This window comes from Myxine glutinosa, chromosome 1, assembly GCF_964187855.1.
Source record: "Myxine glutinosa chromosome 1, kmMyxGlut1.1, whole genome shotgun sequence".
NCBI lineage: Eukaryota > Metazoa > Chordata > Myxini > Myxiniformes > Myxinidae > Myxine > Myxine glutinosa.
Genome location: NC_136261.1, coordinates 4,979,850 through 5,045,435, shown reverse-complemented (window position 1 = coordinate 5,045,435; position 65,586 = coordinate 4,979,850). Strand labels below are relative to the sequence as shown.

General features: G+C 42.9%; 2 protein-coding genes across 2 annotated transcripts; one reads left to right on the top strand and one right to left on the bottom strand.

The window, feature by feature from the left end:
* The first annotated feature begins 15,201 nt into the window (after window positions 1-15,201).
* On the top strand, window positions 15,202-36,006 carry LOC137420949 (DNA-directed RNA polymerases I, II, and III subunit RPABC3). Its single transcript, XM_078778911.1, has 4 exons — window positions 15,202-15,565; window positions 18,996-19,089; window positions 19,712-19,795; window positions 35,438-36,006. Exons 1-4 carry the CDS (start codon window positions 15,451-15,453, stop codon window positions 35,553-35,555), a joined length of 411 nt encoding a protein of 136 aa, XP_078635037.1. The 5' UTR covers window positions 15,202-15,450; the 3' UTR covers window positions 35,556-36,006.
* A 10,918-nt stretch (window positions 36,007-46,924) lies between these two features.
* Window positions 46,925-64,651, bottom strand: LOC137416242 (endonuclease domain-containing 1 protein-like). Its single transcript, XM_078778560.1, has 3 exons — window positions 64,502-64,651; window positions 53,896-54,705; window positions 46,925-48,332 (listed from the first exon to the last, which is right to left on the bottom strand). Exons 1-3 carry the CDS (start codon window positions 64,594-64,596, stop codon window positions 48,167-48,169), a joined length of 1,071 nt encoding a protein of 356 aa, XP_078634686.1. The 5' UTR covers window positions 64,597-64,651; the 3' UTR covers window positions 46,925-48,166.
* Window positions 64,652-65,586: the final 935 nt, after the last annotated feature.

Below are 65,586 nucleotides of genomic sequence, written 5' to 3'. Positions count from 1 at the left end.
TAATTGAAAATAGATAATTATCTATGAATTGATGGATGATGCTAAAAATTCTGTATCTTATTATTCATTAAAATATGTCAACATTTTGAGCAACCTCTAAATATTGTCCAATCAAGCTCAAACTTTCACCACAAACTATTTTCTTCAATAGGAGTAGGGACAGGCTTGTGGAGAAATGAAAATACAATCTTCAAATTTTTGGACCACCCTAGTCTGTTTGTGTGCATATGTGTGTCTGTATGTGTGTGTGTCTGTATGTGAGTGTGTGTGTGTGTTACTATAATATTAAATATAAATTTTCCTTAGTAGGTGTAAAGAGGTGTTTTAGGCACCCACAGAAAATAGCAAAAAAAAACAAATTGACGCTGGGCAACGCAGGGTAATCCTGCTCGTACATAATAAATAAATATCCACCAGTGGGCTGACGGGAATCTCTTGAGGTTGTGGTTCAGACCTCTGCTGATTTGGGGGAATTCCCCTGGGAGCCCCCATGATCCAAATTCAAAACAAAAGAAAACGAAAAATTTAAGACCGAGTGATCCTGCGGACCATCGAGTAGAAGGACTGCATCAGGTTTCCGAGCAATTGGTTGGTAAATAAGACACTAGTCGGGATCCGAAGTATCAGCGGTAACCCTCCCTTACCCCTCGGGGCCCAAATGATCCGAACTTGAAGCCTGAGCGATTGTGCGGGCCATCAAGTCGAAGGACTGGAGGGGAGGAGGATGGGCGGGGGAAGGGAGGGGAGGAGAGGGTGGGGAGGGGAGAAGAGGGGGGGGAGGGGAGAAGAGGGGGGGAGGGGAGAAGAGGGGGGGAGGGGGAGGGGAGGGTGGAGGGGAGGGGGCAGGGGGAGGGGGGAGGGGGAGGGGTGGAGGAGGAGGGGGAGGGAGGGGAGGGGGCGGAGGAGGGGGAGGGAGGGGAGGGGGAGGAGGAGGGGGAGGGAGGGGAGGGGGAGGAGGAGGGAGGGGAGGGGGAGAGGGGAGGGGGAGGGGGGAGTGGAGGGGGGAGTGGAGGGGGAGGGGGAGTGGAGGGGAAGGGGGAAACTTTCCCCCTTCCTAACCGATCATTCTTTTTTGTGTGCCAAGTTTGAGCAACATCTGTAAATGCATGTCTGAGAAATGGCTGAGGACATGGTCAATAAAGGGTTTCTTACAACTAACATGGCCGCCAGTCTACCAGTCGGCCATCTTTGATCAGATCGCAAAATAAAGTGAGGCGCACGTGTATCGGACTGAGTCCAACGGGGTCTAATAAGGGGACGAGTATGGATCTGAAGTTTGGTGGGTAAACTCCCGGCTTCTCCCAACCCCCTACCCCAGCAGTCCCATGATGCAAAATCGAAGCCCGAGCGATTGTGTGGGCGACCACTGTCTTGGAGTCACGTGTCCAGTTTCAGAACACTCAGCCGGATGATGAGGAAGGAGTTGCAAAAATATCAAAAAATTAACTACCAGATGGACAGACATCCGGACATCGCGACCCATTTTATAAGTTGATCTCTTAGAGAATCAAGATGAGGTGACCTAAAAAAAGGGTTTGGATGCATCGTGGTTTGTCACTTGGCAGTGAAGTTCAATTGCTTAAACTCGAGGAGTTTAGTTTATCAGATGAGAGAGGAGATCCTATGGAGCTGTGGTCAGATACGGCTATGGGCAGTAAGATTGTGGAAGAGTAAGAATGTAGGGATGTGAGGGAGTATTGATGTTGGGTGTATGGATGTGGGTGAATAAGGATGTGTGGGAGTAAAGCTGTAATATTAGGAAATCTCACCTAGATCGACAGATGTGGGACGAACAGTTGAACAGACGAATCACAAATGGAGAAACGTTTGAAACAAACCCATGGAGATGGTTTGCAGGTGCTGCTTGGAAATTCAATCCCCTGGAGCCCCCCCCCCCCCGCCCCCCTCCACACCCAATCCCACCTCCTGTAACCAGGAGTGAAATGTGAGTACTTGACTGGCACAGAGTGATATATTCATTCACACGACTCGCTCCTTGCACTCCATGTGGGAACGGATGGAAAAAAAAATCGTGGAAATACACAATTCCTTGCAAAACACACCATTTCCTTCGACATTAATCCATTCCTCGGGAATTACACCATTCCTCGAAAACACACCATTCCTTGGAAAATACACCATTCCTTGGAAATACACCATTCCTTGGACATTAATCCATTCCTCGGGAATTACACCATTCCTTGGAAAATACACCATTCCTTGGAAAATACACCATTCCTTGGAAAATACACCATTCCTTGGACATTAATCCATTCCTCGGGAAAATACACCATTCCTCGAAAACACACCATTCCTTGGAAAATACACCATTCCTTCGAAAATACACCATTCCTTGGACATTAATCCATTCCTCGGGAAAATACACCATTCCTCGAAAACACACCATTCCTTGGAAAATACACCATTCCTTGGAAAATACACCATTCCTTGGAAAACACACCATTCCTTGGAAAATACACCATTCCTTGGAAAATACACCATTCCTTGGACATTAATCCATTCCTCGGGAAAATACACCATTCCTCGAAAACACACCATTCCTTGGAAAATACACCATTCCTTCGAAAATACACCATTCCTTGGACATTAATCCATTCCTTGGAAAATACACCATTCCTTGGAAAATACACCATTCCTTGGAAAATACACCATTCCTTGGAAAATACACCATTCCTCGAAAACACACCATTCCTTGGAAAATACACCATTCCTTGGAAAATACACCATTCCTTGGACATTAATCTAATCCATTCCTCGGGAAAATACACCATTCCTCGAAAACACACCATTCCTTGGAAAATACACCATTCCTCGGACATTAATCCATTCCTCGGGAAAATACACCATTCCTTGGAAAATACACCATTCCTTGGACATTAATCCATTCCTCGGGAAAATACACCATTCCTCGAAAATACACCATTCCTTGGAAAATACACCATTCCTTGGAAAATACACCATTCCTCGAAAACACACCATTCCTTGGAAAATACACCATTCCTTGGAAAATACACCATTCCTTGGACATTAATCCATTCCTCGGGAAAATACACCATTCCTCGAAAACACACCATTCCTTGGAAAATACACCATTCCTCGGGAAATACATTATACTGTGAAAACACACCATACCTTGGAAAATAACCATACCTTGGAAAAACACCATTCCTCAGAAAATACATGTGAAATATGAAAAATACACAAAAAAATACATGAATACACACTACTAATAAACATTCATACATGAATACACACACAACTAATAAACATTCATACATGAATACACACACAACTAATAAATATTCATACATGAATACACACACGACTAATAAACATTCATACATGAATACACACGCGACTAATAAATATTCATACATGAATACACACACGACTAATAAATATTCATACATGAATACACACACGACTAATAAACATTCATACATGAATACACACACAACTAATAAATATTCATACATGAATACACACACGACTAATAAACATTCATACATGAATACACACGCGACTAATAAATATTCATACATGAATACACACACGACTAATAAATATTCATACATGAATACACACACAACTAATAAACATTCATACATGAATACACACACGACTAATAAACATTCATACATGAATACACACGCGACTAATAAACATTCATACATGAATACACACGCGACTAATAAACATTCATACATGAATACACACGCGACTAATAAATATTCATACATGAATACACACACAACTAATAAACATTCATACATGAATACACACGCGACTAATAAACATTCATACATGAATACACACGCGACTAATAAACATTCATACATGAATACACACGCGACTAATAAACATTCATACATGAATACACACACGACTAATAAACATTCATACATGAATACACACGCGACTAATAAATATTCATACATGAATACACACACGACTAATAAACATTCATACATGAATACACACACAACTAATAAACATTCATACATGAATACACACACAACTAATAAATATTCATATATGAATACACACACGACTAATAAACATTCATACATGAATACACACACAACTAATAAATATTCATACATGAATACACACACGACTAATAAACATTCATACATGAATACACACACAACTAATAAATATTCATACATGAATACACACACGACTAATAAACATTCATACATGAATACAAACACAACTAATACACATTCATACATGAATACACACACAACAAATAAACATTCATACATGAATACACACACGACTAATAAACATTCATACATGAATACACACACGACTAATAAACATTCATACATGAATACACACACGACTAATAAACATTCATGCATGAATACAAACACAACTAATACACATTCATACATGAATACACACACAACAAATAAACATTCACACATGAATACACACACGACTAATAAACATTCATACATGAATACACACACGACTAATAAACATTCATACATGAATACACACACGACTAATAAACATTCACACATGAATACACACACAACAAATAAACATTCACACATGAATACACACGACTAATAAACATTCATACATGAATACACACACGACTAATAAATATTCATACATGAATACACACACGACTAATAAACATTCATACATGAATACACACACAACTAATACATATTCATACATGAATACACACACGACTAATAAACATTCATACATGAATACACACGCGACTAATAAATATTCATACATGAATACACACACAACTAATAAACATTAATACATGAATACACACACGACTAATAAACATTCATGCATTAATACACACACAACTAATAAACATTCATACATGAATACACACTCGACTAATAAACATTCATACATGAATACACACTCGACTAATAAACATTCATACATGAATACACACACGACTAATACATATTCATACATGAATACACACACGACTAATAAACATTCATGCATTAATACACACATGACTAATAAATATTCATACATGAATACACACACGACTAATACATATTCATACATGAATACACACACGACTAATAAACATTCATGCATTAATACACACATGACTAATAAATATTCATACATGAATACACACACGACTAATAAACATTCATACATGAATACAAACACAACTAATAAACATGCATACATGAATACAAACAACTAATAAACATTCATACATGAATACACACACGACTAATAAACATTCATACATGAATACACACACGACTAATAAATATTCATACATGAATACACACACGACTAATAAACATTCATACATAAATACAAACACAACTAATACACATTCATACATGAATACACACACAACAAATAAACATTCACACATGAATACACACACGACTAATAAACATTCATACATGAATACACACACGACTAATAAATATTCATACATGAATACACACACGACTAAAACATTCATACATGAATACACACACGACTAATAAACATTCATACATGAATACACACACGACTAATAAACATTCATTCATGAATACACACATGACTAATAAACATTCATACATGAATACACACACGACTAATAAATATTCATACATGAATACACACACGACTAATAAACATTAATACATGAATACACACACGACTAATAAACATTCATACATGAATACACACACGACTAATAAACATTCATTCATGAATACACACATGACTAATAAACATTCATACATGAATACACACACGACTAATAAATATTCATACATGAATACACACACGACTAATAAACATTAATACATTAATACACACACGACTAATAAATATTCATACATGAATACACACACGACTAATAAACATTAATACATGAAGACACACATGACTAAAACATTCATACATGAATACTCACACAACTAATAAACATTCATACATGAATACACACACAACTAACAAACATTCATATATGAATACACACGAAACTAATAAACATTCATACATGAATACACACACAACTAATAAACATTCATACGTGAATACAAACATGACTAATAAACATTCATACATGAATACAAACAACTAATAAACATTCATACGTGAATATAAACACAACTAATAAACATGCATACATGAATACAAACAACTAATAAACATTCATACGTGAATACAAACACGACTAATAAACATGCATACATGAATACAAACAACTAATAAACATTCATACGTGAATACAAACACGACTAATAAACATGCATACATGAATACAAACAACTAATAAACATTCATACATTCATACAAACTACCAATAAATATTCATACATGAATACAAACTACTTATACATAAACATTCAGACATGAATACAAACTGCTTTTACATAAACATTCATACATGAACACCAACACTTGGTATACATAAACATTCATACATAAACACCAACACTTGGTATACATAAACATTCATACATAAACACCAACACTTGGTATACATAAACATTCATACATAAACACCAACACTTGGTATACAGAAACATTCATACATAAACATCAACACTTGGTATACATAAACATTCATACATAAACACCAACACTTGGTATACATAAACATTCATACATAAACATCAACACTTGGTATACATAAACATTCATACATAAACACCAACACTTGGTATACATAAACATTCATACATAAACATCAACACTTGGTATACATAAACATTCATACATAAACACCAACGCTTGGTATACATAAACATTCATACATAAACACCAACACTTGGTATACATAAACATTCATACATAAACATCAACACTTGGTATACATAAACATTCATACATATATACATATTCATACACATAACATGTAAATATGTGTCAATACACATGGGGAAACACAGTGTATAATGTGCAATTACATGTAATGTAAAACGTGACTTGAAGACCTCAAATATAACCATCCTCCTCCCTCCCCTTCATCACGCATACTGCACAGTCGGTAGAAAACAGAAAGACCACCAACCTGCCTGTGAGGAGTGAGTGAAAGGCCCTTGGAGTTAGCTTCATCGTGGGAGATTCCAATGATTCTGAAAGCTTTAGTTTCAACAGCGTGAAACCGAGCTAGGTGTGAGGCAGGCGCACCAGCCCAGAGGAGAGAGCAGTATTCAATTGAGCTGTGGATGAAAGCCTTGTATGTGGTGAGGAGCTCAGGTGTGCCAAGGAAGGACTTTGCACGACGGAGGATACCCAGTCGGCGACTGGCTTTGGAGGCCAGCTTGGAAATGTGGTTTTCCCAGGAAAGATCATGGCAGATTGTGAAACCCAAAAGCTTGAGTGACAGAACTTCTTGGAGAGGATTGTTCAGAAAGTAGATGGGAGGGTTGTCCAGTCGGTCTTTTCGGAGAGACATAATGAGAGTGTGAGATTTTTCAGGAATGAAAGACATGTTCCACTTGTTTGACCAGTCTGTGATTTTGTCCAGGTCTGCAGAGAGTGAGGAGGCTGCAGACTGCCGATCTGAGGGATGAGGTATGGAGCGACAGAGTGGAGTCATCAGCAAAGAGATAGAGAGGATTTTCCAGAGAGTCAGAGAGATCATTGATGAAGACCAGAAAAAGCACAGGGCCCAGAACACTACCTTGGGGAACTCCAGCCAGAACAGGAAGGGGAGATGAGAGAAACCCATTCAGGGCCACATGTTGACGACGACCAGAGAGGAAGTCCACAAGCCATGCATGGAAATTTCCATGGATACCAAAAGAGGAGAGTTTGGTGAGCAGAGCGGGGTGCCAGACCGTATCGAAGGCACGTGATATGTCAAGGGAGACAGCTCTGATTTCCTGTTTGGCATTAAGGACCTCCATCCATGGTTGAGACAGCAGAAGCAGCATGTCCAGATTAGAGTGACCTGGTCTGAATACAAGTTGTTAATGATCCGAGATCAAACCATTGGAGAAGAGTAAGGATTTGTCAGAAGCGATGATTGATTCCATGACCCTGCTGATTATTGGGAGCAGGCTGATTGGTCTGCAGTTGCAAGGATCTGTTTTTGCACATTTTTTGTGTAAAGCGGTGATGTTGGCTGATTTCCAAGCAGATGGCAGATGATCTTGAGCAAAAGAGAGTGTGAAGAGAACAGAGAGAGGGAGTGAAAGAGCGGAAGAACAGGATTGTCGGACCCGTGGGCTGATGCCGTCTGGTCCAGTTGCATAATGAGAGTAGAGGTTTGACAAAAACTTCTCCACCTTGTCAGGAGAGAAGGACACAAAGTCCAGGAGCAGCTGGTTTCGACTGGGTATGGTGGGTACAGAGAGAGATGGATTCGGGACACAATATTTTGAGGCAAACAGAGTTGAGGCATTCGGCTTTTTCATGTGCAGTGTCGGCTGTGAAGCCGTTTGAGGTAAGGGAGGGGATGGAAGGGGAACAAACACCAGAAACAGATTTGACCGGACGCCACCAGGATTTGGAGGAGGGAGACAGGTTTGACCGGACCCCACCAGGATTTGGAGGAGAGAGACAGGTTTGATAGTTCAGTCTTGAGAGTAGAGGGATAGTGCTTCCTGCCTCTCCTAAGGGTAGACACACATTTTTTTCCGAGCTTTGTGAAAGGAACCGAGATTGCCTTCAGTTGGATTAGCCTTCCATGAGGTGAAGGCAAGTTTCTTCATGGCAACTGCCTTACGACAAGCTTCAGTGTACCATGGATGGGAGGAAGGGTCTGACAACTGAAGACGAGATGGGATAAATCTGTGCATGAGAGAGAGCAATTTACTTTGGAAGAATTCCTCGGAAGAGTTGATGTCAGAGGCAGTAGAGATGGGAGACAAGTCCAGATAATTGATGGCCGCTTGAAGACCGTGCCAGTTGGCCTGAGTGAAATGCCAGACTCGTCCGCGCTGAGGAGGCTCTCTGAGAATGGCCAGAGAGAGATGTCCACTTTAACAAGGAAATGATCGGAAGAACCGATTGGAGCAGAAGAAGAGCAGCAGACATTTGCAGGGAAGTTTGTCATGACCATGTCTCGAAGAGAAGATGCTCTGTTGACTGAGATCCGGGTTGGGAAATTGACAGATTGTGTCAGTCCCAGAGAGTCGCAAAAGTCCTTTGCTGAGGTGCCATGGCTAGTGTGAGAGGTACCCACACCCAACCAGCTGGCATGATGACAGTTTAAGTCGCCACATATGAGGAAGAGAGAGTTGGGATGAGTGGATAGAAGTTTGTCCACGTTGTCAGACAGGGAGATGTAAATGGAGTCATCACTGTTTGGTGGACGGTACAGAACACATATGAACAAAAGGTGGGAGCGGTGAGGAAGCCGTAGCCAGAGGTACTCCTGGAGGTGGAGTGGAGAGACGGCAGTGCAAAGAGAGTGAGGAAGAGAGTTTTTGATAAAGATAGCAACCCCACTACCAGGTTAGGTCTATCATACCGGAGGAGGGAGTAACCCGGGAGATATATTAAGGAATCAGAGACATCATGAAGGAGGAAAGTTTCTGTTAAGGAGATTAAGTCTGGTTTGGCAGAAGCAACCTGTATACAACAACAACATGCATTTTAAGGCCATGTTCCCTGCTAGAGCGGGGGTTAGCCTTGCGGTCCCCATGACAATCTTCTCCATTTTGCCCTATTTTCTGCATCTCTCCTTGTTAACCCCCTTGCCCGCATTTCTTCTTCCACCATCTTTAGCCAAGTCTTTCTCGGTCTTCCCCGTCCTCTACTTCCTTCTACATTAACTTCCATCACTCTTCTCAACCAGTCACTTTCATCCTTCCTCAATACATGACCAAACCATCTCAACCTGTTCCTCTTCACAGCATCAATCACAGGCAATATTCCCATCATCTTTCGCAATTCATCATTTGTCTTCCTCTCTCTCAACGATACTCCGCACATCCATCGAACCATTCGCATTTCCACCCTTTCCAGCCTTCGTTGCTGCTCTACGTTCATTACCCATGTCTCGCTCCCATAAATCATAACACTTCTCACACATGCAGCATACACCTTTCCCTTCAGCTTCAGCGACACTCTCCTCCTCATCAGCACGCCACTCAGTTCCCGAAACTTCTTCCATGCACATCTCACTCGAGCAACCGTTGCCGAGTCTGATCCACCTTCTCCATTCAGCATGTCTCCGAGGTAGCAAAATGTTTTCACACCTTCCAGCTTCACGCCGTCTCCAAGATCCAACTCAACATTTCCTCCATCTGCAGCTCCCTCTGTGCACACCTTACATTTGAATGTAGCTGCCACACTGGTTAATGACCCTCTCAGACCACTACATTTTTGATGAACCCACTCAGCACACATTGTACATTGAATGGAGTTCACTCCGACACCTTTCCTGCACACAGCACACGGCCACTTCCCAGTTCTTTCCACCTCACCACATGCTTTACCACTTGCCATCACCTTTGTCTTTCCGATATTCACCTTCAGACCTTTTGTCTCCATACATTCCTTCCACTGTATTCCTTCCACTGTTCTCCAACCTGTATGGAGAGGTCAATCAGGTTTGAGCGTAGCCCCCGGTTGTTTGAGGTCCATACCGTTAAGGAAGAGGGAGGGGGAGCCTCGGATACAGGACAGGGGAGGTAGGGTAAATGAGGTAGGGTAAATGAGGGGTGAGAGGGGGAGTTTGGGAGAGCTGTTGATAGTGTGTCCGAGATTGCAGAAGAGTTCGGAGAAAGGGAAGGATGAGTCGGACAAAGGTTTTGATGGTGATGGGATGAGGCACAGTGAGGTGTTGTTTGAGGGAGGGTAGAGCGAAGTTGAAGGTTGGAGGAGGTGGAGGTATGTGATGGAAGGGAGAGGAAGTGGGGAGGAGGCAGCTTTGAGGAGGCGGGGGGGTGCGGAAATTGGAGAAAGATAGTAGAGGGCGGGGAGATTAGAAGGGGAGGGGATGGGGGTAGTTTTGAAGGTGAGGGGGGAGTTTTGTAGCGGAGGGGGAAGGGGGAGGAGGGGGGAGTTTAGCAGGGGAGTGGTGAGGGGGGAGAATTGAAAGGGAGGGGTGAGGGGGAAGTTTTGGAGGGGAGGGTGAGGGGGAAGTTTAACTAGTGGATGATTAATGAAAAACGAAAATTGATTACAAACTGGGTTTATTTTGATTTTCAAGTCAGAGATCCGTTTGAAAACGATAGAGGAGGGGTGGAATGAAGGTGAGTTTTGAAAATGTAGGGAGGAAGTACTGTAAGAGATTGAATATTTTTTTGAAGTGGAATGAATTGAAGTGGAAATTCAAAAAAGCCTTTTAAATAGGAAGAAAAACAGTGTGTTGTAATAAACCACTGAATAACACTGCAGGGGAAAGTTTAAACATATTTAAACAAAACCGTGAAAAACAATCTGGGAAAAGTCCATGAAGTGAGGGCGTGTATCAGAGAAAGGAGAAAGGGTTAAATGAGTATGGAGGAAACTAGAATTGTAAAGGCAAGTATCGGCTGGAGATGGAAGAAGAGGAGATAAAGAGGGCGGGGCGGGACAGGACAACAGCACACGTGGGAGGGGTGGGGAGGCGTGAGGACAGAAGGAAATAATCCTTTTTTTTTTTTTTGTATTTAAAACGTTAGACAAAGGGTTGAAGTTCGGTGAGGTAGGGAGAGAAGACAAAATCTAAGAAACAACCACTCCAGAGAAGGAAATAACTTAAATTCGTAAAACACCGATGGGGGGAAGGAAGCCTCAAGTTGCCAGGCTGTGAACGCGATGCAAACAGAAAACGATTAATTATACACAAGTTTGCACGAATTGCAAACCAACACCAACTAGAAACACACAGTAACACATACACAATAAAATACAACAGGCATTTTAAGGCCATTTTCCCTGCAAGAGTGGGGGTTCGCCTTGTGGTCCCCATGACAATCTTCTCCATTTTGCCCTATTTTCTGCATCTCCCCTTGTTAACCCCCTTGCCCGCATTTCTTCTTCGACCATCTTTAGCCAAGTCTTTCTCGGTCTTCCCCGTCCTCTACTTCCTTCTACATTCATTTCCATCACTCTTCTCAACCAGTCACTTTCATCCTTCCTCAACACATGACCAAACCATCTCAAGCTGTTTCTCTTCACAGCATCCATCACAGGCTCTATTCCCATCATCTTTCGCAATTCATCATTTGTCTTCCTCTCTCTCTCAACGATACTCCACACATCCACCGAACCATTCGCATTTCCACCCTTTCCAACATTCGTTGCTGCTCTACGTTCATTACCCATGTCTCACTCCCATAAATCATAACACTTCTCACACATGCAGCATGCACCTTTCCCTTCAGCTTCAACGACACTCCCCTCTCGTCAGCACGCCACTCAGTTCCCGAAACTTCTTCCATGCACATCTCACTCGAGCAACCATTGCAGAGTCTGATCCACCTTCTCCATTCAGCATGTCTCCTAGGTAACAAAATGTTTTCACACCTTCCAGCTTCACGCCGTCTCCAAGATCCAACTCAACATTTCCTCCATCTGCAGCTCCCTCTGTGCGCACCTTACACTTGAATGTTGCTGCCACACTGGTTAATGTACACAATCTTACAATAATTCACCAAATGTCTGTCTGTCTGTTCGAAGGTACCGCAAAAACGGCTCAACCGATCGAAACGATATTTTGTGTGGGTAATCCTGGGATCTCCAGGAGTAAAATAGGCTATTTAGTTTTTCCAATTTCAGCTTTGGTCTCCAGTATTCTCAGGTTTGGACTCCCGCATAACGTCCATTGTGACGATGTTCTCATTGTGACGATGTTGTGACGATGTATGTGTTCACGGTAGTGTTTGCCATGACGGTGTGAATGTAATTTCGTAATGTTTTTCGTTTCGTAATCCTTTATTGAACGTTTATTGTTTAATGAACGTTGTCTTAATCCCACCCAAAATATCTTTGCGATCGGTTCAGCAGTTTTTACGGTACCTTCGAACAAACAGACGGACATTTGGTGAATTATAGTAAGATGAACAGTGATGTGGCTTTTATTGAAATTCTAAAGATACTGTTTTGATTTTGATGATTTACGTGTGATATGATTTGACGGATGTTTATATGAATCGTTTAAAATAAAAAATTTCTGCCTTCAATTTCTGATATTTTGCCTTTTCATTTCGGCTTCCCAATTGGTGCTAGTTAATGTAATGTTAATGTAATGTACACTGGTTAACATACACAATAAAAGAACGAGTGGAAATTTGACACTTTAATGACAACAAAATTGTCCTTTCAACTCGTCCAGTTTAGCATGTTTCGAGCTGAATGACGCTCGAGGTTGGCCTTTTTCATCACCGAGAGCGCTTCCCGACAAACTAGGCATACTGGCTTGCCTTTTACTTCCACAAAGAAATAATCGTTTGCCCATTTCTCTTGGAAAGCGCGACATTCCGCATCTACCTTTCTTTTCTTGTTCGTCGCCATGTTTGCATATACTGAATGAAATGATGACATGAGATCACGCGATCACTTGACTGTCCGGAAGGTCGCATATCGCAGTTACGACTGTCCGGAACTCACTTGACTGTCCGGAAGGTCGCATATCGCAGTTACGATTAATCGCAAATTTGTTTTAATTTGATGGCAATTATTCTGTTAGTGCCAACATATTTTGCCAACGTCAAATAAATGAATAAGTTCTCAAATGTGCCGTCCGAGGCAGCGTCTGCTCGCCACGTTTGGCATTCGTTGACTGTTGCAACACGTGAAAGCTCGCTCCTCTCTGATTGGTTGAATCGTTTTTGGCCAAAACTTGGTTACCCTTTGTCCGATTAATTTAAAACCTTGAAAAGGAGAGATTACTGGAATTATAGATAGATGAATTGCCTCGCGGGCCGGATCAAACGGTCTCACGGGCCGTATACGGCCCGGAGGCCGGAGGTTCCCCACCCCAGGGTTAGATGGTTGTTAACGATGTGGGATGTGCAATAGTGTAAGGGAAGACGCGATGCACTAAGTTAGAAGGGCACCAGGTAGTTTAGATGATGCAGTGTGTGATTGTGTAATTGTGATTGTGCATTGTGTGATTGAGCGAATGGTCCCGGAGGAAGGAGGGTGCAGGGAGCACCAGAGGTGAATGGCACAGGTGTGCAAGTGCAAGAACAGGTGAGAATGGTTGTGTGGAATGAATGGAATGGAGTGGAGTATGGAATGGATGGTGTGGAGTGAGAGTGTGGAAAATGTGGAGTGGGAGTGCATGGTGCGAAGGTGTGAATGGGGGAATGGTGGACCCCCTTCACGAATACCCAGGGAGGGTAGTTTAAGAGTTAGATAGTGGGTGTAGGTAAATTGTGGTGGATATTGGCATCTGTGGTGCGTGTGGTAGAATTAAGTGTTGTGTTGGGTGCATTAGTGGAACGAAATGGCTGGGCGTGTGGCCTGTTAGTGTGTGTAGTTAAATGGGCACTCCGCCACTGTTAGTCTGTCGGCCAGGTGAGGCAGGAGGTAGGCTCTGGGGGCCAGGTATAGTTGTTCAGTGGGGCCCGAGGATCCGGAGGACGGACCCGGGTAGCCCAGTACCAGAGAGGGCACCGAGGGGGTAAGTGCCAGGGAGGGCCTTCCCCAGTTAGATAGGTTAGGGAGAGGAGCGGGTAAGCTTGGGAGGCAACTGCAGTGGCGGAGGTGTGCAGGTGGGTAGACCTGCTGGGAGCGCCACACGACCCAGCCCGGAAATTGTGCGAGGGCACTGGGTGTTGAAATGGGGGAGTGAGACCCCAAATTTGTGAGCGCCACAGATGGTCAGTGGGAATTGGTTTTTAGAACAGCATAGAGTAAGGTGGCCAATGGTTTCACAGGGAAAGACCCCGGGTAGTGTAAAGAACGTTAGTCATTTAGAGGATAGTTAGGATTGAAATCTCCTCGCACCATCTACATCCACTCACCTGAGGTGATGACATGACTCCACACCATGGTTGTTTTTTTTTTTTTGTGTGCAAATGTTTTGGACCGTAAGACGCATCATGACGTGGGGGTGACATTGTGTGCTTGTTGTTCCATCTCTTCCTCCTTATGAGGGATTGATGATGAATTGATTGATGGCAAATTTGGTTAGAAATTGGGATTGTGGACGAATTTGGTGTAAGGAAATAGGGGGAAGACAGGACGTAGAGACGAATTGGTAAATTTGTAAATTTTGTAAATACGGGCTAAGGGGCAAGGGTAGAGTAGGTGACAGGGGGGGGGGGGGGGGTGACGTACGACAGGGACGAGTTTTCTCCACTCGCTTCCCAGGCGGACCTCACCCTGCATTGCTTGTATTGATGTGTACCCTTGTGACCTTGCTCCGATGCTTGCTGTGTCCTTTCCTTCCCCACTCACGGCTTGTTCTTTTGGGTCCGGGGGGAGTGCGCAGGTAGCCGCAGTTGTGTGCCCGAACTCCCGCTGCCTGCTGCCTGACTGGACCGATGCACCACTTTATGGACCGCACGACTTGCGGCCTAGCACACCATGGACCACACGTTTTTGTGGCCAAGCACCACACACATATGGACCACACGTTTGTGGCATGACCCCTCTGCTGGGACCGGCCATTGTGGCCAGAAGTCTTCGCTTGCAGACCTCGGTGAGGTGGCACTAAGCCATGCAGGTGGACCACCATAGTTGGCCCCTGCTGGCCATAATTTAAAAAACGGATGCGTTTTGTGCTGTTTTTTTAATCACCAAATAGGCCGCAAGCATCCAAGAACATCAGAATCAAGAACAACAACATCAAGACCATCGGCCCAGCAGAGCGGAGAAGAAGACGTCGAACACCATTCATTATTTATGTGTGCTTATTATCAACTGTGATGACTGCACTGGATGGTGCTTTGATGGTGCTTATTGGTGCTGATGGTGCTTTGGTGCTTTGTGATGCTCTTGTGCTCGGGGGTGCACTGCAATATCAATTGTGCATCCCCAGGCACTTGAGTATGGTGTATCGGTGCAGTACAGTGCATGCCTTTTCCTCTCTCCCGCAGGATTCTTTTTGTTTCCCCAAATGACAGGTCCTGGGTTCGTTTTGTAAATAGTCAAAATAATGTAACTTTGTAAATAACATGCTCCCCACCGGCTAAATGTTTAGTTTGAAAATAATTCCGCAATTCGGTTATTCTGTGGGCGTGAGTCTGTTAGGTAGGATGCAACGTAGCAGGTGGGACAAACTTAACGCTCTTTTAAAAATGTCGTACTCAGGGTGAAGTTAATAGTAGAGGGTAACTCCATCTAAGTGTCACATTATGTTAAAGTTTTGTCGGCCCGGGACGTGCGTGGAGGAATGAGGGTGCTGTGTTGCGGTTTTGAGAACCCTCCACTTTGTAAATATCTGTAATATTCCCTTATAAATAATCCCCTGTAAATATCCACATTTTTCTAATGTTAAAGATCGCACCCTAGTTAAGCCATGTACAACACGTAGGACACCATAGGACCTCTCTATAGATATTTCATTCGTATGTGTTTAGTTAAGGCTCTGTTCGCAGTAGTTGAAACTACGTTGCATTAATCAAATAACCTATGCCCCCTTGCAACCACGTTCATTTTGCGGCAACAGCCGCCTCCAAATAAGTCCGCGCCTCTGCCAGCCGCAGCCGCCTTATCGCTCACCCACAATACGCCATGAGCCACGAGGCAAAGCCCGAAGAAGGGGGAGGAGCCGCCAGATCATGGGCGTGGCACGCCGACGCACCACCGGAGGCGGGGTGAGCAAGCTCCCACCAGCCAACCAGGGCTGACAAAAGACCATCGCGGGCGTGCCCTGGAAGACGCGGTTTGATCTGAGCCACGGGCAATAAAAGCGGTCGCGGGGACTGCTTATGGAGATGAGACAGGAGAAGAGCACGCAGAGGAGAGGGAGGAGGACAGACGTGCCCGGAAAACCTTTTCTTTTGTTGGCCCAAACATTCGTGTGCGCGTACGAGAGTCGGTGCGCTTGCGTCACCAATACCGCGGCAATATCACCAGCGCGGCCAGCCGGGTTTCACCGCTGAACCTGAGCGTGGGCGTTCATGCGGGACCTCAACGGCATGCCGCCATCCCCGGACCTTGTCCTGCCCCGCCAGCTCCTTGGACCGTCTCATCCTTCCAGCCATCCCAGCCATTTCCATCCTCCCATTCGTGTAAGTGTGTTCGTTTGTCTGGGCTCATAAGTAAGCCTGTTTCAGAATTGACCTGTGTCCTGCTTTTTCCTTCATTGTATATTCTTGCACTTTCGTTTTCCTCTTGTAGAATAGTTAATAAACCCTTGTTCTTTCTTTTACCCTTTGGTTTCTCTCTCCATCCGATCGTTTTCGTCCCTTCCTTCATTTGAATATACGTGGCACGATTAGGAACCGCTAGAATCGGGTTTAGACTGCCGCTAACGGCTTGAGCGTCGGATTGCTAAACCGCTCGGCAATTACCATCTTGTCCGTGGCTCGGGCGGGAGAATTGCCCTGCTTCCGACCGGAAGGAGCGCGATATCTTCCAGGATCGGAGACGGCCGGTTTAACAAGACAAGTGGATTAACCCCCCTTTGCTAAGGGGAGTGCCGTACTCCGAATCCGCAACAATACATTCAGCGAGATGCGCGGCCTGTGTGTTGGCAATCCTTAGAGCATCAGCTTGCAATCCGAGAATGTGCAATTGCCACCTGTGGGGCACGTATGGTCACCCGCTCAACAGAGGCTACCTGCTAGACCTGATTAATCGATCTTGTTAATATGATAGGCACATACCGATGAAGAATCGTCCCCGCCATGCATCTCCTCACCGTGCACTGGTACCATGATACATCTGGCCATTGTATGATAGTGCTGTACCATTATTGTTGCATTTTATTTGTAAATCTATTTTTCCCCATTTTACTTGGAATTTTACTTGTTTGTTTTTCTTCATGGGATATGTACGTGAAACATGATGATGAATGATATCAAAGCTTTACCCATTGATGTGGTTTGTAGGTGTTTCCACCTCCTCTGCATGGTAATCCTCAGATGCGATGGAAATTAGTTTGTTTGGCACGACGTCGGCATAGGTGATCATGTGTCCGTGCAGCTTGGTGTTGAAACCCCTTGCAGTTTTTTATTTATTTATACTGAATCGAGGCTCTTGAAAGAGCTGACAACCGCGAGGGAAAGACAGTACAGTGGGACATCGAGGGAAAGACAGCACAGGGGGACCACGAGGGAAAGACAGCACAGGGGGACCGTGAGGGAAAGGCAGCACAGAGGGACCGCGAGGGAAAGACAGCACAGGGGGACCACGAGGGAAAGACAGTACAGTGGGACCGTGAGGGAAAGACAGTACAGTGGGACCGCGAGGGTAAGACAGCACAGAGGGACCACGAGGGAAAGACAGCACAGAGGGACCACGAGGGAAAGACAGCACAGAGGGACCGCGAGGGAAAGACAGCACAGAGGGACCGCGAGGGAAAGACAGTACAGTGGGACCGCGAGGGAAAGACAGCACAGAGGGACCGCGAGGGAAAGCAGTGTTACGTAACTTGCCGAGCATGTAATTATGCCTCTTCCAGAAGTGCTTTTGACATTATTTTTTTTTAAACATGTATATATCTATTTTATATTGATCTCAGTCTCATAATGGAGCTAGTACATAAATCACAACTCCTGTCCCACCAAGAATGGCAGGACGTCACTGGATTCTGTCAAGAAGAGATAGGTGACAGGCCGGACGGAGCACCAGCCCAAATATGACAATGATACTCCATGACAGGACGTATAGTGGCCTTGTATAGATGGAGCATAGCAGCTTGAGAAAGATATCGCCGAGCACTAAATTAGCAGCCAAGGCGCTCTGGAAGGCTCTTTTAGCTATACCAGAGATGTACTTTTCCCAGGTGAGGTTTGAGCTGATATTCAATCCATGCAGACGGATAACAGGGAGTTCCTGTAAAGGTGAAGATCCACTGCTTTAAAAAATTTTGATCCTTCATATCAAAGCAAAGTTCTGTTTTTGGAAAATCTTGAACCCTTGTTTGTAGTACCGTCTGAGTGGTTAATGCTGTGTGCATGCAGGAGATAAGTTCCGCTTGGTTATTGCGAGCAGCTTGTATGAGGATGGTACGCCGGACGACGGTGAATACTGTCCAGCTGATGACAGGCCGAGCAGGTAATCCGCATTAGTAAACCTCAATGCATGTTGAACTGTTGATTCAATCCACTGTTTATTACTCCCGCCAGGGAGTAATGCATTCAATCGTGTCCGTCCGTGTGTGTGTTTGTGAACAAGATATCTGGAAAGGTTCTGAACGGATTTGGATGAAAGTTGGTGAGATGATTGTCCTTGGGATAAGGAAGAATTGATTAGTTTTTGGGGAAGCTCAGGATATTATTCCGGATCCAGGAATTTTTTGAAGGATTTTTTTACCATTGGAAGATAGGGCTCCAACTTGACCCACGGCGGGAGTGTGCGCTCTTCTGAGTGGCGTTCTAGTTTTGAAATTGTGTTTACGATGAGGAAACATCACGACACGTGCTGTTACAAAATGATACTCAATGGGCAGTGCCATGTTTGTCATCGTAAGGAGTTTGAACTCGTTTGTTTATTTTTTAACTCAGAACCTTGTCTATGACTGTGATGACATGTTTCACAAATGCAGCGTATTGCCCTTGTGGCCCAAGGAGCGATGTGAGTCGGACGAAGATGTCTTGGATTAAACAATCGGTTGCTTTGTTAATGTTCGAGAATGGCAATGCTCTTCACTGTTGTTCTCCTTTGTTTTGTTGCTCAGAGCAGATCAGTTTGAGTACGTGATGTATGGAAAGGTGTATCGGATCGAGGGCGACGAGACGAGCACTGACGCGGCGACGCGGTTGTGAGTATTTCGTACCTTCATTATTGCACCTTTTTGTTATTGCTCTCGGGGTGGGGGGGGTGGCATTAAAATATTGGGGTTAAGGGCCATTTAAGTATTAAAATGACGAAATTTTAAAATAATTATTCTACCTTAATCAATAAACTCACCTGTGGCTTACTTGCCCTCGTCAGGCAAAACAGCTCCACAGATTGAAGTGATGACAGGATGTCATGCAGGACCTCATTATTCATTATTTATAATGGGAAGATTACACTTAGTTTCCCAACCATAATTTGTCAGTCTAAATACCAAGCCTTGTGCTTGGTATAACGATGGTTTTAGTTTCACCTGACAACAACAACAACAACAGGCATTTTAAGGCCATTTTCCCTGCTAGAGCGGGGGTTAGCCTTGCGGTCCCCATGACAATCTTCTCCATTTGCCCTATTTTCTGCATCTCTCCTTGTTAACCCCCTTGCCCGCATTTCTTCTTCGACCATCTTTAGCCAAGTCTTTCTCGGTCTTCCCCATCCTCTACTTCCTTCCACATTCATTTCCATCACTCTTCTCAACCAGTCACTTTCATCCAATCCCCCCTTCCCACGCCTCCTCCCCCCAAGCCCTCTCCCTCCCACACTTCTCCCTGCTCTCAAATGTTGTGTTTGTGTGCTTCCCCTTCTCTCCCCATCTTGTCTTCCGCTCCCTCTTTTTATATGTTTTGTTTGTCTGGTTGATTTGTTTGTGAAATAAATGTTAGCTCTTTCACGAGCCTCGATTTAGTATACAAAAAAAACAAAAAAAACCCATCTCAAACTGTTTCTCTTCACAGCATCAATCACAGGCTCTATTCCCATCATCTTTCGCAATTCATCATCATTCAATCATCATCATTCAATTCATAGTTTCACCTGACAATATAATAATATTATTTAGCTAATAATAAAGACTGTAAAACAACAATAATAAAGTTCATTTAGTTGTAACACCAAAACAATCTTGTGTCCAAATTTCCGTCTGAAGGCAGTGGCAGGAAGTGGTCGTCGTCTTCTTCTTTTTGGTTTTAAGGGCGTTTTCAGAGCCGCTAGGCTCTATATATGCCACACACCTAAACACTTCGGCCAAAGGAAAAAATACTGGGGGCTTTATATTGTTTGTCCCATTTCTTTTATAGATTTTAAAACCGATTTGCGGAGTCGAGGGTGCTTTTGGCTCAGTCGGCAAAGTGCATCCGGTACACATGACCATGTGATCCCCATTTCTCTAGCAGAGTGGAAAAGGCACTATCTGGGTGTGTTTGGGATGTGTTTCAAATCTTCGAAAACCTTATACCGCTCAGAGAGCCCCATCGGGTGACACCTTATCCGATATAAATAGGAGTTTAGAGCACAATGTCCGAGTTTGAGCCTGCAGAGGATGGCCTGGTCTCTTCGGGAGAGTTGAGGAAACGAAACAGATGATTCAACCAAAGGGTACACCTTATAGCACCATCTCCCCTTGATGGAGGTCTCTCACTGAAATTGCCATTTTTTCTTATTGTTGTTCCTAATTAGATTAGAGAGTTCTGATGGGCCCAGAGGGATTGGGGTTTTGAACTCAGACCTTAGTGCACGTTTGGCTGCCTGATCACAGGCTTCATTGCCTCCAATGCCCAGGTGGGCAGGGATAGCAGGAAGTGGTGGAAGAAATTGTTATTTTTAACTCTTTCAATTCCGAAAAGTTGATTACAGTATTCGACAGCCTTCTGAAAAGTTAATCACCTCACTGAAAAGTTAATTGGTGGAAAAACTTATCATACTTATCATCGCCATGCGGAAGTGGCATTGCGCAATCACCATGACACTGTGACGGTTCCTTCATTGTAACGAATGAAGACCTTCATCAAGCGATACATAGGCCAAAATGAAACCATTCATTGTAGAGAACCTTCGTTAAGCGGGGGATACCAGTATAAACATAAATTGAGAAAATAAAGGGAAAAGAAGATGCTGACAGTGGAGCAGCTCTCATAAAGAAGCATAATTTCAACTCTTTAGAATCAGTGGTTCTCAAACTTTTTTGGACTACCGCCCCCTTCTGCCCTCTTGGACCGGCCCAATGCCCCCCTTGTCCTATCGTTCGTGGTCGGACACCCAGAATTTATGTAGATAGGAAGCAAAAAGAACAGAAGCCAAATACAGACTTGGCATTTAATATGGAATATTTTTTTTTACTTGACTTGGGTTTACTTTCTTAACTCAGTATATCAATCTGGTGAGTTTCTTTTACACTTTGGTGATTTATTTGTTAAAAGAACCATGTCACTGATTGTCTGTCGCAGCAAGAAGTCAACAACAGGATTATATCACAGGTGGTGTGGCAAAATGTACGGACAGGTGCATTTTACGATTGGCTTCACAGTCGGGTATACAAGGGTTGTTGCGTTCTGTATTAGTGGAAAACAACTGCTGCACGTCTCCAAAAGTTATTGCCACTTCCTCTGGAGATGGTCCGTCAACTCGACAATGCTGTTTGTCATGGAGTGGTGGCTTTACGAAATTACGGCATGAAAGAGCGTGCTATTGCTCGGCAGTATGGCATCACTCAAGGTCAGGTGTCAAAGATCCTGAAACTAAATGCTCAGAGGGGTGTCCCTACTCCAATACTGAGGCCAGGACGTCCCCGCAGAACCACAAGGAGGGATGATCGCCAGCTGCACCGGTTAGTCCGCAATGGCCGTACCAAGTCAGCTAATCAGCTTAGGGCTGAGTGGCAGCAACTGACAAATGTGCCTGTATCCAGAAGGCTAGTCAACCAACGACTGGTTCAAGCAGGCTATCGTGCCAGGCGTCCCCTGAGAAACCACGCCAGACCAGACAACACCGCCAGTGCCGATTGCAGTGGGCCAGAGAGCACCGTCAATGGCAGCCAGGACACTGGAATCACGTGATCTTCAGTGACGAGTCTAGATTTCTGGACTACCGTCAAGATGGCCACGTCCGAGTGCGCAGACAAGTGCATGAAGCCTACAACAAAGATTGTATAGTGCCAAGAGTCCAAGCTGGAGGTGGTGACCGTTTGGGCTGCTTTTCATGCAGGGGGCAAAACTGACCTAGCTGTTCTGAATGGAAACCTGAACCAGTTCAAGTACAGGGCCATTCTGGAAGAAACATTGCTTCCATTTGCTCGTGCAACCTTTCGAGGAAACTTTGTCTTCCAAGATAACAATGCACGGCCTCATCGTGCTCACATGATCCAACACTTTCTTGCTGACCATGGTGTAGAGCATATGGAGTGGCCTGCCATGTCCCCGGATATGAATCCGATAGAGAACTTGTGGGCAGAATTAACGCGTCGAATCGACCACTTGGACCAGCAGCCGACCTCTGTGCGTGAATTGCAGCAGACTATTGTCACTGCATGGCAAGCGATTCCTGTCCAAACCTTGGCAAATCTCGTGAACAGCATGCCTCAACGTGTACGTGCTCTCCTGAATGCTCGTGGGGGTTACACGAAGTACTGAACTGTAATTTTACTGTCCGTAATCCCAGTCGTAATTTAACTTTTGTTTTTGTCAAAAAAAAATTTGGCTAATGTGCAAAATAAAGAGATACTTCTGGAAAACGTACAGAAGTATAACACAGTACTGTCCATGAATTTAGTTCGATATCAGTTTACATCACTTTCAAGGATCAATTTATTTGTTTTGAAATGTCAAATGTGGTTTTTGTTTCTTTTAAAGGTCACATTAACAAAATCTAGAATAATTTCAACATAATTCCAATGAACTTTTGGTTCTAAGACATCTTGAAAAGTAAGTTCACCCCCACAAAAAAAATATTCCATATTAAATGCCAAGTCTGTATGTTCTGAATAATATTTTACTTTATTTTACTTTACTTTTTATTTTATTTTGCACGACCTACAATGTTTCAGTAGAACAGGTCCAGGTGAGGCAAACTGGGAATCTGTTATCACTTGCCCAAATACCGTTAGTGTGAAGGGTGGGCCTGGTGACTCGCTGCGAGATTACGAACGTCTGGCTCCATCTCAGTGAGGTAGAGACGCAGATCGCCCCTCTTGGTAATGTCAAGGCGGTTTCGATACTTGGTCAGCAGCACCATCACGGCGCTGAACCCTCTTTCAACGAGGTATGATGTGGGGAATGCCATCAGCAGCAGTTCTGCCTCTGTCCACATTGCGGGGTATTCGCCCTGCTCCAGAATCCAGAATTTGCCGTATTCATGCTGCGAGAATCTTGCCTTCGCCTCATCGTCATTGTGGAGGTTGATAATTTCATCCTGTAATTCGTGCTTCACATCTTGAATATCACATTTGAATGGGTTGATCACCCATGCTGGCACCGACAGTTCGAGCATGTCTCTGAAACGCTGCTCCATATCTCCACGAATTTTCTCAAGGTGATTGCAATAAAAGAGCAGCTCTTCATCAGAAACAGCAGTTTCCTTTGCCAACCGGGGAAAGTGGTACATATCTCTGCTTCCAAGGGTTTCCATGTGCAGAGTCACCTTGGTTACGAACGCGCCGATCACTTTCTTTGCTTTAATCAGCGTCATATGGTCACCCTGGAGTTGTTTGTTGACATCATTCAGTATACTGAATATGTCCGTGAGGTAAGCCACATCATGCTCAATCACATTCACTTTCTCCGATAGCTCCGTGTCAATTTCCGACAGAAACTCGACCACTGTTGAGAAGAGGGCATGGAAATGGGTCAAACAAGCGCCTTTGGACAACCATCGAACTTCGGTATGCAACAGGAGCCGCTCGAATGCCTCATCGTTCTCCTAGCAAAGCTGACGAAACAGCCGATCATGCAGAGACGACACCTTGATTTTATTCACTGCATTGATTACTGTTTGGAGTGATGTATGAAGTCTGGTGCTGAGAGCTTTTGCTACAAGATGCTGGCGGTGCACAACAGTGAATGGCGAACACGGACAGTACCCGGTTCTTCAGAAGTGCAATAAAACCACGCTGGCGGCCAACCATCGCTGGTGCCCCTTCCATCGCGCAAGCGAGAATGTTCTCCATCGATATGTTCTTATCAGTAAAGTACTTCTCCAACGTTTGGAAGATGGAAGAACCCTTCGTATCGGCCTGGAGAGAGCGGGCAAATAACATTTCTTCCACCATTTCCTGATCACGGATGAAGCGAACGTAGCAGAGTAACAGAGCTTCACTGTCACGCAAAGTGGACTCATCCAGCTGGATGGCGAAGGGTGTGCTTCTCAGCTCACTACACAGCTTATCTTCTACATTTGATGACATTTCATCAATCCACCTGGCCACGGAATCATTGCTGAGCCCAATCGACGAGAGAACTGGATTCGGATCATGGCCCATAACGGTTTTTATCACTTCCCCAACAGCTGGTTTGATCAACTGTTCGCCGATTGAATACGGTTTTCCAGATCTGTTGATGAGCAATGGCAGCTTATACGACGCTTCCAGTCCTTTATCCACGAGCTTTTGGCTGGCTTTGAACATCGTCCGTACCGTGGATCGCTTCTCAAATTTCTCTTTCAGCGATTGGAAATAGCTGACCTCTGCGTGAGCCTTATCACTGTGCTTTTTACTCAGGTGCTCGCTCAGTCGAGATGGTTTCATTGCTTCATTGGACAGCGTGATACCACACAACAAACACATCGGTAACTGTTTGTTCGTCGGAGATTAGAACAGGCATTTTACGAAAGAAATAGCTGTGCAACCTCACACAAATTGCAACAAAAACAAACTCAACGAATTTTGATTCCTGGATATGTCTTCTATCACATGAAAAAATTCTTAAGGAATCGTCTGGGGGGGAAATTATGAAAATCATCAATGTTTTACTCGACCAAAAACTGATTTTTTGCCACAAATCAGTGTTATTGCATGGTTGTTCAAATGACTTATTAGTATATACCATGCTTAATGTTTGGTGAAGATGATTTAAATCAATGAAGAATTCAAGTTTATAAAGAAATTTAGAACTTGACATTGTCGTCGTCATCATCATCATCATCATCATCATCATCATCATCATCATCATCATCATCATCATCATCATCATCATCATCAACATCAACATCAACATCAACATCAACATCAACATCAACATCATCATCATCAACATCACATGGCATCTGGAGCGAGTTTGTGCAGCCAGATCCCCTGCAGTTTCCACAAGCTAGAGTACATTCAATGTTATTTTTCTTGCATGTGCATCTCAGGGTGCTGCAGTCAGCCTGACAGTTGCACCTGATCACCTGCAGCAGTTTTTCAGGAGCAGGAGCTAGGGCTGTCTGGAATGGCACAAGCCCCTCGTCGCACTTGGGCTGGTGCTCCTGCCTCACACCTAGCTCGTCTTCACGCTGTTGAAACCAAAGCGTTCAGAATCATTGGAATCTCCCACGATGAAGCTACCTCCGAGGGCCTTTCACTTACTCACCGCAGGCAGGTTGGTGGGCTTTCTGTCTTCTACCGACTCATCTCCGGCCTTGCTCCTCCAGCTCTCTCTGGGCTCTGTCCCCCAAATATTCCTACAGGTCGCACAAGATCTGCCTGCAACCCTCTTATGGTTAAACTGCCAAAATGAAGACTCTGCTCAACTTCACTCCTTCATTCCTCTTTTCTCCCGCCTCTGGAACAAACTCCCTCACTCTCTTCAATCCCACTCCTCCCTCCAGGTCTTTAAAACAGCTGTTCACCACCATCTCTTATCTTCCCCCATCCAAAACCTTGATCTTTTCTACCCCCGCTAATTTCACCCAAAATCCACTTTTTTGAAATACCAACTTCTTTCCTGGAAGTCCTTGGTGTACTGTGTTTATACTACTCCCACCTCCCCCCCTTCCCACGCCTCCTCCCCCCAAGCCCTCTCCCTCCCACACATCTCCCTGCTCTCAAATGTTGTGTTTGTGTGCTTCCCCTTCTCTCCCCATCTTGTCTTCCGCTCCCTCTTTTTATATATTTTGTTTGTCTGGATGATTTGTTTGTGAAGTAAATGTTCGCTCTTTCACGAGCCTCGATTCTGTATTTAAAAAAAACAAAAAAAAAAAACACCTGCCACCCCCACTCAGTCGGACAAAGTCCATCTGCCGATCCCTTCCATTCTTGAACTTGCAGGTACACACACAGGCTGTGGTACATTGCTGCTCCTGCTGTTGGTGGCAACATCTGTGGTTGAACGGGAGATGAGCTTGGTTGCTTGCATCATTGCTTGTCCAATTGATGCCGCTTTGACGCAAGCATTCTTCCCAGCAAATAGTCCTTCAAATAATATCATCAGAGTAGCTGGTAGATATTTGACGCCAGATTTTTGTGATTCTATGTCAATACAAGATGGATAGACTTCATGGGATGTTTCCATGGCTTTGATGTCTTCTTTGATCAGTTTAGCAGCTGCCTGTACAAGTTTTATCTTCTCTTCAGCAGTGTTAGTTTTCTGCTGCTGCTTTTTGTAGTATTGCTGTAACACCTCCCTGGCTGTTGTCCTGAAGGTAACCACGTTTGGCTTTCCATTAATCTCTGTCTGGATTATCCTCTCACCAAAGTGTTCATGCAGCCTCGTCTTCATGTGGGTGTAGCCATATGCCTCATGTTTTGTGTCTGACAGTTTCTGTTGCATAAGGGTAATGAGATCATTGACAGTGATCTGCTCGTCGTCATTTTCTTCAAGATATTTTGCAACATCCAAGAATGCTTCAGTCTTCTCATCAGCTTTAGGCCTTCCAAGCTTTGCTCTCTTGGAGATTTCCATGTTCATCTGCTGAGCCATGGGTATCTGCTTCTTTGTGTGGAAATTGACGCTGCAAGTCTGCTGGTACACTGCATCTGCAGCGTGCAGGTCATGAACATGCAGAATTTGCGCCTTGACAGTACCTGACCAAGCATCTGCTCGTTCGCGACATGTTGCCAGGAGCGTTTCTTTGAATTCAATGGTCTTGACTTGAAGAACTTCCTGATTCTTCCTCTTTCTTCCAAACGTTGCTGGTCTACCACAAAAAAGGCAATCAATCTGGAAAGAGAACCTCTCCTCAGATGACCTAAGTACTTGTCTGTCATTGCTTGTGCTTGGCTTTGACTCTTCTTGCTTGGTGTCCTTGGCTATCTGTTGTCGGTGACAGTATGTGCGGCGACAGTCTCTGTGTACCTTTTCTCCAGGCACAGTGTGAATGCTGTCTTTTCTTGCGTTGCTGGCCTGGTTGATGGCAGAACTTCCCTTTTCTCCAAGAGTTGATGCCGTTGACCCTCTCTCGTCCATATATTTCTTGCAGATGGCACACACTTCAGATACCTCCATGGCTGAAAACAGAAACCACTATCTACACTTAGTGAACATCAAACACTTCATATTATCACAACTGAAAGATGCCCATTGCAAAAAAATATAACATGGAAAAATATTGCTCTTACTGCTACTGCACGCTTTCTTACTAGGAACTTAACACGACTTATTTTACAAATTTTTGTTTTAAAAACGAAAATTAAAATTAAAACTAATCTTTTCAGAAGATACACAAGAATATTCTTTTTGACTCCAATAAAGAATGAGCATGACCTCTAATCATCAAAATAAGATCAGAAGCAGATTCCCCACTGCTAAAAAAAAAAACTACATAGATGCATTATGCATTATTCTTATATTGTTGTCCCAAAATGACCTTGATGGTGACCTCGTAGAGTTTCTGTGACCTTATATCACCAAAATAAGATCAGAATTTGATTCCTCGACCCCAAAAACCCATAAAAAGTGGTATTACTCATGATTGCTTTGCTTTTGATTTTTTAAATAACAATTGTCACGAAGACGGATAGCGGCCATATTGGATTTTGCCGATTTGAGAACTTCCCCCCAGAGGATCTCTTAAGACTTTTTTGGGGTCAAAGAGGATATATTCAGGGACACAAAACAAGTGAGTGAGTTTTTGTTGCAATTAGTGTGAGGTCTTAAATACAAAATGCCTGTACTAGATGGAATGAATCCATACTTGATGTATTCAATGGAATACTGACGACACTTTTTCTTTGAGGCCGACATCTTGAAGTCGACAGGACGTGAAGCTTTTTTGAATAACGAAATCAACACGCCAAAATGTCGAAAGACTAACACCAGCGCTAACACCGACTGTTCATACCTTGCCCAATGTCTGTGCTGGCAAGGCCAGGCTGTAAAGTTGAACCAGGCACGTTGAATAGTCCAGCACGAATAGAGTGTATTATATCCCGCATAAAAGGATTCTTGCAAGCCGATTGGTTGAAATGGTACCACGTGACAAAAATTATTGTTGTACTATTGGCCGCATTGGCGGCCAATAGTATTTCGCTGATGTCATACACTATCATGTTTGTTGCGTGAGCATGTATGGACAAGAAAATACCTACACAACATCAGCGAATATGTGATCATAAAAACCATGCATAGGGGGAAAGAATGTGGTCGTTGATTGGATGGCCAATTTGCCGAATGGCGCCGGGTAACCTGTTCAGACTGCAGGAAGCCCAATAAAAAACCACCTTTAGAGGCCATTTTTCCCCGCAAAGCGGGGGTTGGCCTTTCTCGGGCACCGTGGTTGTTGTTGTTTTTGTTGGTCCCCTTTTTGAAGCAATGTTTTACAGCCGGATGCCCTTCCTGCCACCAACCCTGTTTGTCGCCTTTTACGACAAACAGGGAATTACCAGTGAACTGGTACTCAATTAGCCGACCTCGGAAGGATGACAGGCTGAGTCAACCCCCCTGGCGTTAATTCAGCAATCGACCGGGATTCGAACCCAGGATTCTAGGATCCTAAGCTGGCACCCTAGCCGCTAAGCCAACACCAGGTATTATGCAGGAAGCCCAAAGAGCACCCCAAATCGCCGCTGCTCCTCTAAATCGCCAGTGCCCCCCAAATCATTGTCAGCGCCCTCCTACCGCCCGTGGACTCTGGAGCGCCCCCCTGAAAGTTCCCAGCACCCACTGAGGGTTGGTAGGGACCACTTTGAGAACCAATACTTTCGATCAACACAACGGCAACATAAATAACTAGCTGGAAGCCTCTGGTAAAATACTACGATAGAAAAAGAAAAAAAAAGGATGCTTTTAAGGTCATCTCGTAGGTCTCAATTCACAAAGAGATGAACTTGTAAAATGTGCCGTGATGGCCGGATCCGTCCATCCATCCAATGTTTTGCTATTTTTGCTAATCCTCCCTTTTCACCTGACTGATTGTTCTGAAACGTGACACATATACAAGATACACATACAGTCACGTGAAAAAGTAAGTACACCCCATGTAAAGTTTTGACTTCTTCAACATATTTCAACATACAGCTATTTGATCTTCATTTCAACAATATTGATAGATAAAGGTGATATAATATAACAAATGTCATGAAACATTTACATTTTGTCGTCCATTGTATAATTTAAATAAACATAAATGCAAATTTCACATATGGAAAAAGTAAGTACACCCTTGGCTCTAATAGGTGGTATTGCCCCCTTTGGCAGAAACAACCTCAAGTAGGCCTTTCTTATAACTGTCTACCAGTCTCTGACATGGACAGGGAGAAATGTTTGCCCACTCCTCCATGCAGAATTCTTTCAGCTGTGCGATGTTTGAGGGGTTTCTTGCATGTACAGGTCGTTTCAAATCCCCCCACAACATCTCGATGGGATTTAGATGCGGGCTTTGACTTGGCCATTCCAGAACCCTCCATTTCTTTCTTTGCAGCCATTCCTTGGTGGATTTACTGGTATGTTTAGGGTCATTGTCATGTTGCAAGGTCCACCTTCGGTTGAGCTTCAACTTTCCGAAAGATGGCCTCACATTATCCTCAAGCACCCTCTGGTACAATCAATAATTCATAGTGGATTCTATGATGGTGAGCTGCCCAGGCCCTGATGCAGCAAAGCTGCCCCAAACCATAATATTTCCACCACCATGCTTTACAGTTGGTATCAGGTTCTTGTGGTCAAATGCTGCCTTTGGTTTTCGCCAAACATGTCTTCTGGTACTGTGGCCAAATAGCTCCACCTTTGACTCAACTGTCCAGAGCACATTGTTACAGAAGTGTTGGTCTTTGCCTCGGTGTTAATTGGCAAACTTTAGTCTTGCCCTGATGTTCTTTCTGGACAGCAAAGGTTTCCTCCTGGCACACCTCCCATGTAGATCAAATTTGTGCAGCCTCTTTCTAGTGGTGGACTCGTGCACTTTGACATCAACAGTGACAAGAGCTACCTATAGGTCCCGTGATGACATTCTGGGGTTCTCGGAGACTTATTTCAGCATCTTGCGGTCTGCTCTCGGGCTGAACTTGCTGGGGTGGCATGGCCTGAACAAGTTGGCAGTTGTTTCGAATCTTCTCCACTTGTAGATGATCTTCCGGACAGTCGAATGATTCATTTCAAATTGTTTGGAGATCTTTTTACATCCCTTCCCAGACTCGTAGGCATCCATAACCTTTTTTCTGAAGGCCCCAGAGAGCTCTTTTGATCTTGGCATGGTGACGCCGCACACTTCAACAACAAAGAGCAAACCAAACTAAATGTCTGAGATTTAAATAAGACAGGTTCCTCCAAGATCCTCTCCAGCGATGTTCTAATCATTTGCACCTGAGCTGGTTCACCTGATTCTAATTTTAGTTATTTGAAGTAGTGATAAATGTCGGGGTGTACGTACTTTTTCCACATGCGAAATTTGCATTTATGTTTATTTAAAATATACAATGGACTACAAAATGTAAATATTTCATGATATTTGTTATATTATATCATCTTTAAATATCAATATTGTTGAAATGAAGATCAAATAGCTGTATGTTGAAATACGTTGAAAAAGTCAAAACTTCACATGGGGTATACTTACTTTTTCACGTGACTGTATACAAGTATACAAGACAGTAGCCCGCACAATCACTCGGTTTTCGATTTTTCGATTTCCGATCATGGGGGATCCCAGGGGGAAGGTGGGGGGGGGGGGGGGGGTGGCGGTGGGGGTTACATTTTGGATTCCTACTCGTCCCTTATTTACCAACAGATAGCCGGCTCAGAAGTTCAGACGTCACTTAGCCGGCTCAGAAGTTCCACGAGCACAGTGGCGCCTAACTCGGCAACTTGCTTTATACACATCATTAAAAGTTAATAATAACAAAGGTTTTTTTCACAGTGCAGTCGTCAGATTTCCCAAATTACTCAGACAAAGACCTTATGATCATTAATGACGGGTTTTCTAGTGTGGTCCCTGTCGAGTTTTTGAAGAGAAAGTATTCGGAAACAGACTGCTGCCTCTATCACTCCAAAAATAAATATAGCATAACCTGCCTATAGTTTGAAGCAAAAACATGTTCACTGATTATGTGCTTTTATAATACATTTATCATGGTAGTTAGAAAGTCTACACCCCCATTCAGAATTTTCACCTTTTGTTACCTTATACTTGTAGCCTGGAATTAAAATTCATTAAAGCACACTTTTTCCACCTTTATTTACACATCGTAACCCACAACTTCCAAGTGAAAAACATATTCTACAAATTTGAGAAAATTTATTAAGAATACAAAACTAGAATATCCTGGTTGGATAAGTGTCCAAGATAAGTGTCCAAGTGACATTATGGGGTTTTATGTGCAGATCAATGACAAAACAAAAATCTCAATTTCATCCATTTTAATTCAGGCTGTAACACAATAGACTGTGAAACGGTCAAGGGGTGTGAATACTTTCTGAAGGTACTGTAAATAGCTCTTTTAAGAGCCAACACATGGTGCAATCCGCAAACCTTTTGCTTTGCAACAACAACTACTTTAAAAAAAAAAAAACATTTTTTCGTGTTTCACTTACTTTTACATCTTCATTGAGATTTCCAAATTAATATACATTGTGTTGGTGAAGTGCAGTCGGACACCAACATTCGCGGTCCAAACATTCATGGGTTCCTCTTATTCGTGGTTGATAAATTGCGACCTGCTTCTACATTCACGTCCCTGTGTCTCGCGTATTTGTTGTTTTTGCGGGTGGAAAAAAAGAATTCCCGCAATCCGCAAGCTTGACAATTATTGTAAAACATATGTTCCATCAGCTACCAACAAAGCAACTGGACATACGCAAAATACATATCTTCCACGAGCTGTGAGCATGACCTGCTTCTACATTCGCAGCCCTGTGCTTCGTGTTTTCGAGGCAACATAAAAATAATTTAGCCGCGCTATAAGTGAGCTTCGCGGGATATCCCACCATTCACACTGTGAACAACTTCATGGGATATCTCACCATTCACACTCTAAACAACTTCATGGGATATCCCACCATTTACACTGTGAACAACTTAATGGGATATCTCACCATTCACACTCTAAACAACTTCATGAGATTTCCCACCATTAACACTGTAAACAACTTCATGTGATATCTCACCATTTACACACTATAAACATAGCTTCATGGGATATCCCATCATTCACACTGTAAACAGCTTCATGGGATATCCCACCATTCACACTGTAAACATAGCTTCATGGGATATCCCACCAATCACACTGTACACATAGCTTCATGGAATATCCCACCATTCACACTGTAAACAACTTCATGTGATATCTCACCATTTACACACTGTAAACATAGCTTCATGGGATATCCCACCATTCAAACTGTAAACATAGCTTCATGGAATATCCCACCAATCACACTGTACACAAAGCTTCATGGAATATCCCACCATTCACACTGTACACATAGCTTCATGGGGTATCCCACCATTCACACTGTACACATAGCTTCATGGGATATCCCACCATTCACACTGTACACATAGCTTCATGGAATATTCCACCATTCACACTGTACACATAGCTTCATGGGGTATCCCACCATTCACATTGTGAACAACTTCTTGGGATATCCCACCTTTTACACTGTCAACATAGCTTTGCAGGATATCGCACCAGCTGTGTCACACATCATCCCCCGTGAGTTACTGTACAGAATGAAAACACTCCACCGAATCTATTGGCACTTTTCCACCGTGGTACCATACCGTATTGTACCCAATATCAATTTTTTTGTTTTTCCATTGCCAAGCGAACCGTACCATACCTAAGTACTCGTGCTAAATTTGGTTCCTGCTATGGATAGGTACCAATCGAGCCGACCCCGGACCTATGGGCCGAGCTAGCAATACTGCAGACCGATTGATTAGGGATTACCGCACCATACTGTACAGTGCTGTACTGAACCGTACTGTACAGTGCCATACCATACCGTTCTGTGCAATGGAAAAGCGGCATATTAGTGCAATTAACTGTCCCCCTTTTCCCATTGAACCAATGCCTCGACATTCGCGAGATTTTCCTCAACATTCGTGGGATTTTCCTTGACATTCGTGGGATTTTCTTCGACATTCGTGGGATTTTCTTCGACATTCGTGGGATTTTCCTCGACATTCGTGTGATTTTCCTCGACATTCGTGGGATTTTCCTCGACATTGGGGGGATTTTCCTCGACATTCGTGGGATTTCCCTTGACATTTGTGGGATTTTCTTCTAATCAGGGACTTCCAGAAACCTATTCCCCCTTTTCCTATTGAAGGAATGCCCCCACATTTGTGATTCTGACATTTGTGGGATTTTCCAGAAACGTATCCCTCGCGAATGCCGGGGTCCGACTTGTCATCATGCTGTGTTTTCATTAAACCTGCCATCAAAGTGACCGGAAGGCACGCCTAGTTATTCCAAAACAAGGAGAGTTTTCATTCTTACTTTTGAGCCAAAGAAATGTCCATTTAAATCTGTGTATATATTTATTAATTGCGAAAATCGAAGATGTTTCAAGTATATTGGTTGGTCGTGTGCGTTATTCTGTCTGTCTGTCTGTCTGTATGTCAATCATCACAATTTCAAACCGATCTTCACAAAACATCACAAGATGGTAGAGTTGGTCATAAACAAGAAGCTTATTGATTTTAAGATCCAAAGGTTAACATCGGCCAACGGTCAACTGTTTCTTTTCAAATTTCTAAAATCATCAATTTTCATTCGAATGACTTGAAATTTGAGGAGGATTTGCAGATCAGGCCATTGATTTTAACCACTAATTATTTTTGAGGTCAGCCTCGGCCAAAAGGTCAACATAGGCCAAAGGTCAACAACTTAGGTGAAGTTTCTAAAATCCTCAATTTTCATCAGACTGACTTGAAATTTGAACAGGATTTGCATATCGGGTCACTCAATCCAATCACCAATTTTTTGGCGGTCAAAAAGTCAATAGATCAACATAGGCCAAATGTCACCAACTTTGTCAAATTTCTAAAATGCTAAATTTTCATCCGACTGACTTGAGATTTGAAGAGGATTTTCATATTTGGTCACTGAATTCAACCAACAATTATATTTTCTGTCAACATAGGCCAAAAGGTCAATATAGGCCAAATTTCTGAAATCCTAAATTTTCATCCGATTGACTTGAAATTTTGAGAGGATTTTCATATTTGGTCACTGATTTCAATCACCAATTCTTTAAGGTCAAATTTGTTTTATGGATTTTGCAAGTGTCATGCAATGCATGACATCTTCCTTGTTTATTTATTCACTGGTGTTTTAATTGTGCATACCTTGGCGACAACTCACCCTCACAATCCAGCATGTGCAGCACCTTAGTAATACCCCTCTCTTACCACCCCTCTTATTTGCCTCCATTAGAGCAGCGTACGTGTCCTTTGGTGGACTTCTAATGAGACTCCAAGGTGATGCGAACAACCTTCATGGTCTTGTCCCTGGGTCTCGACTCTACTTACTGCTAAAGAGACTGGCTTTCTAGAAACTCTTACACACTGAGCCTCGAGATTCCCTTTGGCTCAGCAAACAATTTGCTCAGGAAGTATCACGATCACCAAGTGGATCTTTCGGACAAATCTGCATGGAAGAACCAAAATATCACCAGTCTAGTGTGTACAATCGTTCCCATCGTCCAATTGTGGTGTTCACGCAGATGATATCTCCAAAATGAGGTCAAGCACCCCTTGATTCTTCTGTTGTTCAAACACATGTGCTGTAGCTGCAAATGACTTTCTTTGTGTTGCCATGGTAACCACAGATTGTTATACAGGAAGCCAGAGGAGAATGACATTAAAATATACCAGGTGGGTTTAGAATGCATGGATGTTCATTTGAAAACACCTATTTCACCATATTTTGTTTATCAGTAAAAGATTTTTTGCTGTCTATATATTCTTCACACAAGAAAGAAAAAATAAATATTGTTGATGTTACGGATCCGTTTTGGTGAATTATGAGGGGAGATCTCACAATCGCTTCCCCGATAGACGTCCTGCAGCCGCCGTCCAACAGATAACTCCACGGTGTGATGGGTTGCTAAGCAACCACAGATGCGTCTGAGACGTTTAATTTAAGTAGGATTCAGCGGCCAAATCCCGCTTTACCTTCCCGGCAAATTAAACACCCCAGATAGGGAATTGTGCTCCCAACGTGCCACCAATATCAAGATACGGTCAAGCGTTACCGAAGGTGGACACGCTGGCTACCTACTACCCAAAACGGAACAGCGGGGGACAACCACCTGTTTTGCAACACACTATCTTGAATCGATAGAATCTGACAACTGGATAGTTTAGAAAAGGGTTGTTATTTAATTTAGCAAAAGGCATGTGTTTAAAAAGCAAGCAGTCACAATAGAAAACCTTAACAACGCACAGAAGCTCCTTATACGGCCAACTTGTCACAGACACATCGGTGCCACTTTCATTCTGGGGAAAAGGAGAGAAGTACAAGGACAGATAGATAGAGAAGGTAATGGGATGTATTTCCGATGCCTCGCTAACCCGCATGTCAACCGGCTGGGTGCCCGAATGGGATGGAGCGGGGAAGCGGGTGATGTGCATGCTTGGAAAGGTGCAGAGGGTGAATGTGCGAGTGTTAGATTAGGGATGTGAAATGTGAAAGTCAGTTAACCGTAAAAAGGACAGTTGGCGCTTTGTTAATTGCTCTGCTTCCAAAGGGAATGAGGTAAAGTTAGAGAAAGTAAGAAGAACGTCTGTGTGGGTCAATTTGTCTGGCGACTGTGCCGAGGAGCTTTTGCTCGATCGGCTTTTCTGCCGAGGACTGGTCCTTGTGCACGCTGGTTTTCCCATCAGGATTCAGTCTTTTTGTTTGTTTGTTGTTTGTATTCAAGATCGAGGCTCGTGTAAGAGCTAACATCAATCACAAAAAAAACGGACACACAAAACATACAATAAAGGGAGTGGGAGACAAGATGGGGCGAGAGAGGGAAGCACACAAGTACAACAGCAGAGAACAGGGACATCGGAAGATCTGTGGGAGGGAGAGGGCTTGAGGGGGGCAGGAGGCATGGAAAGGCAGGGGGGGGGAGGGGGGAGAGGTATAAAACACATGGACACTGCTAGAACTTCCAGGAAATAAATCGGTATTCCAAAAAAAAGTTAATCTGGGGGTGAATTAACGGGGGTAGAGGAGATCAAGGTTTTGGATGGGGGAAGATAAGAGATGGTGGTGAACAGCTGTTTTAAAGACCTGGAGGGAGGAGTGGGATTGAAGAGAATGAGGGAGTTTGTTCCAGACGTGGGAGTAAGAGGAATGAAGGAGTGGAGGTGAGCAGAGAGTCTTGATTTTGGCAATTTCACCAGGAGAGGGTTGCTGGCAGATCTTGTCCGACCTGTGGGAATATTTGGGGGACAGGGCTTGGTGAAAGGCCCTCACAATCAGCTTCATCGCGGGAGATTCCAATGATTTTGAAAGCTTTGGTTTCAACAGCGTGAAGCCGAGCTAGGTGTGAGGCAGGAGCACCGGCCCAGATGGGAGGAACAGTATTATATTGAGCTGCGGATGAAAGCCTTGTATGTGGTGAGGAGCTCAGGTGTGCCAAGGAGGGAATTCGCACGACGAAGGGATGCCCAGTCGGCGACTGGCTTTGGCGGCCAGCTTGGAAATATGGTTTTCCCAAGAAAGATCATGGCAGATAGTCGGACCCAAAAGCTTGAGCGACAGAACTTCTTGGGGAGTTTTTGCATTGTTGCACAGAACTTCTTGGGGGGGATTTGTTTGGGGAGGACTTCATCTGGCCTGGGCGCAGATGTTCAGAAAGCTTAAATAAATGAGAAGATGGATGCTCAAAGAGCTGAAATGACCAAGAATATTGATGCTCAGAGGGCTGAGGCCAAAAACATGAAAGGACAGATGACTGGACTTAAGGAGGAAATTGCCAGAATGTATGCCGAGGATGTAATTGAACCCTCTGATGGAGCATGTGCATCACCAGTGGTCCTGGTGCGGAAAGATGGGACAGTTCGATTTTTACCTTCGACCACAACACCCTGTTACCTTCTACCACCCGCTTTAATTGAATCAACAGGGTCTAAACACCCTCCTCCATCCCCCTCCTTCCCCTCACCCCCCCGACTTGCATTACATATATCACATGCTGCCATACGTAATATGTGTCCACATAAATGGTTTACTTATCAGATGTAACCTACAGTCAACTGTTCAACTCTATACATTTTGTTTAAATTTTTATTTTATGTTGCCTTGGATATACTCATATTGCCATGGATATTCATTGTGAGTAGTATAGACAGGAGAGATCCAGGACAGGACAGCTCAGGCCACCCTACCCACATTCCCCACATCCCCTTACCCCCAAACCGAAACTGTTGCAACTCAAAAACAGGAAGTGACTCACCACAAAACGAAAGTGACCAATTAATTATTATTATTTTCAGATTTCATGATTTAAAAAAAAAAAAAATGTGATTTTCAAAAAATTTCCGATTTATCATTTTCCCGATTTTCACGATTTTTGTGATTTTCACGATTTCCCCCAAAAAAATAATTATAACAACCAATTTTTACCCGTATGATTTTAAAAAAATATGAGTACAACATTGCAAGTTTGTGAATATTTGTATATGTTTGTGAACCTTTGTGACCGCGAATGCGAATTCCTACCAGGAAAACCCAGGCTTACCACGGGTAATGCTATATAGAAACCTTAAAATACCATCGCTATATAGAAACCCCCACCCCTTACATATTACAAACTAATCCTTAAAATAAAAAAAATTGATTTTTAGTTTAAAGAAACATTGTTACGGAATCCGGACGACGGCACTCCCCTTACCGAGGGGTGTTTAATCCCCTCGTCGTTAAGCTGGCCGTCTCCATTCCTGGTACTTGTAACGCTCCTTTGCAGGGGGGGGGGGGGGGGGGGATTGATCAGGGTTATTGGTCCAGGTCTTAGCCCGAATACCTTTATCAATCCCTCCGCAAAACAGGGAGACAAGTACCGCTCGAATCCCGGACAAGATGGTATTTTGCCGAGCGGTTTAGCAGTCCGGAATCCGGGCCGTTAGCAGTAGACTAAACCCGATTGCGAAGCGGTTCGGCCAAAATCGCGCCACAGGAACTCAATGGGGAAATCACGAAAGCGGTCAGATGAGAAAGAAAGCCAAGGTTAGGAGGAACAGATATTTATTATTATTATTTACACAGCCAAAGAAACCAAAGGAGAAGGAAAGAAACGAAAGTAATTTACAGAAGAAGAAGAAGAAGAAGACACAGTGCAATCCTTAGCTTATACAGTCTTACTTAAACCCAGACAGGACAACACAAACAGACTCACACGAATAGGGAATTGCAGGTAGGATTGGCTGGAGGGAGAAGAAGGGCCCGTGCAGGGCGGCGGGCTTGGATGCGAGCGGCCGCCGACTTCCCGCACTCGGGTTCACACAGCAGGTTTGCTCGAAGCAGCACGTCAGAGCTGTACGCGGCTGGGGCTGTTTGAAGCAGCGTCTCTCCTCTCATACCTCTGCAGGTTGCGCGTCTCTCTCAGGCCTCGCACGTCCTCTGCCTCATGCGTCCGCTCTCCCTCATGCGTTCTCAAGGCGTGCTCCCTTACTCATCTGCTGGTGGGGGCTTCGTGCGACGGGTTATATGGCCACGCCCTTGGAACCTTTGCGAACCTGCCAGATGTTTCGCTCCACGCCCTCTCAAGCCATGCCCACCGATTCCTGGTTGGTCGTAAGGGCTTTCTGGCTCCACCTTTTTATGACGATGGGCGGGCCACGCCCTTCTTCTCCGGCTTGACCATGTGCGTAATGGCGGCGAATGCTGCTGGTAATGTAGGCGAACGCTGCTGGCAATGGAGTTTTGGGGCAATTGAAAAGGGGATCTATCTTATTTGATTTGATGCAACGCAAGGTCAACTACTGGAAACACATCCTTACCTGACACACATAATAATGAAATAACTGTTAGAAGGGCCTATGATTTGCTATGTGTTGCGATGGACTAACTAAGGTGCGATTATTTCATTTAACAGCCAATTAAGGGGAAATGTACATAGGGGTTATTTATAAAGAAATTTAATACTAAATTTCATGTGAAGGTTCTAAAAACTGCAACAATATGATTAATAAAATCAGTAAAACTTATTGCAATGTTTGCGAATATGACTATAAAAAAAATTATAAAAGGCAGCTTCCATCCAACAAGCACACAGCCAAGTTTTCACAAATGATAGCCCCACGTAAGCCCAAAACATATTGTAATATTTGTAAACATGATTATAAAAATAATTACAAACGACACCTTCAATCCCACAAACACAAGAGTGTTTACTTTTCACATTTGACAACCGTGCTGACACGAGAAATGAAATATTGTGGTGCTTGTGGTGAGTTTGTCTGGAGGAGCACCTTTCCCACCAATCTTAAATCACAAAAACACATAAAGTTGTTGGGGTACACGATTAAGGACACTGATGGGGCATTTAGGGGACATATTAAAATAAGGATTTTTAATTTACCACCCCCAGAACCAAAATCAATAGCTGAGGCAGTTGAAACAGTCAAACCTACCGTTAAAAGCTATGTAAATAATATTTTGGGTGAGATTAACCCCCTTAAATTTTATATGGGAGTAAAAATGGAATTGAAAAAACCAAATACTGAAATAGGGGATCCTATTATAAAACGCTATATGAGAACAAAACCTTACTTTATCGCATCACTCCAGGGGTTCTTATTAACGGACGTTTATGATAAACTTATAGAACAAGAAGAACAGGTAGATCATTCGCCTGTGGGTAGTGGATTTACTATTACTAAAATACTTTTCATCGATATACATGTTCTAAAATCAAACCCCCTAAAAGCTTCTTCTTTCTTACATTGATTTACCAAGCGAGATAAAAAATAAAACGGCAATTATTAATATTCAAAACAAAGATCATAAATGTTTTCTTTGGTCTGTTCTTACACACCTACATCCTATTGAATTCATCCCGAAAGGGTATCGCATTATGAGAAATATGAAAATTAGTTAAATGTTACTGGTTTACCATTTCCAATGTCCATGAAAGATATTCCTAAATTTGAGAAAATGAATAATCTATCGATTAATGTTTATGGTCTAACGGATAAAAACAACGTTCAGAATTTGTACATTTCTGATAATGATAAAAATGATGAAACTCAAATTAACCTTTTATATTGTAATTCAGGAGAAAATTCACATTACGCTTACATCAAAAAAATTCAAGATTAATTTCTTCACAAGCAAGTCAACATCAGGGTAAAATATACCCCTCTTTGCGATGTCACTCCCTCACCCACAGGAGCCAAGAAGCGTTAAATAAACACTTAGAATTCTGTTGTAAACATAAAGCCGTCAGAATTATTACACCTGAAGAAGGTTCGAACATAAAATTCAAAGATTTCGATAAAACTATAAAACACCCGTTCGTGATATATGCTGACTTTGAATGTGTTCTTGAAAAGATAAATAACGCTTCTTCAAAACCAAACGAAACATCCACGAATAAATATCAAAAACATACTCCTTGTGGTTTCTGTTATTATATCAAATCATCCGTTGGTAACAAATACAACAAACAAGAACTTTATAGAGGAGAAGATGTGGCTTCTGAGTTTATGAAACGATGAGAAAAGGACTGTCTTCGCTTAAGAAAGATAATGAGATTAACCAATAAACCAATGAACCCCCTAACAAAAGAAGAAGAAACAAAATTTAACCAACCAAATTGTATCTGTCATATTTGTGATAAGAAAATAAATTTGGAGGATGATCCAACGAATGTAAAGGTTAGAGACGATTGTCATCTCACTGGTAAATATAGAGGACCGGCTCACAATGAATGTAATCTTAATGATAAAACCCCCAATTTCATTCGAGTCTTTCTTCACAACAACGCTCATTATGACACACATCTATTTATTAAGGAACTAGCAAAGACATATGGGAACATTTCGGCAATTCCTACCACACATCAGGACAACATTTCATTCACAAAAACAATCCGCACAAAAATAGGATTTGTGAAAAAAAAGGTAAAGATATATATGATACGACTCAAATCAGGTTTCTTGACTCATTTAAATTTATAGCAAGTCCATTATCTACCTTGGCATCAAATAGGAAAAACTTTCCGTGTCTTTCAGAGTATATATCAGATAAAAATAGAAATTGAACTCTTATCACAAAAGGGAATATACCCGTATGATGACATGGATTCACAACTTCCCCCAAAATAATGTTTCTATAACAAGTTAAATAAATGTCATATAACCGATAAAGAATATACTCAAGCACAAAATATTTGGAAAACGTTTAACATAAAACACCACTTGCCAAATGCACACACTATCCATGCCAGATGCGCAAACCATCCATGCCAAATGCAAACACTATCCATGAAAGATGCGCAAACCATCCATGCCAAATGCCCACACTATCCATGCCAAATGCACACACTATCCATGAAAGATGCGCAAACCATCCATGCCAAATGCCCACACTATCCATGCCAAATGCACACACTATCCATGCCAGATGCGCAAACCATCCATGCCAAATGCAAACACTATCCATGAAAGATGCACAAACCATCCATGCCAAATGCCCACACTATCCATGCCAAATGCACACACTATCCATGCCAGATGCGCAAACCATCCATGCCAAATGCAAACACTATCCATGCCAGATGCGCAAACCATCCATGCCAAATGCACACACTATCCATGCCAAATGCACACACTATCCATGCCAGATGCCCACACTATCCATGCCAGATGCCCACACTATCCATGCCAGATGCCCACACTATCCATGCCAGATGCGCACACCATCCATGCCAAATGAGCACACCGTCCATGCGAGACGCGCACACTATCCATGCCAAATGCACACACTATCCATGCCAGATGCCCCCCATATCCATGCCAAATGCACACACCATCCATGCCAAATGCACACACTATCCATGCCAGATGCCCACACCATCCATGCCAGATGCGCACACCATCCATGCCAAATGAGCACACTGTCCATGCCAGACGCGCACACCGTCCATGCCAGACGCCCACACCGTCCATGCCAGACGCGCACACAGTCCATGCCAGACGCGCACACAGTCCATGCCAGACACGCACACCGTCCATGCCAGACACGCACACCGTCCATGCCAGGCGTGCACACCGTCCATGCCAGGCGTGCACACCATCCATGCCCGATGCACACACCGTCCGTGCCCGATGCGCACGCCGTCCATGCCTATGCGCACGCCGTCCAGGCCCGACACGTATGCCCGTCAGTGCTCGACGCGCACGTTGTCCGTGCCCGACGCGCACGCCGGCCATACCGAAGCGCAAGCCGTGCATGCCCGACGTGAATGCCGTCCGTGCCCGACGCGCACGCCGTCCGTGCCTGACGCGCACCCCGTCCGTGCCCGACGCGCACCCCGTCCGTGCCCGACGCGCTCCCCGTCCGTGCCTGACGCGCACCCCGTCCGTGCCCGACGTGAACGCCGTCCGTGCCCGACGCGCACCCCGTCCGTGCCCGACGCGCTCCCCGCCCGTGCCTGACGCGCACCCCGTCCGTGCCCGACGTGAACGCCGTCCGTGCCCGACGCGCACGCCGTCCGTGCCCGACGCGCACCCCGTCCGTGCCTGACGCGCACCCGGTCCGTGCCTGACGCGCACCCCGTCCGTGCCCGACGCGCACCCCGTCCGTGCCCGACGCGCTCCCCGTCCGTGCCTGACGCGCACCCCGTCCGTGCCCGACGTGAACGCCGTCCGTGCCCGACGCGCACGCCGTCCGTGCCCGACGCGCTCCCCGTCCGTGCCCGACGCACACACCGTCCGTGCCCGACGCACACACCGTCCGTGCCAGATGTGCACACCGTCCGTGCCAGACGTGCACACCGTCTGTGCCCAACGCGCACACCGTCCATACCAGGCATGCACACTATTCATGCCAAGCACGCACGCCATCCATGCCCGACGCGCACGCCGTCCATGCCCGACACGCATGCCGTCCGTGCCCGACACGCACCCCGTCCGTGCCCGACGCACACGCCATCCGTGCCCGACACGTACACCATCCATGCGCACACCATCAGTGCCAGATGCGCACACCATCCATGCACACACCATCCATGCCAAAAGGGGCTCAGAGTGAAGAAAACAAAGGAGTGGTGGGGGAACACTGGTGTGAACATGACATGGAGAGGATACTGGGGTGAGGGTGTGGTAACCTGGATCTGGTGTGTCGGGGAACCCTGGTGTGAACATGACATGGAGAGGATACTGGGGTTTAGGGTGTGGTAACCTGGATCTGGTGTGTTGGGGAACCCTGGTGTGAACATGACATGGAGAGGATACTGGGGTGAGGGTGTGGTAACCTGGATCTGGTGTGTGGGGGAACCCTGGTGTGAACATGACATGGAGAGGATACTGGGGTGAGGGTGTGGTAACCTGGATCTGGTGTGTGGGGGAACCCTGGTGTGAACATGACATGGAGAGGATACTGGGGTGAGGGTGTGGTAACCTGGATCTGGTGTGTGGGGGAACCCTGGTGTGAACATGACATGGAGAGGATACCGGGGTGAGGGTGTGGTAACCTGGATCTGGTGTGTGGGGGAACCCTGGTGTGAACATGACATGGAGAGGATACTGGGGTGAGGGTGTGGTAACCTGGATCTGGTGTATGGGTGGACCCTGGTGTGAAGATAATGGGGTTAGAGAGTTTGGCACCGCATTCCCAAACACAATACAAAAAGGGGAGAATTTAAGAATTCCAAGGGAAGAGAGATGAAAACAGACATCAGGATTGAGATGGCAATAATGATTAAAGGGCCGAAGGCAAACAGCTCCATTATTCAGGGAATTCATGGAATCTTGTGCGGAGTTTTCTGAGGAAACCGGGACAGAATGTCCTGCAGGTTCCTTGAGGATAACCTCACCTGGATCACCTCACTGTTGGATTGACCGTTGGCTGCTCTGGTCAGTGTAATTAAAATGACCCCACATGACGTCACTCCTAATTGGCTGGCAAATTTAAATCACATTGACTGCTTCATTCACACACCACACAGACGTCATGTTACAATATGGGGTTTGTGTTCAGTATTTGATTCACACACCACACAGACGTCATGTTACAATATGGGGTTTGTGTTCAGTATTTGATTCACACACCATACAGACGTCATGTTACAATATGGGGTTTGTGTTCAGTGTTCGATTCACACACCACTCACCCGTCATGTTCCAATATGGGGTTTGTGTTCAGTGTTCGATTCACACACCACTCACCCATCATGTTCCAATATGGGGTTTGTGTTCAGTGTTCGATTCACACACCACACACACGTCATGTTAGAATATGGGGTTTGTGTTCAGTGTTCGATTCACACACCACTCACCCGTCATGTTCCAATCTGGGGTTTGTGTTCAGTGTTCGATTCACACACCACTCACCCGTCATGTTCCAATATGGGGTTTGTGTTCGGTGTTCGATTCACACACCACACACACGTCATGTTACAATATGGGGTTTGTGTTCAGTGTTCGATTCACACACCACTCACCCGTCATGTTCCAATATGGGGTTTGTGTTCAGTGTTCGATTCACACACCACACACACGTCATGTTACAATATGGGGTTTGTGTTCAGTGTTCGATTCACACACCACTCACCCGTCATGTTCCAATATGGGGTTTGTGTTCAGTGTTCGATTCACACACCACTCACCCGTCATGTTCCAATATGGGGTTTGTGTTCAGTGTTCGATTCACACACCACACACACGTCATGTTACAATATGGGGTTTGTGTTCAGTGTTCGATTCACACACCACTCACCCGTCATGTTCCAATATGGGGTTTGTGTTCAGTGTTCGATTCATACACCACACACCCATCATGTTCCAATATGGGGTTTGTGTTCAGTGTTCCATTCACACATCACACACACGTCATGTTACAATATGAGGTTTGTGTTCAGTGTTCGATTCACACACCACTCACCCGTCATGTTACAATACGAGGTTTGTGTTCAGTGTTCGATTCACACACCACTCACCCGTCATGTTCCAATATGGGGTTTGTGTTCAGTGTTCGATTCACACACCACTCACACGTCATGTTCCAATATGGGGTTTGTGTTCAGTGTTCGATTCACACACCACACACCTGTCATGTTCCAATATGGGGTTTGTGTTCAGTGTTCGATTCACACACCACACACACGTCATGTTACAATATGGGTTTTGTGTTCCGTGTTCGATTCACACACCACATACACGTCATGTTACAATACGAGGTTTGTGTTCAGTGTTCGATTCACACACCACTCACCCGCCATGTTCCAATATGGGGTTTGTGTTCAGTGTTCGATTCACACACCACTCACACGTCATGTTACAATATGGGATTTGTGTTCAGTGTTCGATTCACACACCACTCATACGTCATGTTACAATATGGGGTTTGTGTTCGGTGTTCGATTCACACACCACACACATGTTACAATACGGGGTTTGTGTTCAGTGTTCGATTCACACAGCACATACACGTCATGTTACAATACGTGGTTTGTGTTCAGTGTTCGATTCACACACCACTCACACGTCATGTTCCAATATGGGGTTTGTGTTCAGTGTTCGATTCACACACCACTGACACGTCATGTTTCAATATGGGGTTTGTGTTCAGTGTTTGATTCACACACCACACACATGTTACAATATGGTGTTTGTGTTCAGTGTTTGATTCTTGAAATTTTAGTTTCTCACTTCTTTCAACAATCGTGTTTTATTTTGTGAATATTACAATTGAGACACAAAGATGTTTGAACATTTCCACTCTTTATTTTTAATATCACACCTGAAATCATTGTTCATTGATTAATCTGTAATGTACCACCACACAAATGGAATTAAAAATCAATATTTAGATTTGTATTTTCTATCACATATGAAATCATTGTTAATTGATGAATCTGTAATGTACCACTACCCAAATGGAATAAAAATCAATGTTTAGATTTATATTTTCTATCACATATGAAATCATTGTTAATTGATTAATCCGTAATGTACCACCACCCAAATGGAATAAAAATCAATATTTAGATTTATATTTTCTATCACATATGAAATCATTGTTAATTGATTAATCCGTAATGGACCACCACCCAAATGGAATAAAAATCAATATTTAGATTTGTATTTTCTATCACATATGAAATCATTGTTAATTGATGAATCTGTAATGTCCCACCACCCAAATGGAATAAAAATCAATATTCAGATTTGTATTTTCTATCACATATGAAATCATTGTTAATTGATTAATCTGTAATGTACCACCACCCAAATGGAATAAAAATCAATGTTTAGATTTATATTTTCTATCACATATGAAATCATTGTTAATTGATTAATCCGTAATGTACCACCACCCAAATGGAATAAAAATCAATATTTAGATTTATATTTTCTATCACATATGAAATCATTGTTAATTGATTAATCCGTAATGTCCCACCACCCAAATGGAATAAAAATCAATATTTAGATTTATATTTTCTATCACATATGAAATCATTGTTAATTGATGAATCTGTAATGTCCCACCACCCAAATGGAATAAAAATCAATATTTAGATTTATATTTTCTATCACATATGAAATCATTGTTAATTGATTAATCCGTAATGGACCACCACCAAAATGGAATAAAAATCAATATTTAGATTTATATTTTCTATCACATATGAAATCATTGTTAATTGATGAATCTGTAATGTACCACCACCAAAATGGAATAAAAATCAATATTTAGATTTATATTTTCTATCACATATGAAATCATTGTTAATTGATTAATCGGTTATGATCCCATACAGAAAGATCATTCTTGTTTTAACAGTGAAGTGAACTTTTCAAATCGTTGAAAGACCCAGTGTAGCACACCCAGAATGACAACCAGCATGACCGGTGATGAGGTCCTTGTGGGAAGGCCACTGTTACCAAGTGAACAGGTGTTCCTCTTGCGGTTACAAAGGTGAGTGAGTGACCGGGACCAAGACTATTCTTCAAAGATCTTTACTTTTACACGCGGAGATGCGTCAGGCTGTAGAATATCATTCTCAAACTTGTGTAGATCCTCCCAGGTGTTCTTCATCTGTATTGTGCTCTGTTTCTTGTTCGCTCCCCAGAAAACAAATGGCTCCTCGTCAACCTCGCCGTTTATCCTAGGAGGTCGGGCGAGGGAGAGGGTTTTCAAGTAAATCATACAAAAATACACCACAAGTCCTTCAACCACCTCGGTGGTGTATGGGGAAGGGGTCCTGGAAAGGTAGTCACATAATTGGAGAGAGAGAGAGAGAGAATGGGGAGAAAACGAGAGAACAGGCCTAGTTTCTATTTTAACGGCCTTGGTATTGCTTGGCCATGAGCCTGTAATGTGAGGGAAACAGGAAAACAGGGAAGGTGTCCAATTTCAAGGTGTGAGTGATGTGCTGCTGTTTGAATGTCTCTTCCATTGTTCCAATCTTACACCATCCCGTTTTGTCGTCGGTAGTTAAGGTGATCATTGTATTTGTCGGTAAATCGTTCACCAATTAGATAATCCCCGAGTTCTTGCTATGTGTTATGTTCATGGGGTTTGTTGTGTTCGATAATATTGTGAAAGGATTGTGCAATAAGGAAGATACACTCGAGGTGTATCTCCATGGACTGTCGGTTTGGCTGTGGGACCAGAATAACTCCTTTTTATTTATTTTCTTAGTTTTCTTTTCATTCTTCTTTTTAAAAACCTTCCTTGGCTACCTTCGTTTCCCCCTTCGAGGCCTCTTCATAATATCATGGGTGAGAACTGAGTGCATGGCTGGAGAAGGAAATGAAGGAGAGGGAGGAGGAAGATGCGCACGTGGCTGGTGTGGAGTTTTTTTTGCCGGCGAGAGTGTTGGCAGGAAAAGTGAAAGGCAGCAACAAAGAGAGGGACAAGTGCCCGGTTGTGCAGCAGGGAAATCAACCATATGTGGAGAACTTCGGTGATCCCTCCCGAGGGCTGGCAGTGGGAGGCACGGTTCGCGTAGGAGGGACACGTGCGGAACTAGTGAGGAAGAAGGCCTATGAGGCGTCGGATAGCAAAACGGGAGAGCGCAGAAGCGTGTAGTGCTTGGCGAGTATCATCTTCGCCAACCAGAGGAAAGGTGCTGTTTCCTGGTGTTGCAAGCTTTGGAGGAGTTGTGCGGACCGAATGGGTCATGGAGTGTGGGGACATGACCTGAGGAGGAGAGAGGAAGGTGAAGAAGCCATCTTTGGCGACTGGGACGGGACCGGTGGAGTCATCCAAAACAGGCTTGAATCCCTTCCCCATAATTATCTTTCAATCACAATTTTTTTATTTTTTTTTTATACCTGGGCAAATATTATTTTGTTATTTTGCTTACTCCTCCCCCCACGCAGCCCCCTGACCCCCACCCTTTGGGATTAGATCGGGATATCTGTTGGATTTGGATGTTTGTTTGATTGATGTCTCGTTCCGGTGCCTGTCTGTTCTTCTTTAATGAATTATTATTTCCACATGTGCATGGAATTTTCCTTTTTTTCTTCTTGTATGGCTTGGTCATATATTCTGCGGTTTGGTTTATCCTGAGTGAAGGATTTGTCCTCATTTTTGAACTTGCATTGCTTTGCTGTATTGGGATACATTTGCATACTGTGTATCGCTGAGTGGGGGTGAAGGGTTGCGTAAGCACTCTGATAATCTCGCTCGGTCATATCTGGCTGCTTAAACTGCGTGACCTTCAAAGGCTTAATTATGCTGCTTAATTATGTGTATCTGTATTACATACAAATGAGATAGCAATGCGATCTTCGAAGAGAGAATATGAACAAAAACCAATAGCGATGGAATGTGAGGTACGGAGAGCCCTGAAAGAAGTTGGTAAGTGGAAAATCAGCTGGTATCGACAAAATTCCAATATAACGCTTTGAGGTAGTTGGAGAGGAGACAATAACCACTTTAACAGGTATCATCTGTCCATCGATCTGGAGCAGGATTGTTTGGCCGAACAGGTGGAAGCTGTCGGTGTACATACCATTGACAAAGAAAGGGGATCGAAGAAAATGTTCAAATAACCGAAGGATTGTCTTGATTTCACAATTGAGCCGAAGGATTGTCTTGATTTCATATTGGAGCTGAAGGATTGTCTTGATTTCACATTGGAGTGACATATTACTGAAGATCATTCAACACAGAATTGAAGATTTAATAAAGGGAGAAACACCTGTTGATCAGGTTTCAGAAGAGGAAGAGGTACTGGCCATGAAATTGTAAATATGAGGTGGAGTATGGAAAAAGCAAGGGAATATCAAAGGAAGGGAATATCAAGGGAAAAAGCAAGGGAATATTAAAGGAAGGGAATATCAAGGGAAAAAGCAAGGGAATATCAAAGGAAGGGAATATCAAGGGAAAAAGCAAGGGAATATCAAAGGAAGGGAATATCAAGGGAAAAAGCAAGGGAATATCAAAGGAAGGGAATATCAAGGTAAAAAGCAAGGGAATAGCAAAGGAAGGGAATATCAAGGTAAAAAGCAAGGGAATAGCAAAGGAAGGTGTATCTCTGTTTTATAGATCACTTGTGGTTTGGCTGCCTCACCGCACGTCACTACAGAGGCACGGGCTTGTTTAAATTGAGGATAATGCCCTAACTGTACCCGAGTTTCTGTGTTGTCATGATTTACACCAATCATAATGCAAACATTTATTTTGAACAAATTTATTTCTAATATTGGTGATATTATTGGTGATAATTTATTTCTAATACAAGGGGGTATTTGAGGTATTTTGGATCTTTTGGGTCCTCATTGTCTTTAATACTATTTGGGGTCTTTAAGTGTATTTTATGTCTTTGGGGTCTTTCGGGTCTTTTGGCCTCTCTGAGTCTTTTGGGTATTCAGGGTCTTTTGGGTTCTCTGGGTCGTTTGGGTCTTCGGGTTATTTGGGGTCCTCTTGGTCTTTAAAGGTCATCTGGGTCTTCATTGTCTTGATGGTCTTGGGGTTGTCAATTGTGGGGGGGCGGGGTTGGGGGGGGGGCGGGGTTGTCAATTTATCAAGTTTCTTGTGAAGTGCTCACCAAGTGGTTTAAGCATTCGAGCAAGCACTCCATTCAGCACCGTTGATAAGGAACGGCCGGCTTGGCAAGCGTTGCTGGCTGCTTGGTAAATAAACACATCCTGGATTTCCTCCCTTTCAGTTTAGTGTTAAACAGCAGTAGCGACTGTTTAAAAAGCTAATCATACATGTTTGTGGTTTATAATATTTTATTTCTGGTAGTGACGTTTGTTCAAGGAGGAAAAACACTTTGGGGAGGGGGGACATTATTACTATTAATATTGTTTTGTAATAACATTAATATTATGCTATTATTAGTTTTGTTATTCGAAGCAGCCTTGGAAATACACCACAATAAAGCAACTTATCACAGATATACACCTCAACACGCAACCCCATTGGTGTGGAAACCCCCATTGGGAAGGGGGGTAAATCTAAATGAATTCGCTACAACCTTCATTGTGTGACTCTTCGTCCTCCTGCCAAGTTTGGTACTCCAAACTTTACAGGGAGGACTTTGGGAGAGCAGTACTTCATCAACCTATGGATGAAGGCCTTGTAGGTGGATAAGACAGGTGTGCAAGGAAAGATTTGCATGATGCACAATGCCCAGTCGGCGGCTGGCTTTGTAGACCAAAGTTGGCCAGGGAAAATAACAGGGAGGCAAACAGGACAAGCTAGTCGTATCACATTCACTTCAGAGCTGTCTCTGCTGGGTGTGAATCCCGTCCTTGCTATAAACGCAGGGCGAGACATCAATGTGTGAGGCGTTCCCCCTTGGATGTATGTTAAACTGGGCTTCCTGTCCGGATGTATGTTAAACTGGGCTTCCCGTCCGGATGTATGTTAAACTGGACTTCCCGTCCGGATGTATGTTAAACTGGGCTTCCCATCCGGATGTATGTTAAACTGGACTTCCCGTCCGGATGTATGTTAAACTGGGCTTCCCATCCGGATGTATGTTAAACTGGGCTTCCCGTCCGGATGTATGTTTAACTGGGCTTCCCATCCGATGTATGTTAAACTGGACTTCCCATCCGGATGTATGTTAAACTGGGCTTCCCATCCGGATGTATGTTAAACTGGGCTTCCCATCCGATGTATGTTAAACTGGACTTCCCGTCCGGATGTATGTTAAACTGGGCTTCCCATCCGGATGTATGTTAAACTGGGCTTCCCGTCCGGATGTATGTTAAACTGGGCTTCCTGTCCGGATGTATGTTAAACTGGGCTTCCCGTCCGGATGTATGTTAAACTGGGCTTCCCATCCGGATCTATGTTAAACTGGGCTTTCCATCCGGATGTATGTTAAACTGGGCTTCCCATCCGGATGTATGTTAAACTTGGCTTCCCATCCGGATGTATGTTAAACTGGGCTTCCCATCCGGATGTATGTTAAACCGGGCTTCCCATCCGGATGTATGTTAAACTGGGCTTCCCATCCAGATGTATGTTAAACTGGGCTTCCCATCCGGATGTATGTTAAACTGGGCTTCCCATCCGGATGTATGTTTAACTGGGCTTACCATCCGGATGTATGTTTAACTGGGCTTCCCATCCGGATGTAGGTTAAACTGGGCTTCCTATCCAGATGTATGTTAAACTGGGCTTCCCATCCTCCAGCATTAGTCGGTGTATGTTTGATGTCACGTTGTCCTTTGTGAAGAGGATGAGATCTATCAGCAGCACCCCATCCCGCACTCTCATTCCAGTGGGAATGGTGACCAGTCTGGGATTTGATTCTTCACAAACTAGAACGACCCTCGGTAGAGAGAATACCTCCTCCAGGCTGAACAATTTACGTTTTGTATCCACTGATGGGCTGGATCTGGATTTGGACCTGAACCAAAATCGAATCGGCTTGTTCTTGTCACCTCACAAACTCATCCACCAAGTTTATTCATGACTCGTCCATAACTTTTTTTCATATCATGTTATATCTCGCTTTTCACCCTATCTCTCAATGGTGAAGAATCACTTAAAATTAAATAATTATCATATCCGAATGCATATTCAGATCTTCACCAAAATCGAATCTATTTGTCCTTGTCACACACCCAACCTGTCCACCAAGTTTTGTCCAAATCCGTCCACACCCTTTTTGAGATATCCTGCTATGTATCGTTTTTGGCCCGATCTCCCAATGGTGAAGAATCACTTAAAAATTCTCGTAGTCGGATCCGAATCCGGACCTTCACCAACATTGAATCATTTCGTCCATGTGACATACGCTACATCTCGTCCGAATCCGTGTATGACTTTTTGAGATATCTTGTTGGCAAACGGACAAAGAGACAAACAGACAGACAGGGGTGAAAACATCACCTCCACCTTTGGTCCACCTTCGGTGGCGCAGGTAATAAGCTTCCTCGGTAGGACCGATTCTGTATTGAGAATGGTGCACTTGATGTTTGGCCTATTTTAAGAATCACCACCAAATGGGAGCAATGTTTCCATGTTTTTAAATCGTAACCAATTTGGGACAGCACTGCCTTGGTTTTAACCTACTTGTCATCAACACGACGGAAACAACTGAATAAAAGCTTTTCAAAAACACCTGATAACTTCACCTTTCAAGTCGATAATTAATATGGGAAGAGTACACATGATAAATACCTTTGCTGGTAAATAATTTAAAAATTATAAAGGTAAAGATAGAAATAGAAGATGATTGGTTTGGGGTTCATTCTCACCGACAGCAAGCTGCGCTCCACATCATGGTGGGGATGTTGACTCGGTGTTTGTTCTTATTTGGTTTGATTGATTTGGGCGGTTTCCAACTCCCGCAGTCTTCCCCACAGCCGATGGAATAACGTCCTTTTACAGCACCGGTCACCGCGAACGTCTCACCTCCTCGCTTCTTGCATTCCTTTGCATATATAGAGAGTTTTTCCTCTGCATTTTGCCATTTACCGTTGTTGAATTCCTTAACCTGAGGGACCACATTGGTGAGTGTAAATGTCGCTTCTTTAGCCACCTGTGTATTTTGCGCCATGACCGGATTCAGGTGACCCCTATCATAATTACTATTGGCGTAGTCTTCATTGATTGCTTGAGAAACTGGCAAACACGATCGATCTGGGGTGTGCAAATGCGGTCGAAGTGGGATGTTGAACGACCCTGATGGATCCATGTCATCCCCTAATTTGCAACGTTTGTCTGGTGTTCCAAGACCTCCGAGTTCCACCATCCAATAGTTTGGCCTAGTACCTGACCCTGGATTGACCTTGTAGGCCGAGTATAGGGCCAAGCGGTTGCGTGTATCGTACAGCGTCACAAAGTGGAACAGGTTTTGATACTTCTGGCAAATAATTTTCACGCCTTTTCCAGGGTTTCTATATTTTGGTGGAATGCCATTCAAAAAGAATTTCTTACAGTCAGGTGGTACCTCATCCCAGCTTTGGAACACCATGGCTGGGATGCCAAGAGACATGCTGAAGATGATGACAATGGAAAGCAGGTTTGGAGTCATGATGACGATCACACAAGGCAGCAGAAGATCTCTGTGTGGGAAACATGATCACAGTTAATAACCTGGTGGAGGTACTCCTGTTTTTTTTTGTTTTTTATGCCTCGGCTGACGAAGTCGCCGAAAGCATTATGTTTACAGGTTGTCCGTCTGTCCGTCCGGATAGGTTGTCGTTACCGCGATAACTTGGGAATGACTCAAGGGATCTTAGTCAAACTTGGTGCAAGTATGTATAATGAGGTAAAGATGAACTGATTTGATTTTCAGGTTACGAGGTCAAAGGTCAGGGGTCATGTAAGTTAAAATCTTGTTACCATGATAACTTGTCAACCAGTAATGGGATTCTGACCAAATTTGATACACTTATGTAGAATGATGTAAACATTAACTGATTAGATTTTGGGGTCAAGAGGTCAAAGGTCAAAGTCTGTAACTGGTCTATACCTTGAGAACGTTTGAAGTGATCTAATTCAAACTTGGTACAGGTATGTATAATGATGTAGAGATTAACTGATTATATATTTGGGGTCCCGATGTCAAAGGCCAAAGGTCAGACGTCATGTCAGGTACAAATGTGATAACGAATGAACAGCTGAAGGGCTTTAAATTAAAACTTCGTACAGGTATGTAAAATGATGTAAACATGAACTGCTTATATTTTCGGGTCAAGAGGTCATGTCAGGTAAAAATGTGAAAACTTGAGAATAGCTGAATGGATTTAAATCAAACTTAGTACAAGTATTATAACTAGATGGTATTCATAGAATACTTACCCTGCGCAGTCAACTTGGTGTGAGCCAACTCTTCTGTTTTTGAACGTTTCTTTTTTTTAAATCCAATAAGGCTGCCAGACCACGTGAGCGATGACATCATAAATTTATATTCTCTAAATAATTGTTGCATAGATCATGCTCAATAAATTTCAAACTGATCAGACTAAGCGTTGGCCCTGTCGAATTATGACGTCATAATTATGGCACCAATGACGTCGTCATTAACAACACCTATTCCCCAAATGGAGTTATTTACAATGAGCCACGTTTCAATTTTTTAAATGCTGACACGGCACACACTTTACTTTACTGAAATGCAGACACAAATGTTATATTTTCGTCAAAAATTGTCGGAATTTCGCCAAATCTGTTTTGGTTTTGTGTTATATAATATAACTGTTATATAATATAACTCAACGATTGACAAATCTGAAATCAGAATTTTATTTGAGGTAAAAATGACCCCCTGCTCGTCATTTGAAGTGTGATAATTAATTCCATGCCCACTCCAGAAGTCTTCTTCTTCACGAAATAACTTCTAGCTTCCAGACCGTACATCTAATCATCTTGAAATTTTACACACTTGTTACACTTCATTACCTCTATACCATAATACTACCATAATATAAAGTTTCACGGTGATCAATGAAGCGGTTCAAGAGTTATAAATTTTTAAATATTTTCGTTTAATTATTTATATCTGCCAAAGCACGTCACCTATCACAAATTCCAAAAGGTCATTTTAGTAGACTGATATGCTGAACACGTCTGTGAAGTTTCCCTTCGATCAGACCAAAAATGAGGGAGGAGCTAGGTTTTCAAAGTTTATGCTTAAAAACGTCATAACTCCAAAACCATGTGATGCATGACGTCATGCTCGCTGACTTTTTTGTTCGTCATGGGTATGCGATTCTGCCTGCAAAGTTTTGCCTCGATCTGTTCAGTTGTTTTGGAGAAAATTGGATTTTAGTGGTTTTTCAGGCTTTTCACACAAAACAATATGGCGTCAGAACCACGTGACCTACGACGTCAGTATAATTTTATTTCTGCATCAATATGTACCGAGAAGATGCTCAAGAAATTTCATCCTGATCGGATAAAGTTTTTGACTTGTCGAACTATGACGTCATAACGGTGGCACCTATGACGTCATCTTTCACATATGTTATTCCGCATGGAGAGTTCTTCGCAATGAGACGTGTCAATTATTTATGTGCAGTTGTTTTTGAGATATAGAGGTGCAAAATGTTTGGGTTTTTCCAAGATGGCGCCCGTACCACGTAACCTGTGACGTCATAATATTCACCACAATATTCTAAAGGAGAAGGCCCTCCTATGGTGAAAATTTCATGTCAATCGGACCAACGGTTGCCGAGAAAATGAATTTTATTAAATGTAGACATGCACGCACATACGTACCCGAATGGTGTACGTACACGCACGTACGTACGTACACGCATGTACGTACGTACACGCACGTACGTACACGCACGCAAAACTACATTATACCAACAAGAAACACTCTCATCCACAAGAAGGGTGCAAAACTAGATTATACCAACAATAAACACTCTCATCCACAAGAAGGGTGCAAAAATAGATCCTACCAACATTAAACACTCATCCACAAAAAGGGTGCAAAACTAGCTTCTACCAACAATAAACACTCATCCACAAAAAGGGTGCAAAAATAGATTCTACCAACAATAAACACTCTCATCCACAAAAAGGGTGCAAAAATAGATTCTACCAACAATAAACACTCTCATCCACAAAAAGGGTGCAAAAATAGATCCCACCAACAATAAACACTCATCCACAAGAAGGGTGCAAAACTAGCTTCTACCAACAATAAACACTCATCTACAAAAAGGGGGGAAAAATAGATCCTACCAACAATAAACTCTCATCCACAAGAAGGGTGCAAAACTAGCTTCTACCAACAATAAACTCATCCACAAAAAGGGTGCAAAACTAGCTTCTACCAACAATAAACACTCATCCACAAAAAGGGGGGAAAAATTGCTTCTACCAACAATAAACACTCATCCACAAGAAGGGTGCAAAACTAGCTTCTACCAACAATAAACACTCATCCACAAAAAGGGTGCAAAACTAGCTTCTACCAACAATAAACACTCATCCACAAAAAGGGTGCAAAACTAGCTTCTACCAACAATAAACACTCATCCACAAAAAGGGTGCAAAACTAGCTTCTACCAACAATAAACACTCATCCACAAAAAGGGTGCAAAACTAGCTTCTACCATCATTAAACACTCATCCACAAAAAGGGTGCAAAACTAGCTTCTACCAACAATAAACACTCATCCACAAAAAGGGTGCAAAAATAGATTCTACCAACAATAAACTCTCATCCACAAAAAGGGTGCAAAAATAGATTCTACCAAGAATAAACACTCTCATCCACAAGAAGGGTGCAAAAATAGATTCTACCAACAATAAACACTCTCATCCACAAGAAGGGTGCAAAAATAGATTCTACCAACAATAAACACTCATCCACAAGAAGGGTGCAAAAAAGATTCTACCAACAACAAACACTCTCATCCACAAAAAGGGTGCAAAAATAGATTCTACCAACAATAAACACTCATCCACAAAAAGGGTGCAAAAATAGATTCTACCAACAATAAACACTCTCATCCACAAGAAGGGTGCAAAACTAGTTTCTACCAACAATAAACACTCTCATTCAGAAAAAGTGTGCAAAACTAGATTCTACCAACAATAAACACTCTCATCCACAAGAAGGGTGCAAAACTAGATTTTACCAACAATAAACACTCTCATCCACAAAAAGGGTGCAAAAATAGATTCTACCAACAATAAACACTCTCATCCACAAAAAGGGTGCAAAAATAGATTCTACCAACAATAAACACTCTCATCAACAAGAAGGGTGCAAAAATAGATTCCACCAACAATAAACACACTCATCCACAAAAAGGGGGCAAAAATAGATTCTACCAACAATAAACACACTCATCCACAAAAAGAGGGCAAAAATAGATGATACCAACAATAAACACTCATCCACAAAAAGGGTGCAAAAATAGATTCTACCATCAATAAACACTCTCATCCACAAGAAGGGAGCAAAAATAGATTCTACCAACAATAAACACTCTCATCCACAAAAAGGGTGCAAAAATCGATTCTACCAACAATAAACACTCTCATCCACAAAAAGGGTGCAAAAATAGATTCTACCAACAATAAACACTCTCATCCACAAGAAGGGAGCAAAAATAGATTCTACCAACAATAAACACTCTCATCCACAAGAAAGGTGCAAAAATAGATCCTACCAACAATAAACACTCTCATCCACAAGAAGGGTGCAAAAATAGATTCTACCAACATTAAACACTCTCATCCACAAGAAGGGTGCAAAAATAGATTCTACCATCAATAAACACTCTCATCCACAAGAAGGGAGCAAAAATAGATCCTACCAACAATAAACACTCTCATCCACAAGAAGGGTGCAAAAATAGATCCTACCAACAATAAACACACTCATCCACAAAAAGGGTGCAAAAATAGATTCTACCAACAATAAACACTCTCATCCACAAAAAGGGTGCAAAAATAGATACTACCAACAATAAACACACTCATCCACAAAAAGGGTGCAAAAATAGGTTCTACCAACAATAAACACTCTCATCCACAAAAAGGGTGCAAAAATAGATACTACCAACAATAAACACTCTCATCCACAAAAAGGGTGCAAAAATAGATCCTACCAACAGTAAACACTCTCATCCACAAGAAGGGTGCAAAAATAGATTCTACCAACAATAAACACTCTCATCCACAAAAAGGGTGCAAAAATAGATAAAGTGTAACTGTATTTTCGTGTAAATATTCCTTGCAAGATTTAAATAAATCTATATTTAAACTGAGTGAGTTTTCATGAGTCTCATTGAGTTTTTGGCTGAGAAGTGTCCAAAAAAGATGTCACAACAAAGTTCCCTGACAAGTGTTGGCCTTGTACGTGGTTGCAACGCTGGAGGGGGTTGGCCCATCGTATTCGCTTCGAAAACGTCCGATTTTTCAAGGTATGGAGCGTTTTTCTGTGTATTATCTTGCCCACCTCAGAAAGTGTCCGCAAAAACTGAACCTGGTGTGACTGAATAGGATGCAAGGAACACATATCTAGAGCGATTATCTGACTTTTTTACGATTTTAGAGGCTCACCGCACGCACCATGCTCACGGCTACGGCGCACGGGTTTCACATCCAACACGGCGCTGCACGTGGCAGCGTGCCTTGTATTGCGTAATATTTCTCGATTACTTTTATTCAGCGTTCTCATAGCTGTAATTGTTGAGCCCTGTTCATATATACGCGCAAATGTACATGTACCAGTGTACAGTGCGCACGGCCGATCGCGTGATACAGGGCTCATGGATTCTGATGGTCGCTCACCCGAGAGCGTGCAGCGCGCACCCAATTGTGCCTGATGCATGATTGACACACTTATACGTACATAGGTATGTACATAACGCACGTACATAGCATTGGTATGCGAACATGATTTTGCATTTCATCGATCGAGAATGGAGTTAAAATCACACTGTAAATGTGCGCTTTGGCACGTAAATTGCGGTGAGAGAGACACCTGTATTTCATTGGCGGAGCCATGAGCTCCACGGTCCATCGGACGCGCGCACAAGCGGATGCTTCGTTCACACACACTCGAGCCTTGCGCGATCATTCTCATGCCCGTCACCCGCGCGACACAGCGCTCTCATCGCTGTGAACGTTGAGCACGCGAGGCACAACACACGGTTCATGCACGTGAGTAGATGATAAATGTTGTTCCTGGGACACCCCCAAATCTCCATTCACTGACATGTAAATTTTACTCTCACCATCACTTTTCTTCATTTCCCCTTAACACCTCTATTCCTTCCCCCCTTGGTCTTATGGGCCTTTTACTCTTACTATCAATGATCCCGAGTAGACCACTCAAACATCGATCCTACAAATATTTGTTTATGCGTAGGAAATAATTTAATTATCTTACCACTACCATCACCATCTAATACATTAACAAAAAAGATGTTTGAGTTTGGTTCTTTGTTAAGATATTTTAACTGAGTTAAGATAAAATGATAAACCTCCCTCAATGTTCTTGTTTGAGCGCCTTCAGTGCCACACACTTTTTGGTCGGCTCTGCCCACTTTTATTAAGCTCCGCCCACTTTTTTGTTAAGACGCGCCCACTTTTTACTAAGCCCCGCCCACTTTTGTTAAGCTCCGCTCCCTTTTTGCTAAGCCCCACCCACTTTATAAACTCTGCCATTGTACAATAAACACTCTCATCCACAAGAAGGGAGCAAAAATAGATCCTACCAACAATAAACACTCATCCACAAAAAGGGTGCAAAAAATAGATTCTACCAACAATAAACACTCTCATCCACAAGAAGGGTGCAAAACTAGATTCTACCAACAATAAACACTCTCATCCACAAAAAGGGTGCAAAAATAGATTCTTCCAACAATAAACACTCTCATCCACAAAAAGGGTGCAAAAATAGATTCTACCAACAATAAACACTCTCATCCACAAGAAGGGTGCAAAACTAGATTCTACCAACAATAAACACTCTCATCCACAAAAATAGATTCTACCAACAATAAACACTCTCATCCACAAAAATAGATTCTACCAACAATAAACACTCTCATCCACAAGAAGGGTGCAAAACTAGATTCTACCAACAATAAACACTCTCATCCACAAAAATAGATTCTACCAACAATAAACACTCTCATCCACAAGAAGGGTGCAAAACTAGATTCTACCAACAATAAACACTCTCATCCACAAAAATAGATTCTACCAACAATAAACACTCTCATCCACAAAAATAGATTCTACCAACAATAAACACTCTCATCCACAAAAAGGGTGCAAAAATAGATTCTACCAACAATAAACACTCTCATCCACAAAAATAGATTCTACCAACAATAAACACTCTCATCCACAAAAAGGGTGCAAAAATAGATTCTACCAACAATAAACACTCTCATCCACAAAAATAGATTCTACCAACAATAAACACTCATCCACAAAAAGGGTGCAAAAATAGATTCTACCAACAATAAACACTCTCATCCACAAAAAGGGTGCAAAAATAGATTCTACCAACAATAAACACTCTCATCCACAAAAATAGATTCTACCAACAATAAACACTCTCATCCACAAAACGGGTGCAAAAATAGATTCTACCAACAATAAACACTCTCATCCACAAAACGGGTGCAAAAATAGATTCTACCAACAATAAACACTCTCATCCACAAAAAGGGTGCAAAACTAGCTTCTACCAACAATAAACACTCTCATCCACAAAAAGGGTGCAAAAATAGATTCTACCAACAATAAACACTCTCATCCACAAAAAGGGTGCAAAAATAGATTCTACCAACAATAAACACTCTCATCCACAAAAAGGGTGCAAAAATAGATTCTACCAACAATAAACACTCTCATCCACAAAAAGGGTGCAAAACTAGCTTCTACCAACAATAAACACTCTCATCCACAAAAAGGGTGCAAAAATAGATTCTACCAACAATAAACACTCTCATCCACAAAAAGGGTGCAAAAATAGATTCTACCAACAATAAACACTCTCATCCACAAAAAGGGTGCAAAAATAGATTCTACCAACAATAAACACTCTCATCCACAAAACGGGTGCAAAAATAGATTCTACCAACAATAAACACTCTCATCCACAAAAAGGGTGCAAAAATAGATTCTACCAACAATAAACACTCTCATCCACAAAAATGGTGCAAAAATAGATTCTACCAACAATAAACACTCTCATCCACAAAAAGGGTGCAAAAATAGATTCTACCAACAATAAACACTCTCATCCACAAAAAGGGTGCAAAAATAGATTCTACCAACAATAAACACTCTCATCCACAAAACGGGTGCAAAAATAGATTCTACCAACAATAAACACTCTCATCCACAAAAAGGGTGCAAAAATAGATTCTACCAACAATAAACACTCTCATCCACAAGAAGGGTGCAAAACTAGTTTCTACCAACAATAAACACTCTCATCCAGAAAAAGTGTGCAAAAATAGATTCTACCAACAATAAACACTCTCATCCACAAAAAGGGTGCAAAAATAGATTCTACCAACAATAAACACTCTCATCCACAAAAAGGGTGCAAAAATAGATTCTACCAACAATAAACACTCTCATCCACAAAAAGGGTGCAAAAATAGATTCTACCAACAATAAACACTCTCATCCACAAAAAGGGTGCAAAAATAGATTCTACCAACAATAAACACTCTCATCCACAAAAAGGGTGCAAAAATAGATTCTACCATCAATAAACACTCTCATCCACAAAAAGGGTGCAAAAATAGATTCTACCAACAATAAACACTCTCATCCACAAAAAGGGTGCAAAAATAGATTCTACCAACAATAAACACTCTCATCCACAAAAAGGGTGCAAAACTAGATTCTACCAACAATAAACACTCTCATCCACAAAAAGGGTGCAAAAATAATTGTTTGAATTATGATTGGTGTAAACCATGACAACACAGCAACTCAGGTACAGTCATCTATCTATTTATCTATATATCTGGGCAGTGTCTGTGTTGTCACTGAACTACTCCCTGAATCTTTTGTTTCCGTGGTTGTGAAGTGGTTTTAATAACGTGGTGGTAGTTTTGAACCACGTGGTGGTGAGGTCTTTTGAATTACGTGATGGTGAGGTGTTTCGAATCACTTGGTGGTGAGGTGTTTTCAATTACGTGGTGGTGAGGTGTTTTAAATTACTTTGTGGTGAGGTGTTTTCAATTACGTGGTGGTGAGGTGTAATCGTTCCAAACTTCCAGTCTGCACCTACCCCTCACGTATGTACGTGCTGAGGGGTTGTTTTTTAAATTCTGTTCCCACAGAATCTTGTTTCTGACAATCTCAGAGTCCTTTAGGTGCTTTTTTTGCAAACTCCAAGTGGGCTTTCATGTGTCTTTCACTGAGGAGAGGCTTCCGTCTGGCCACTCTGCCATAAAGCCCACATCGGTGGAGTGTTGCAGTGATGGTTGTCCTTCTGGAAGTTTCTCCCATCTCCACACAGGATCTCTGGAGCTCAGCCAGAGTGACCATCGGGTTCTTGGTCATCTCTATTACCAAGGCCCTTCTCCCCCGATTGCTCAGTTTGGCCAGACGGCCAGCTCTAGGAAGAGTCCTGGTTGTTCCAAACGTCTTCCATTTAAGAATTATGGAGGCCACTGTGCTCTTGGGAACCTTCAATGCAGCAGAAATTTTTTTGTAGGCTTCCCCAGATCTGTGCCTCTACACAATCCTGTCTCTGAGCTCTGCAGGCAGTTCCTTCGACCTCATGGCTTGGTTTTTGCTCTGATGTGCATTGTCAGCTGTGAGACCTTATATAGACAGGTGTGTGCCTTTCCAAATCATGTCCAATCAATTGAATTTACCACAGGTGGACTCAAATCAAGGTGGAGAAACATCGCAAAGATGATCAAGATAAATGTGAGGCACCTGAGCTAAATTTCAAGTGTCATAGCAAAGGGTATGAATACTTATGTCAATGTGATATTTCAGTTTTTTCTTTTTAATAAATTTGCAAAACTTCCTAAAATCCTGTTTTCTCTTTGTCATTTTGGGGTATTGAGTGTAGATTGATGAGGGAAAAAATGAATTTAAACGATTTCAGCATAAGGCTGCAACATAACAAAATGTGAAAAAAGTGAAGGGGTCTCAATACTTTCTGAATGCACTGTCTATATATATATACATACACATGTATGTACATATACATGTATGTATATTTATATATATTTGTATGTGTTTATGTATCTATATATATGTATGTACATATACATGTATGTATATTTATATATATTTGTATGTGTTTATGTATCTATATATATGTATGTAAATATGTTTATATGTATATATATATATATATATATATATATTCAATGCAAAATAATGTTCGCTCACCTTTTCTTGTTCCAGGGTATGGAGATCTCCTGACTTGTTGACACGTGAAATCTTCCTTTTAAACATTTCAGTTGACCCCACCCATCTCGCCACATTCAAGCTGCATGACCGGTTTGAACAAATGCAATTTCCTTTTTTTGACCAATGTAAAATGAAGAAGTGAAGAGGGGATGGTTTTACACGCCACAGATGCACATGATGGTGAAATGTCGGTCTCGTTCGTCATACAATTTCCTGTTGTGAAACATTCAACCCATGTAAAAACACATCAACATGGCTGAGATACAGTGAGATATCACTGAGGATTATTATCAAGATGATGGAGAGATTAATTACCTCCACCACCAAAGGTGGAGTGAGGTTATGTTTTCACCCTTGTCTGTCCGTTTGTCCGTTTGTGAGCAAAAATCTTAAAAAGTTGTGGACGGATCGGACGAAATTTGGCAGAGAGGTCACATGTATGACAAAGACGAAATGATTAGATTTTGGTGAAGATCCGGATTCGGATCCGGCTACTGTAATTTTTCAAGTGATTCTTCACCATTGGGAGATAGAGCCAAAAACGATACATAGCAGGATATCTCAAACAGTTATGGATGGATCTGGACGAAACTTGTTGGACAGGTTATGTGTCTGACAAGGAAGAACCGATTAAATTTTGGTGAAGATCTAGATCCGGATCCAGCTCATATAATTTTTTTTATTGATTCTTCGCCATTGAGTGATATGGCCAACCAGGCGGAGGTTTGCTCTCTACTGAGTGCCGTTCTAGTTTATAATGATACCTTCACCTTCAATGGTCAGGAGATCCCTCATTCCCCTTGTATCAGAAATTTTGGAGTGATGTTTGATCATGACATGAGGTTGTCTCATCAGGTAACACAGTGTATCGCTGTTAATTGGTGGATGTAAAGTCCTGGCCAAAAATATTGGCACCCTTGCACTTTTTCCAAATAACACAATTTTCGCTAAAAATAAGTTGAAATTGATTAAAGTATTTGGTCTCCACAATTCTTTATGTCACTGTTAATATTACAGAACCTTTGTTTTTGATTCAGAACTTAATATGTCCGTTTAAATCAGAA

What these genes read in the sequence shown, in the direction of transcription:
- LOC137416242 (XM_078778560.1), bottom strand. Translation starts at nt 64,596, where the DNA reads ATGTGGCGAGATGGGTGGGGTCAACTGAAATGTTTAAAAGGAAGATTT. An exon ending in ATACCCTGGAACAAGAAAAG is followed by an intron (nt 54,706 to 64,501) that starts GTGAGCGAACAT and finishes TTTCCCACACAG; the next exon opens with AGATCTTCTGCTGCCTTGTG. An exon ending in TGGAGCGCAGCTTGCTGTCG is followed by an intron (nt 48,333 to 53,895) that starts GTGAGAATGAAC and finishes CCGACCTCCTAG; the next exon opens with GATAAACGGCGAGGTTGACG.
- LOC137420949 (XM_078778911.1), top strand. Translation starts at nt 15,451, where the DNA reads ATGGACCACACGTTTTTGTGGCCAAGCACCACACACATATGGACCACA. An exon ending in GTCTTCGCTTGCAGACCTCG is followed by an intron (nt 15,566 to 18,995) that starts GTGAGGTGGCAC and finishes GTGTGCATGCAG; the next exon opens with GAGATAAGTTCCGCTTGGTT. An exon ending in ACTGACGCGGCGACGCGGTT is followed by an intron (nt 19,796 to 35,437) that starts GTGAGTATTTCG and finishes TGCCTCCATTAG; the next exon opens with AGCAGCGTACGTGTCCTTTG.